The sequence below is a fragment of the Pinus tabuliformis genome, chromosome J (genome assembly GCF_031772625.1).
Source record: "Pinus tabuliformis cultivar Carrire ecotype Pingquan chromosome J, CPIR1, whole genome shotgun sequence".
In the NCBI taxonomy this organism is placed as follows: Eukaryota; Viridiplantae; Streptophyta; class Pinopsida; order Pinales; family Pinaceae; genus Pinus; species Pinus tabuliformis.
The window spans coordinates 1090957131-1091029219 of NC_142295.1; the positions used below are offsets into that span (position 1 = coordinate 1090957131).

Here is a 72089-nt window from a genome sequence, read left to right on the forward strand (position 1 = left end):
TAAGAAGGAAGACAACAAAAGAGGAATGAAAAAAGCCCATTCATTGAAGAAGTGGAAGAAGTTGAAAAGAAGAGATCCAAGAAGGAAGAAGTAAAAGATCTCTACTATGATTGAGATAAGTCTTCTCCACCTAATTCTTTTTAGTTTCTATAACTATAACTATCATGGTAGGAATCATTAGAAGAATGATAGGATGCATCATGTTAGGAGATGGCATCATAGAAGCATACGATTGAAACCAAGAGCTCGTCTTAAAGAAGCATGAAAGATAATTGAAATAGAATTTAATGGTTGTCACCTATAGAAGGATGTAGCTCCTGGTAACCTCATTAGAAGCGTAAGTAGTACTTATGGGAAAAAGAAATTCATCTAGTATAGAGCTCAACATACATCATTCAAAAGGAACATTTGCAAGATGAGGATAATCAGGATCATCAGCTAGAATCTTCTTTTGAAGGTTCATCTCTTGGGAGAAGCAAATGTCTTGCTGAGAATTCCACTTTGGATGGGATTCATTGTTTGAAAGAATGATGGTAAGATGACAAAAGAATGCAGCTTGTCAAAGATGATTGAAGCACTCTCAATAGAGGATAGGAAGCTACAGAAGGAAGTCTAGATGACCAAAGGAGAAAAGAGGTATGTATGCATATGTTTAATAATTGAGTCATGTCATATAATTGCAGATAGCATGGATTAATGCTCCACCTCATGAGCATTATCAAGATAAAGGGATCTCCTCCTTTGGAATGATGCATGAAAGCATGGTTCACATATTGACTAGATGAAATCAACATAATAAGTCCTCATATGGAATATGAGGTGGTTGATAAAAATGAAGGAACTGGAAATTCCTGGGAAGCAATGTGTTAATAAAGAAAGGAAGAGATTGAAAGATGCAACTATGGAGAAGGCAATCAAAATCCAATGACTAAAAGATTTGACTATGATATCTCCATGGAAAAGATATGAAGACCCTGATGAAGTCTGGAAAAGGAGACCCTTGACATTGTATATCTTGGAGATGTGTCAAATATATGTGTGGGATGTTAATATTGCAAGCAAACAAATGTCATGATGAAGGGCCATCACAAAAGGTAATTTTGATTTGATGTTCTTTTTTATTTTTGAATAACATCTGGATGGGTTAATGCAGGGCTACTGGAAAAAGAGTTGTGGATGTTGTCTACAACTAGCACTCATGTGGTGGGATAGAAGATCCTAAAGGAAACATGATGTGGAAGAGGTAGCTGTATGAAGGAAAGCCAGATGTGGACTAGAAAATCACTTTCCAATAAGGGGAAGGATGACATGACTAACTTGAGGAAAGTGATGGATGGTCAATGCCCTACAAGATGAAGGCTCCATAATATTAAAGATAAAATTCATGACATCGAATGGAGGAGCACTACAAGCAGCTGAAGGTCCCATGATCTCCACCAATGAATAAAAAGTTGTTGCTGGAAACAAGTCCCTAGTTAAGAGGGAGCTTGGAAACAAGTTTCTAACTTGGTAGAAACTTGGAAACAAGTCCTTGGCTAAGAGGGAGCTTGGAAGCAAGTCCCTGGGAGCTTGGAAAAGTCCCTGGATAAGAGGGAGCTTGAGAACATTCCTTTATAGGAATGGGTATATCCTCCCTAGTTGAGAGGGAGAGATAGACACATCATTCTTGTCTTCACTTGGGAAGAAAGAATGGAGGATTGGGTAAGCATCTGGCATCCGATACTCTTTGAGGATGTGGTAGGGCATTCAAGATAAGAGTAGTCGTAGAGGACCGATATTCTTTGAGGACTAGGAATCCAAGATAAGAATAGTTTTGGTGGAACATACTCTGAGAGAAACCCGGGTGGGGTATGTTTCGAGAGAGACAATGATGAAGATGTCTATAAATCATTGGTCTTGCCAACATTGTGCTCTGATCTTGTGGAGAGATAGAGTTGTTAGTCAAGGCCTTGCTATGTGACAATGCTAGATGATATGATGCTATATAGATGGGTTACCAATCTGACTCTTTTGACGAGAATTCTTCAAATTGAGAATGTCCAAGTACCTTGTATGGATTATGAATACCTCCTAGTTAAGAGGCAGTGTTTAAATATGTAACTAGGTTCGGTTTTCATAATGGCATATGTAATCATGATTTTATGTCTTTAATGAAAAGGGAAAAATAAATTTATTATTATTCTTGAGGCATGGGTTTCATGCTCAAGGGAAATTTATTTTTAGATCAAGCACCCATTGAGTGCTTCTAGGTTTGTCGTAAAAATGAGTCATTGTCATATATTGAAGACCCATTTGGGCATGTTACATGTTGTAAAGAAAATTTATTTGAGTCAAAATAGAATCAAAAGGCCCTCCAAGACCTCGTCGTGGCACAAAGATCAAGTCAGACTACATGAAGGCACAAGTCAACGTAAAGAGAGCAATTTGTACCCCTCACAAGACTATAAGAAGGAACTCGACCTCATTGGGACTCACTCGAGCAAAGTTCAATCTTCTCAAGATAGAAGTTGGAAAAGGGATGAAAAGGAAGGAGAAGAACTAGATCGAAGATTTTGGGCCTTTATCTCTCTCGTGGTAAGGTTTCTACATTTGAGGGGCAGAAGAATTTGTTGGGTAGGTGAAAATTGCAGAAGAGTTTGTTGGGCATATCAAAGTTGTAGAAGAATGTGTTGGGCAAGTTGAAGTTCTAGAAGAATCTGTTAGGCAAGTCGAAATTGCGGAAGTTGTTGGAATCAAGGTTTGACTTGGTCTTGGAGGGTCTTGGTCAAGGGTCATAGGTCTTTGAATTCATCAATTGAAGTTCTATAAAAATAGAAGAATTATTGTGGGTTTTCCTCTCAATTGGAGAGGCTTTGGCCCTAGCTGATCGCCTACATCTTGTGTCCTATTGTCTTTTTTATTTTATTGTTTGGTAGTTGTTTGATGATAAAGAACACTAATAATAATCAAGTGTAAGAAGAAGCTAATCAAGTTAAGTAAAAACACATCACAAGCAGTTATGAAAGTAAGAGAAATCACCTAATCTAGCTGCTGATATTTTTCAACACAGCTGAGCCCTCAATTCAGCGTGAGGAATGTTTTCTTGCAAGCATGCAAGAGATAAGTTCAATTTCTCTCCTTTTGTTGATTATTAATTAGAAACACCACAAGTCAACAGCGAGAGGGGATAACTGGACCCATTAAAACCAGTTGGAGCCATCATTTAAACGAATAAGGGTCTGATTTGAGACTCTAACCAGATGGCCTTCCCAAATGTTGATGAGGCCATTTTTGGCCATCAACAGGGCTTAAAAACCAACATGCCACTGCGTGGCTCTTGTTAAGAGAAGCAATCAGATTGTTTAAAACATGCATCATATACTTGTGATTCCATCAAATGTTATATTAATAACCAAACCCAATAGGCATGATTTACCAGTCAAGTTACTTTTATAGGTCAACTCCCTAAATTGGGAATAAAGGGAAGTGGCCAGCGCACTAGAATCAAATTTTAAGACAATAGTCATATTCAGAAAAAGCTAAATTGAACTTCTGGACGCAATGCCTTCCATGGCAATCTGATTCCAGTGTAAACACTGAGACATCTGTGCCAACACTGACAGTAAACATGACTATATTTATTCTTATACAAATGCTTACATACCAACACCAGCAACACAGCTGTAAACAACGTTTTCCATGTAAGTGAATATTCATTCCTCCCATGTTAATGACTAGCTTAACTACAGATCATGAAAACCCATATTAACAGTAGTTGTAGACAACCTTTTGAGGGTGCATTTTCCTTCTCTAGATTGAATCACTTATTTTGTTTCAGTTTCATTAGAGGCCACGACAATATTAATGTGATGTACTTCTCTGAGCTGTTCCCTAGTATATTAGATATCTCTTTAAGTACATGTCAGGGAAAGAAGAATAAAGTAATCCAAGACTGGTCTAATAAAAATGAAGATTTTAGCTCGGACAAATGTCTATCAAAAAGAGAATTCTGAAACAACTTGATGTTGAAGAAATTTGTTCAAGACATAGATAAGAAGGAAAATACATCTCACTTTCTAACAAAACATGAAATGCCGTGTAGACAAAACCATTGAAAATTTTCCAGAAATTTGAAGGTTCATCTTTATTGTCTATTGGTAAAAAATTGAATACACCTGCATATGATTATCTCCTTAGCTTTTGTATTGTTTAGTATTCCAAAAGGCTTGTACCAAAATCCATCTTAAATAGTTACCAGTCCCAAAACTGTAACAACTTGTGCATGCATTCTGCAAAATATGTAACTGGAGATTAAAATTCATAACAATAACAATAGAGTCAATTACAAGAGAAAAACAAGGAACATCTCTCGATTGCAATATCAATGTCCAACAGAGGTCGCAGAACTTTGGTCAAGACTTAAATTACAAAAGGACAAAATAAAGTGAATATAGTCTAGTGTTCAAAGGGACAATTTGGCATGCACTTCTAGGCAATATAGCCATTGAAAATTAGCAGAGTTTACGAGAGTGAAATAAAAGCAAATCAAAGTATGTGCAATCTCAATGATCAAGGTAAAGCCAGGAAAACTGAAGTTATGTGTAATTTCAATGTTCTTCTAGACAACCCATTGGGGGTAAGTTGTAACATACTCCTGCACAGTGAGATGATGCTAAGCGTTAGTGAAAATGATCAAATACAAAAAAGACCAAATGTTTTGATGCTGACAGCTCCATTCAGCATTTACCTATTCAACATAGATACAAACATAACACAAACTACTACATAAAACACCCTAGCATAACTAATAAGAACATAGCTGCCAGCATGAACATAAAACTTTTAAATAGTTTCACTCACAAGATGTAATTACTTGGCAGAATTTTCCCTTTCTTCATTTATCTTGTCACCAGTGCAACAAAAGAAATGGGGCAGCTTGACCCTGCCACAACTCCTGCAATCATAAGATCAGCCCTTAATCTTTATGTAGTTTAAACTCTCTCTCTCTCTCTCTCTCTCTCTAAGCTGGCAGAGCTTATACGCAGAAGAATTTGTTTTGGTCTATTTATAGCAGCAACGCAATTATTAAAACTATTGAGGTATTGACCAAATTTCAGTAATAACAGACAGACATTGATTACAAGAATAGGAAAAGCCATTTGTGTTTAACATGAATATGTTACAGCTCAAGAATTTGTATCCATTGTCTCATTACAAGTGGATGTAATTAGTTGATGGCAAACATGACTTTGTTATGCAATAAGTTTAACAAGGCACAAATAACGATTATAAATGAAAGTTGAATTAAGCCACAAGAATGTTAAGAAGGAAAACCTCTCAGGAGAATACCAGGCTCAACATTTGTAAAGCCTGAACGGGGTGTTAGCTAAAGATGGCCCCATGTGGCAGGGCACGAGTGCTAATTCAAAATGTTGCACACGTGCCACAAGCATGGCTACATGAGCTTTGCAAACATGCTGAAGTTTTTCTAAGAGTGAGGCATGCAAAATGTAGATTACAAAATATTGCAAAATACAAGTTGCTACATTGCTACATTTAAGTCAAATTTAGAATGTCCATTCTAACTTAAAAAAACGATGAAAAAAACACGTCAGTTGTATATTTCACAGTTAAGTTATAAAATAGAATTTAAATGCATTGAATCTAACATCCATCATGGAACTAACATCTGTCATGGACTGCACAGACCAAAAACCATGGTTTGACAGATGAAATCTAACCCTGCAGAAAATCACAGGGCTTTTATGCAGAGAAGGAAAGTCGTGTGGCAATGACAAGGGAAAATATTTGTCATGCAAACAGAACTCAACATCACATTGAAAATTCCATGAGCATTCAGCAATACTTGAAATTGCAGCCAATAAATAAGAAAAATCAGAAAAAAGTGGACAATTGTCATATTCCTGCTTGACAATGTAGAGAAAATTCAAAAAACCTGAATTCACTAGAGCAGGAATAGCAACTATTAAGTGGCAGTTTTAAACATTAACAAAAATTAACGTTTCTTATTCTTCAAAGTCAAAATCAAAAAAATATAGGCTTGCAAAAGGGCTTCAACTGCTATGCTCAACTTGAGGACTCCTTTAGGGTATAATAGATGAACCTGTTCTCTTGGCATACAAGAGCTTTAGACTCTGGATTAAGATATACTACAATAAGCAAGAAAGCAGAGAGATTAGCTCTACTCTAGTATTGCTTCAAAAAACTAAAGTGAGTACAGTAGCAATAGAAAATTAGATAAGATCATTTTTTAATAGAGTTAATGTACAGCCATAGGAACAATAGGTTTCCCAGGAGGACTAGCCTCAATCTGGAAGAAGATTAGATATCTGGGAAATTTTAGACCAGCAAATAGCTAACTCGACATGGAGAAACCAATATACAGTGCAACATTACCAATGCTTTACAGCCTAAAATTTTATTCAGGCAAGCAAGCCCTGTGAAATTCAACCCTACAGGAGAGGAACAAGATCTTTCTTTAACCAAATGGATTCTAAACACAGAATTTCAACCTGATTATCACCCCTGGAAGGGAAAAAATGATATTTATGGATGAGAAACCTCAACAATTGGAAGGACCAATAGATAAGAATAGTCTCATTGACATTCACCCCCAAAAGACCTTTCACCTGGAATATCAGAAGAAAAGCCAAAAACATTATAGCAGAGAAATTAGATGAATACTTTGTTAGTTAAATTTCTTAGATTTGGAATATTAAAGTTGAATCAAAAGTACCTGTTACCCACCAAAATGTGGGTAACTCAGGAGAAAACTTTTCTCCTCCTTGGACAGCCAGCCAACCAGCCAGCAGCCCTATATGATGAGCACATGACATGATGCCAGGATCCTCGACGTCTTGCTCTCATCAGATTTCTCTGTCCCGTCCAGCATTCCTTCTTGAAGGAAAGCAATCATCCATCAGCAGGTACGTTAACCATTTTGCAATCATGTGCTATCACTCGATGCTCAGGCATACTAATATGGATCAAGGGGTGATCTGGTGATTGACCGATCTTGATTGTATTATTGTTCCCTCACTTCACCTAGGGGGTTAATCTTTAACTCTAATCCAGTGGGACCTCCTCTAAGGCCTTAGGGTTTTAGGAAGGACACTATTGGGTAGTGTCTGATTGAAATAGTGTGTCCATGGTATTCCATACTTGCCACTTTCCATCTTTCCCATTACTTCATCTCCATTCTTCAGGCTGATGGTCATTGGCTATGGGGATTGGCACCATTTCATCCAAATCCTTGAGTCTCGGCCAGAAAACTCTGCCCTAAAGGTTGATGCAGCTAAGAGAAATGTAAAAGCATAAGAAAGTCACAATAAAAGGAAACGATAAAATGCAAAAGATGGTTGGGACATTTGATTTGCACATGGGAAAATGCCTAACATGAGCTCTACCCCCCTCATTAGCCATCAACCAATTCTTCGAGCACACAAAGCTCCATCTATAAAAGGAACTCTTGTATTGTCCCAACCCTGATGAGCAATAAACTAGCTCATCATTAAGGGGTATTAAATGCTAAATTTCAAACAGCAAGCTTGCGCTCCTAAGCTATCCACCTAGCTCAAAGCAAATCATAAAGAAGTAAAAGGTGCACCAAAGGGTTGGAAAAAGCAAGATGAGGAAAAGGGTAACTCATGGCCCATGGCTCCATACTTGGCTATGGCACCTTGCACTGAAGTCATTCCGTCTCCATTGCCACCATTTTCACACACACATATGGATTGATGACCTAACTTGGGACTTGTCACTTCCCCTAGGGGCCTAGAAACACCTAACAGGGTTATCCATCTAACCATCCCTAACATAAGGAGGTGTTTACAGGACTCAATCTAGTTAGATATTTGCAGGTGAGCTTTGAGTGAAGCATTATTGTGGCCCCAGCATTACGTATGGTCCACTATGATGCATCTAACGATTGTTGATTTTCACTTGATCTTGAGATGGCTTTGTCGGGTGATTTTGATCACAACAGCGAAATCCTCTTGAGATGATTGCCCTACTTTCTCAACAAGATAGCAAAGGTAATCTTATCCATTCCAGAGAGAGAGTATGAACTTGTTAATGCAATGTTGCCTATCTATAGCAAAGCATTGGGCTACTTAATGTCCCCACATGATGATTGACACTCGGAGGTACCACCATGTTGAAACTTGTGGTAGCTTCGGAAGGTCTTCTACATTGGCTTGGTGTCTTAGCATGTCGATGATGATTTATTGCTACTTTAGGTGCTTGCTTGGTGGAGTAAGTGATTTATGTCTTATTTCCTAAGGGTAACTTAGGAAAAGTACAATAATTAAAGTTAATTCATTATTGTGGACCTAAGTCACCTGACACAGGGATTCAGGACTCGACGGATACGGGGATTCGAGTGTCGGATACAAACACGTTGACCCCGCGGAACAGGACACATTCGGATACATTATATATTATTTTATTAATATATATATATATATATTAAAAATTAGATATTTCTTACACAAATTCTCATTCATGATACAAATTCATTGATTCAAACATAGATCTTCATCTAGATGTAAGTTTTACAAAGTAACATTATGCATACAAAATTACAAATACAATTGTGACATAAATGATAAATGATAAATTATAAATTTATAATACATATTCAATTCATCAATGATCCAATAGGAGAAAGACAAGATAGTAAGATAAAGATATTGTAGTTTTCTCATTAAGTCATCAAAATCAAAATGTGTTACTGTTTACATAGGTAGAGCAATGCCAATGGCAAATAGAAATAGAAAATACAAAACAACTACAACTACAAGTCCACAAGTGTACAAGCCTCAAGGCAGTAGGTAGCTCATGACTCATGAGTCATCAATCCTCATAGTCATCATCAAAATCAATATCATTGTCCTCATCATCATGGTCACCACTACTCTCCTCTGTTGCATCCTCCTCCTTTGTATCCAAAGTCATCTTTGCATCTGCTGGTGTGGAGGATGACCCCTCCATAGTATCACCATCATCAAATCTGATAGGCTCTAGCACTTACTTGTTGCTTGAATCTCCTTGAAAATGCTCCCACACCCTTTGCTCCTTGCTCCCAAACACCCACAACAAACTAAACAAGTGAATGTGCAAATAGAATGGAGAAATACGCCTTTATAACATCGTGCGGGTTCTTGATTTCTGGATTTTAAGTGTCCTGATCAGGACACGTTTCAGATTCGAAGTGTCCTGATCGGGACACGTTCCGGATTCTAAGTGTCCCAATTGGACACGACGTGTCCCGATTTTCGAACACGAATCCGCCCGAATTGTGTCTGATTCGTCGGATTCGAGACACGTAAGGCCTAGGGGACGAATCCGGTTTCATAGTTGTGGATTATTAAGTCATTTTTTATGAATAAATAATCTAATTATTTTAGTGGACTTAGAAATAATCTCAACCATTGATCTCTGTGATCTTCTAGAAGGGAGCTTAGGATTAGGGATTTGGGCTTAATGAAGATTATAAAAAAGTCTAGCAAAGAGGTGAAGACACAAGAACATAAGAGAGAGAGGTAGCTACAGCATTTTTGGGAAAGGGATTTTCTCAAGGAGAGAGTGATTCTCTGGAACGTGAGGCTTAGTTCAATAGAGGAGAAGGAAGAAGAATACTGGGATAATTTTGGGGTGTTTCCAAGAGGACAATTTGCTGGGAATTTTAGAGGTCGGATTGTTGAAGTGGAAAGGAGGCGCAGTTTGGGGAGGCTAATTTTCCAAGACTGAGTTGTGAGTGCGGAAAGGCCAAGCAAGAGCTAGCGCAGACATAGTATTCAAAACCAAAACCATTGACTAGACCAGTACACCTATCAAACCGATTTTTGAACCATAACCAGAAAAACCAGACTGGTCAGATCTCAATGAACCAATCTTTAAATAAATATATGAAATATTTAATTTTTAATGAAAAAAATTATTTTTAAGATTTAAAACCATGATTCCAAACCAATAGAGACAAAATATGCAAAGTTCGGTCATTTATATACCACATAAAGGTGAATATATCAAAATGGCACTAAGTGCAATACATATCAACAACAAAATACATAATCAATGAGGCTCTAAATGGCCTCTAGAGTCCAAAAACAATGCTACAAGCTATGAGGCCACTGGCCTACTACAATTCTACATACCAGTGATCAACACGATAAAACTCATCAGCACTACTAGACATGGGATCATCAACAGGAGCTACATAAACTTCATCTGGCTCAGAGTCTGATGACTCCTCAGACTCCTCTACAACCTCAGTAGTAGTAGTAATAGCATCAAAACTATAAATCAAACTCATCACTGATTCAGCACTACTAGAAATGAAATCATCAACAAGGGCTACATAAACATCATCTAGCTCAAAGTCTTTAGACTTGGACTGCTCAACCTAGAAATTGAAAAAGTTTAACATGACTAACCAATGATTTTGGTTTGAGTGAAGGGTTCATCTCCTTAACCTTATAATAGTAGAAAAAGCTTAGCATGCCTAACCAATTATTTTCCTTTGAGTGAAGGGTACATTTTTGTTAAGGCCATGGTTGATCTATATATGAAACTGCTTGAGGTTTATGTAAATTGAAAATGATTAAATTTGAGTATTGAGGCTCTTATGTTAAATTCATAAACACATAAAACATGAATTTAAACTTCAGAATTTGCATAATATTGCAGACAATACCACCATAATAGTAAACACAAAACAGCAAGTGATGAAGGAGTTCACCCCTCTTGGGCTACGTCCCCTGATCCAACTTCCAATAGTTGGGCCTATATCATTATGCTCATGAAAATAGTGATTACATCAAGTTACAATGCTCAAATGGCTTCAATAACAGCTCTAATGGCTTCAGAGCTATCAAAAACCCATGTCTAGCCTCTTTCTGCTCCCAAAAAGACCAAAAACTGAGAAAGTTATGAGCTCCCCAAGTTTTGCTGCTAGTTGACCTACAAATTCGCCAATTTGGCTTACAATCCTACAAATCTGCCCCTTTTTCCGCTAACTGCGCGACAAACTGGTGAACCACCGGTGCAAATTGTGGGATCATTAATTTTGCTAATATCCCCCGTGCTCGCGTTGGTGGTCACATGGCCCCCATGCGACACACCTAGGGTCTGGCCCCCTTCCGGTGCGCTCCTAGTTTCAAGTTCATGGTCGCATGGCAAATGTTTAAGGTTGGGGGGTTGGGGCTAAGCCTTGGCCCTTGGTCTTGCCCCTGGTCCGTGTGGGCGCGGTGACCAGGGCTGGGGCTAGCCCTCGACCCTTAACCCATCTCTGCCACCCATTAACGTTTAATTACATATATGGTGGGTCCTTTTAACAAGGCCCACCCACAACCCAACGGTAACGACGGAAGTGTTGGAATGAGATTCAGTGTTCGATTCCCACCAAGTGCACTCCGGATTTCAACAAGTTTTTAGTGGCCACCAAGGTGCCACGTGGTAGCCTCTGGCTAGGCCATGTGGCGACCTCCGACTAGGCCATGTGGCAACCTCCGGCTAGGCCACGTGGCGGCCTCTGGTTGGTCCACATAACCAACACCATCACCCAATATGAAATCGCTAACTCAGCACCAATAAGAATCTGACAAGTGGAGCAATGTCATTGGCTCTTTTTGAAGCCCAGTCATTTTCCAAATCAGCAGGCCCAGTCAGCATGTCACGTCAACAGTATGGACTGCTCACTGGGCAGCCCTACACAAAATTTTGCATGTTTGCCAAATCGATTAGAACTCATTTCCGGGAGCATACGGCATCTGTTTTTCACGAAACGAATTGCGTCGGATTCAAAATGACGAGATCTATCCCGTCATTCCATTTTCAAGCCATTCTGACAACTTTCATTTTTGAGCATATTTTTGATCCGACGGATCAATGGTAGAAGAGTTCAGCAATTAATGCTACCACCTACACACCAACATCATGGTACTTAAAGGGCTTCATTCTCTTGATCAAATGCCAATCTCATACCCTCATGCATTATAGAATCAAGAGGAAACATTGCAATCCCTCAAATCCTAAATTCTTGAAAATCATTTAGCCTACTGGATTTTGAGTGAGATCTAAAATTCTAGTTTCTCCATAGGGAATCCAATGAGGATGAAACCGCTCTTAAATATCCCAAGTCATTTCCTGGTAATATTAAAAATTTAAAGTAAAAAGATGAAAATGAAAGATAAAGGAAATGTCACTTTTTCTAGGGTTGAGTTAGGTTTTTGTTTAGGTTTAGGGTTTAGGAGGGAGAGGGTTGGTTTTAAGGCTAGGGGAGGTTGTTTTGGAAGGAAAACCACCCCGATTTTCCTCCAAAACTGCCATCAATGGTCTTGGATTCCCTAAACTATGTTGGTAATGAATCAGATGGTTTAATGACCGGTTTGATGCCAAACCTAGGTCTGCAAGGGCATGAACTAAGTTTATTGGCCAGTTTGGTCACTGAGGCTAATGACTCGTCGATTTTGAATACTATGAGCACAGAGGTCGATTTTCTGGTGAGAGGCGGGTCGAATTTCTCCAAAGGTCAATTTTCAGTTGGCTGACTTTTCTTGGGCCGGATTATTCTAGTGGGGCCGAGTTGCAAGTTTCAGACACTGTTTTTTTCTTTGCAACTTTTTTATGGGTTAAAACCCTAATTTTCCAAATTAATAAATGGCAAAGAATTGTTGTGGGTGAATTATTTCTAATGCAATGTGATTGATCTTTCCGATTTATTTTCGCTGCATATATTTCTAGATGTTAAAATACTAGTGATGTTATCTTTCGGTAATTTAGGATTTATTTTGTTAATTAAATAAATTGTTGGGAATAAATAATTGTCATGAGAAAATAAATTTGGGCTGGTAAAATTTAACATGGTATCAGAGTATTCTAGATAACTCTGAGAGAGAGATCTTAAATCACTAGGGTTTGCAGCGACAAGTTTCTCTTTTTTATGGTAGCAGAATTATTTTTAAATTTTGTAGTTGGGTTTTGTGGTCATGGTTGATTTGTAAAGATGGCATCACTGAGTAGTTTGTGATATGAAGACAGGTTGGATGGGGCTACTAATTTTAGTCCCTGGAAGGAGCGAATTACCATGATTCTAAAAATGAATGGTTCGTGGGATCTTGTAAACACAGAAATTCAGGTTCCTTCATATCCAAACCTTGCAACGGAGCATAATCTCAAAGATATGAAAGCAAGGTGTATAATTTTGGATGGTGTGAGGGATCACATAATTCCTCACATATCAGGGAAGGGCATCGAACATCAAATGTGGGTAGCTTTGACTGGTCTTTATCAGAGCACAAATGAAAATAGGAAAATGGTGTTGTTGTAGAAATTAAACAGCATCAATATGAACAAATCTGATACTGTAACATCTTACCTCACGAGAATCCAGTGGGTTAGTGATGAGCTTGCAGTTGTTGGGGAAGCTGTGATTAATTCGGAGCTAGTGAAAGTTGCTTTGAAGGGTTGCGTTAAGCATTGGACCACCTTTGTGGATGGGATCCTTGCTAGGAAAAAACTTCTTGATTGGAGTCGGTTGTGGGATGACTTCATCCAGAATGGGATCTGGGAGAACTAACTAATCGAAGGACAACGAAAGGGTACTGAGGAGAAAGATGAGCTTGCTCTTGCTACACAAGCAAAAAAGGGCAAAGGGAAGGCCAAACAGAACCAGAGTGGAGGAGGACCTTCATAGAATAAAAAGGACATGAGCAAAATAAAGTGCTTTACATGTCACAAGTTCGAGCATTTTGCCAATCTGTGTCCAAAAAAAGAAGGGCAAGGGAAAGACAACTACGGCAACCATTACACAGTTGGATGAGATGGTTTAAAAGTTCGAGAATAACTTTTCCTTAGTGTCATGCCTTTCCGAAACCGTCGCGACAGGTGTCTGGTTTGTGGATAGTGGAGCATCTCGTCACATGACGGGATCTCAAGACGTCTTCACCAACATGACTAGGGAGCCTAGGGATATACATGTAGAGCTTGGTGATAAGGCCAAGTATGCAGTAGAATGCATTTGCAGTATTGAGTTTCAGATGGACTCAAGTGGTATCATGGAGGTGAACGAAATATTGTACATACCAAGTCTGGAGAAGAATCTCCTTTCAATTTCAGCATTCAAAGACAGAGGACTAGAAGTCATCTTTATTGGAGGCGTAGTGGCTATTGGGCCGAAAGGAACTGATCCCAACAAGAAGCAAGTAATTGGGAGAAGGGAAAAGGATCTCTATATGTTGAGAGGACAGTCGGTGAAGGCTCTCATACACAAGAGTGACAGCCAGAGTGATATGGCATTGGAGGATGGGACACCTATACTACAGAGCTCTCCCTATGTTGCAGAGAATGGCTATATGTTTTCCAGAGATCAGGGTGGAGCAGGATGAGTGCGTAAAGGGTGAATGGTCATAGGTTTTCTAGAGATCGGGGTGGAGCAAGATGGGTGTGTAAAGTGTGTCGTTGGAAAGCAGGCCAAGGTTGCATATCCTCATAGTGAGACCAGCTCTAAGGGAGTGCTAGACTTGGTGCACTCAGACATTTGTGGTCCTATGTCCGTGACGTCAATCACAGGGTCTTTGTACTTTGCGACATTCATAGATGACTCTTCCAGAAAAACTTGGATCTACTTCCTGAAGACCAAGGATGAGGTCTTCAATCGGTTTCAAGAGTTCAAATCTCTTGTGGAGAACCAAAACGAGAAGAAGATTAAGGTACCGAGATCAGAAAATGGGGGCGAGAATACCTCCAATAAGTTCCAGGATTTTTGCATGGCAGTAGAGATTAAGAAGGAGCTCACGATACCTTACAACCCTCAATAGAATGGAGTCGCTAAGAAGAAGAACAGGACCATAATGGATGTAGCGAGGGCAATGATCTATGATCAAGGGTTGCACAAATTTTTGTGGGCAAAGGCCTGCAATACAGTTGTATATGTGCAGCAAAGGAGTCCTCACATGATATTGGAGGAGGTGACTACAAGAGTGAAATCGGATGTGAGCCATTTGCGCATCTTCGATAGTCTAGTCTATGTCCACATTCCCACAGAGAAGAGGACTAAGTTGGAGCCCTTATCAGAAAGGAGCATATTTGTGGGCTACAATGAGGTCTCAAAGGCCTACCGAGTCTACATTCCAAGATAGAGGAAAGTTATTTTAAGTTGGAATGTCAAATTTGATGAGGACAAGACCCTTAGGAGGTCTCATGAGAAAAAGCCAACAAGGCTAGAGGATCGGGAGTGAAAAGATCCTAAGGTTGAATAGGGACCAGCAGCGCCAACAGTAGGGACACATTCCGTAGGTCTGAAGGATGAGTAATATATTCCTTTGAGCTCTACCAGGAGGAGGCCAAGATGGGTCGAACATACATTGAGGGATGTTGAGGAGCATGTGGAGGCTCCTAACAGCACCTTCAAGAAGAGCTAACCACCGACAAGATTTTCCAATTATTTGGCATTGTCGAGCAGCGTTAGCGAGTCCGAGCCTTCCACTTTTAAGGAGGCTACAGATGAGTAGGTTTGGAGGGATGGCATGGTGGAGGAGTATAGCTCCATCATGAGGAATGATGTATGGGACATAGTGTCGAAACCGAAGGGAAAGTTTGTGGTCACTTATCAATGGATCTATAAGATAAAACATATAGCTGATGGCAATGTCGAGAAGTACAAAGCGAGGTTCATGGCGAGAGGATTCTCCTAGCAGGGGGAAGTGGATTATGAGGAGACAGATTAATAAATGAAAAAGAATGGTTGTGGGTGAATTATTTCTATTGCAATTTGTGATTGATCTCTCTGATTTATTTCCTTTGCATATATTTCTAGATGTTAAAATATCAGTGATTTTATTTTTTGTTAATTCAAGATTTCTTTTGTTAATTAAATAAATTGTTGGAAATAAATAATTATTGTGAGAAAATAAATATGGGTTGGTATTAGGAGAATTAACACCCCATATGTTGATGCATGAAATTGTAAGCCCATTAAGCTTGGCGTTGGAGAGATTAATGATGTGCTCAAAGGACCCAAGATGCCCCTATTAGAAAATCATAAAGGCAGAATGATTTTCTTATATAGATAATTACTTGTGATTCTTTTAACTTTATGTTCTTCTTTTATCTTTTAGTTCATCAAGCAATTACCAAAACAATAGCACAGAGACACCAGATGTAAGCGGACAGCCAGGGAAAAACCCCTATCTAAGGGAAAACCCAGTCAACAATTCTTCCTTCAATAGTTTCATGAGATAATCCAAGACTCTTGATCTAGACAAAGACTTCCTCCACACCAAGTCAACCGTCTCTTCCTTTTTGTAAATGATAACCCTTCAATAGCAACTTCAACCTAGCAGCAGCAGCAGCAGCTTCGATTAGACAAAAAAAACTTCCATCTTCCTAGATACTCCACTCAAGTGAGAGATAGATGGCCCAAAACTTCGATTTTGATGTCTTCTTCCTTCCTTCCAAATTTCGCACATTTTTCTAGCCCTTTTCCAGCGCTTTTCCAACTTTGCATTTTTTAGCTACCTTGGCTTGTAAGTCGAACTTGTGTGCGAGAGAATGCTCCAAATGAAATCGAACTGTTCCTATATATAGGCTTCTAGTGAGGTCAAATTACCTAGTTGAGGCCGACTTGGTGTGGAGAGGACAAATAGTATATTTGACTCAATAATAATTCTTTTTACATTATTCAAAAGCCCAAGAAGGGTCTCTTTTAATGGATAATGACTCTCGTGACTCAAAATAAATCCTAGAAGTCATCAATGGGGACTTCGACCTAAAACCTGATGACCCAAGCATGAAACCCATGCTTTAATAAGTCATAATAATAATAATAACAATATTTTCTTCATTCTTTTGATAAATATATTTTATTGTAACTCAAATACACTTATGAAGATCGAACCTAGTTACATATTTCAACACTCCCTCGTAACTAGGGAGATATTCATAATGACAAGTACAAGGAAGATCTCAAAACACTTGAACTATGAAAAATTTAGGTACCGCAATGCCATGAACTAGATTCCTAACCAAGGCAATCTATCCAAGGTCCTCCAACAGTTTTAGGCACTCATGGTGCCACAGACTAGATTCTTGACCAGGACAATCTGAGTGGGACTAAGATGGACTAAAGCTTTCGACCTCTCTAGGTACCATCAGGCTTACTTGCTAACCATCAACCCAGGGATCCAAGTGTGTATCTGAGGTCAAAGCTCTATGACCAACGCCACCCTCCCTACTTCGAGATCCAGACATCATCACAAAGTGTTGGTCAAATGTCCTCCCAGGCAATGTGTCTTACACACAAAGCCTCAACACTCTGACTATTCCAATCAGTGGCAAATCCTCCCGATCAAACATATCAGTAACAAATCTCTCTATCGTGTAACCAGTGTGCTATCAAAACTCTAAGATATTTACATGTACAAACACAACCCCAATCAGTAACAAACTTTCAAATGTACAAAAGTAAACACAAACCTCCGGGGGTTTTCAGACAACAGATGTTGCTTCTCAGTTTATCATAGTAGGATGTTGCTTCTCAGTTTATCATAGTAGGACTTTCAAACAAATCTTGACAGAAGATTTCTCAATCATACATCTTCCTTTCCTACTTCACATGCAACAACATATTCTACAAACATATCCTACTTTTCTTATCTCAGTAGCTCAGCAAAATGTATTTTTCAATTTCTTCTTTCAAGGTGTCCATCATGACTATGATACGCCCTCCCTCTTAACTGGGGGGGATTTCTTTTATCCAATCTCCCTCTTAACTTAGGGAGATCAACTTCTTATATTGGAGAATCTTTCATGGCTTCCATCATTTTCATTAGAGTTATCATGACCATTATCATTCATATAACTTTCTTCATCATGCTTATCATATCAACTTTACGAACATCTTCACCATCTTGAAGATTATGTACCTGCACAACTTAGATAGCAAGTACAACCAAATTTATAGAAGCATGACGTTAAGCATATTAGAATCATATAATAATGGAACCATTCGACATTAGACATCAAATACCCAAACTTAGCTAGGTTCACAAACAAGAGACACATACTTTTCAACTTCTTGCTAGGGTTTTGTCATAAACCCTAGACTTTATCATCAAGACTTTGAGTACCTCAATCAAGATAACAACCTTCATTATATCTAAGGCTTCAATATTTCTTCCAAAGGTATGACATACCCTACTACAATATATTGCAAACCCTAGAAGCAATTCAAATAAATATACAATGCATCCAATCACTTTAGAACTCATATGTTAGACTTCCAATAGGATTTAGTGCAAGATCTTAGATTTTATACATGAACCATTAAGCTTCAATAATTAAAAACCAATCAAAATTCAATTTCAGATTTCAACAATCTTTCATAAATCTCAAATTATCACACTAGTCATCACATATTAGATAATTGAGCTTCTACTAAGGTTTAGTTACAAAATCCTAGAATTCACAGATATTATCTTCCTAGAGAATCAAACTTCGACTAGGACTTAGTTCCAAACCTAGGACTTATGACCTTCAATAATTAGGTCAACTCATATATCTAGAATTCCATCATTGTGCACAAGCATATCATAACATGTGTTAGTCAAACCCAATGACACAAATATCAATATATTAAGAAGTTAGACATATAACAAACTTGATCAGACTAGGGTTTGATCGGACAAACACACATATACCTAGGATGTTATTTATAGGACATTAATAAGGGCCTTGCTTATACACCTTTGCCAAACCCTAAAGATCTAGGGTTTTAATACAAAACATAGAAAACCCTAATTTATCAATACTTCAAATATTTGGGATTTCAGACATCACCATTCAACCCTAACATGTTAGGATTTTCATAACCATACTAAAACCCAAACATGACATCATCAAAGCATCAAACACCAAGAATAGCATTCTCTTAAACTTCACCAATAACCCTAAGTAGGCTAGGGATTCACACATTATTATCGACATACCCTTAAGTTAGGGTCTTTACAAAGAACCTTTCTAGGGTTCCACAAGAATAGTCAAAGACATGAGGAGGGTAGATTTATCTAACGATGAATCACCCAATCAAGAATCTTTATGATTCAAGAGAGCTAGACACAATAATGTTAATCATGTAGAATAGTTTATCAAGAATGAATATCATGAAGAGAGCAAAATCTTATAGTCTAAGGCATACCTTTTGTTTCTTAACAAACCTCGTAACTTCAATGCTTTGTCTTTGTAAGGCCTTCTTGAGTCTTTAGCAAGTTTTTCCTAAACAAGGAAAATATGAATAGAAATGTGATTATTATTTAATGCAAGCAAAACTAGATAAGTAAGGAAAACTAAAAAATGAAAAGGTAATAGGATACTTATCTTTGGAAGTTGTTGAGGGCTCCCTCCAAGCTTGAGGGATACCTATAACCTTATAAAAACAATTCAAAAATGTTTTTCCAAAATATGTTAAACCTACAAATACTAGAAATCAAAAAATGAAATAACTAAAGCTTAGAGCAAAGGACTTAGTAGTGTAAGTCCCTTATATCTAGTTCTTCGGCTTTATTCTTCTTTGGAGATCCTTCTTCAACAATATTAGCTTGGTCCCTGTTTCTTTTCTTATTCTTTGGATTGTCAAGACAATCACTTCTATAGTGACTCATTTTATGACATTGGTAGCATTCTATTTTGGACATATCTACCTTCCTTCTTGGCCCTTTTGACTTCTTGAAGTTTCCTTTCTTGTGAGAAGCAGAGTATGCATTTGAAACTTTTTCTTCTTCATTGTTGGATACTAATGAGATTCTCATCTCTTCTTGGCTGCAGGCATTCCATAATTGTTCAAATGATGGAGTTTCTTTCCCGTTGTTGAGTCCTGAAGCAAAAGCACTCCATGTAGGTGGCAATCCCAATATTGCAGTAATCACTAACTCTTTTTCCGTTACAATCTCATCAATGGCTAGAAGGTCATCCCTAATTATAGTTATTCTTATAAAGAATGAAGCCACAGTATCATCTTTTGTCATTTTGTGGTCCTTAATTCATTCTTAAGACTTGCTACATCACTGATGTTCTTGATAGTGAACAATTTTGATAAGGCTTCATACATCTCTTGAGCATGGTGTATGTTGCAAATGTTGAGGGACAAGATTGTCCTTTATACTTTCTACCGTTAGTGTCATAGCTAATATTTTTGACTCTCTAAGCTTCACTTTAACTGCATCACTAGATCTTTCAATAGGTTTCTTCACTTTTCCTTTGACAAAATCCAAGACTTTGTTCTTTTCAAGAATGAGGTCAATTCTCTTCTTCCATGACCTGTAATTAGACGTTCCTTCCATTTTTTTCTCTCCCTTTATTGTGTTAGACATTGTCCTTGAAGGTAGTATGCTTCCTTATAAGATCTCCTTTATGATCCCTTGCTCAACCTTTTGAGGTTTCTTAGACTCCTTTCAGTAGATCCTCAAACTGCATTTTTCCTTCTTCACCTTAGCTCTGATACCATGTTAGAAAATCAAAAAGGCAAAATGATTTTCTTATATAGATAATTACTTGTGATTCTTTTATCTTCATGTTATTCTTTTATCTTTTAGTTCATCAAGCAATTACCAAAACAATAGCACAAAGACACCAAATGTAGGCAGACAGCCAAAGTAAAAACCCTATCTAGGGGAAAACCCAGTCAACATATCTTCCTTCAATAGTTTCACGAGATAATTTAAGACTCTTGACCTAGCAAAGACTTCCTCCACATCAAGTCAGCCCACTCTTCCTTCTTATAGATGATAACCCTTCAATAGCAACTTCGACCTAGTAGCGAGCAGCGGCAACTTCGATTAGAGAAGAAAAAATTCGATCTTCCTAGATACTCCACTCAAGTGAGAGATAGATGGCCCAAAACTTCGATTTTGATGTCTTCTTCCTTCCTTCCAAATTTCACAACCTTTTCCAGCCCTTTTATGGTTCTTTTCCAACTTCGCACTTTTTAGCTGCCTTGGCTTGTAAGTCGAACTTGTGTAAGAGAGAATGTTCCAAATGAAATCGAACTGTTCCAATATATAGGCTTCTGGTGAGGTCGAATTACCCAGTTGAGGCCTACTTGATTTTCTTGAGGCCGACTTGGTGTGGAGGGGACAAATAGCATATTTGACTCGATATTAATTCTTTTTACATAATTCAAAAGCCCAAGAAGGGTCTCTTTTAATGGAAAATGACTCTCATGACTCAGAATAAATCCTAGAAGTCCTAATGGGGACTTTGACCTAAAACATGATGACCCAAGCATGAAACCCATGCTTTAATAAGTCGTAATAATAATAATAATAGAAATATTTTCTTCATTCTTTTAATAAATATATTTTATTGTGACTCAAATACATTTATGAAGACCAAACCTAGTTTACATATTTCAACAACCCCCAGGCTGGCCTTGACACTATTTGATGGGCATCACTTGTTCAAAAGCGCAAATGATGATGGTCATCCTTTTCATGACAGAGAAGGGCCTACACATCACTTTTGAGCCCCAATGTTTAAGTGACAAAGTGCCACGTCCCCCATGCCGCCCTTTGGAGGGTGATGTTGGACACTATGAATATGACATCTTAGCATAAAGGCACTTTGGAGGCATTCTCATGATCTAGGAGCTACATCTTGGAGTATGGAGTACTCATTGGCCCACATGACACTTTTAGTGGCATTTACAGCTCATTTGGAGGATGACATCATGCTTGCAAAGGATTTTCTCCCACACATGTGGGCATTTCTAGCATTTTTGTTATGTTTTTGAGTTGTGAAGTTGGCTTGTAACCTCTATCTTGTGGAACACTTAAACTTGTCAATATGGCTTCTTAGTTGTATTATCGTGATAATGAGTGGGATAGGTTTCGTATAAATAGAGACTCGCCTCATTTCATTTGTTCACCATCACACATACATTTCTTTTCCTCTCCAAGAGAGTATGAGCTAGTCTTTTTTGCTATTATGGGCAAGATGTGATCTTTATTGGTGTGAATTTCTTGTGGATGTGATTTTTGCATGGAGACATTGTTCTGGGATTGAAAGAAGTGCCTTTGTGGAGAATTTTGTAAGTTTATTGTCTTATCATTAATATTTTGCATGTTGAATGTTTAAAGTAGGGTTTCTATTATGCCATGACTAAATGCTTAATTATTACTGAAATCTTGCTTCATTATTGCATGTAAAATTGTTCTCTCTAAGGCCTATAGGGAAACTCTTAATGTGCAGACCCTATATTTAATTTCTCCCCTCACAAGAATAATAGTTAAGGATTTAAAAGTGGATGCCTTAAGCATCCCCCCTTACTTCATCAAGGTCCTTTGAATTTTTTCCCTAAAGACTCCATTAAACCCTCGTAGGATAAGGCGTTGATCATTAATGTGTTGATCATCCATAAAATCTATTACATTTCATCTCATTTTTCTTTCTCATAAACGGCTAGGGCAGCCACTAAGGTTTCTAGGGCATCTTTAAGGATAAAGTGAAGTTTGAGTAAATGTTTAGGGCTCATAATTTAGGAATTGCATATATAAATTATTTAAAGGCAAAATTTAGCATATTGCATGGTCTATATCAATGTTGTGAACAACGCGATTTAATAGCGGTTTTTTAACCTTGCCCATAAAATCGCCCGATTTTTATGACGTTTTTTTTCGAAAAAAAATCGTTGAAAAAAATCGCGATTCAATAAAAAAAAATCGTGAGCCTCCGGGGCAGCGCATTTTAAAAGTGAATTTATGGGTTTTATTTGTCATTTTTAGCAGACAGCGAACTTGTTTGAGAGTTGAGGAGGAGATGAAGGTGACTACTAGAGTAGAGGAGGAGAAAAACGAAAGATTTTAGCATCCCAAGCAAGAGAAATTCGTGTTTGGACCAAATTTATGACATTATGACTCATGATATGAGATAAATTATTATACTTTTTGTTGATATTTTGAGGCTGAGTTGGGACTCAGGAGTCAGAAGTTACTATTCAGGACATGATTCATTGTTATGTGTGATGTGGCACTAGAAATAATATTACACATCTTATATATTAGTCCTTTTATCATATTTATGTGTCAATGTATTTATTTTATGTTGTAGATGCTTTACATATTAAAAAAATTGAAAAAAATGAATATTTTTGTATTTTCCGATTTTTTTCCCAATTTTTACCGATTTTTTCATTTTTTCCCCTCGCCAATTTTATCCCGATCACGATTTTCGCGACATTGGTCTATATCTCCTAAGCAATGCAAATGTTACTCTTTCTTGTTGTTTATGCATCCCTAACAGCCATAGAAATAATTTCTCTAGTCTAACCCTAGTCTCTATTGGAAGATGTTGGTCCTTTGTTGTGGGATATTATTCTAAGCTCTTTTCGTGGGCTACTATATGACATTAAATGTCTCATCATTGTATGTCTTCCAAGCCCTAAATTATAGCACCCTATTTCTTGGTCTGGCCATTGAATATTTGAACCCTAGCATAGAAAACCTAGGCCATCTTAGGCCTTGCCAGTACTCTATCCAACAATAGACCTTTTACTCATCACCTTGAGCCATAGCATTAGAACATCTTTCTAGGTGATTTAGGGAAGCCTCCCTTGTGGTTTAAATCCACTAAGGAGCAAGAGAAAGGTTGTTGAGGTAATAGTGGCAACCCTCTCTCTTGTTGCCATAAGATTTAGCCCTGCCTAGTGAGGCTTTGCATCGAGCCTACTAGATTTTCATCAATCATGAGAATAACCAATAGGTGATGGTCATCAATCATGAAAATAACCATAAGGTTTTGAATCATTAAAATCCCCATATTTAATTCTAAAGATATTATATCAAGTCATGTCGCACCTTAAGAGCCACACATGGTGATTTTTCTATGTAGTTATCAAGTGTACTTGAGCATATGGGGGCATATATGACATATGGATCAAAATATATCTAACTATACCCTATCAATCTTTTGAAACCTTAATTTATAGAAAAGAGGGTGTGTCCACCTTAAAAGGCTTGATGACACCCTTATTGCTCTCATATAAATCTAAGAGACTAATCAAGCTCTAATTTCTCTTAATTAGACCTCAACCTAATTAGGTGTTGACCTTGTATTTATTCATGTTATATATTATTAAACTATAAGATGTGTCCTTGTAAAAGGGAAAGGAAATGACCTAAGAAGTACATCATTCTTATAGGCTATAGAACAATATTCTTACTTTGGTAGAAATCATCAATCATAGATGTATCTAGCATAACATGGGAATACAAGAAGGAATTAGTTAAGAAGGTATGGGCATTCTAAAGCAATTTTGTTTTATTTGGTATCAGAGCGGATATTTTATGTGGCATAATCCACTAAGGCTCAGTTGAAACAAGTAGGTTCAATTAAAAAAAATGAAAAATAAATTTGGTGATGAATTTAAGTTTAAAAATTGTTGTTCAAGTTTGAGTTTGAGATCCAAAATTCAAGTTCCAATTCAATTTAAGAGTTGAAGAGCTTAACTTACCCAAAATTTAAGAGAAATGCTTTTACGTCACTTGATGATACATTTATATCAGTCATTGAAAGTGTTGCACAAGTATATGAAGAGCATTCTAGATGGGCCTCAGATTTGCCCCACCATATACCATACCATGACAAGATGTTAGGTCCCTTTGAAGGGTATTTCAAGTATAAAGCACATATTTTGGTGGTAAAACAAGTAGCAACATACTCAGCATAAATGTGACTATTCCCTTAAATTCTGATGTGAAAGGGAGCATTCATATGGATCACCTACACCTATTTGTAGGTGAGCAGGCTAATATAAGACTACCACCTACAACCCATAGGTGTTGTAGATGGGAAAGAAATGATATGAAGAATAGAATTCATGTTTTTTATGTTATTTGCTAAGTTTCTAGACATGTCCATACCCCCCCACTCCCATGCCACATATTTTACGTGTTGACCATGCGATATGTTCTTAAGACATGTGCCCTCATCATGTCCCAAAATTGGACATGTGTCTGGTGAAAAAGTGGCCCACGATCCATAAAGCAAACTTTTGCCCTCATTATAATGCATTTCAGTCACAAGTTTGGAGCACTTACAGATTTTGGAGTACAGCTAAGGGCTATTAAGAAGTGTTAGAAGGGATTCCAAGTGCTAGTAAGTCGAATTGTCCACAATTTTTCAAGATTTTTCCTATCGCAGTCCATTTTCAATCACAAAAATCATGGCTCAATCATCAAGGGTGGCTGGAAAAGGTTAAAGGAAAGGGAGGAATGCCCCAACTGAGGTTGTCCCACTATAGTGTTCCATCTGCGGGAAGTGGGGCTGCAACAACAACTTCAATTGTGGAACAAAACATTGTTTTAGCAAGACAACAAGCTCAAGAACAAAAGTATCCATTGTGGAAGTATGTTACAAGACATCAAGGGCCCAAGCCAAGTTAAAGGGAGGAGGGAATGTTCTTTGGACATGTAACTTTTGCAATAGTCAATTTAAGAGTACCTACTTCACAATTCAGGGCCATTTGTTGGGCACACCTTGTGGACTCGGAGAATGTCGAGAAGTGAATGCATCCAAAGGAAGGGAATGATCCAAAATGGATCCTAAAAACCCTCTAAGTCTTCAAAATCAAAAACTATCGCATAAGGAAAAACCTTTACAAATGGCAAAAAACACTAACGGGTCTGAAAAACATGAAGAAACAGTGAAAAACAGAGCTATCGGAGGCTTGAACAACGATGCACAGGAGCCGTCGGGTCTGGCCAATCAACGGTCCAGATCGATCAGCATATCGCAATTGGAGATGGCAAGTGGAGGCTATCGGGAGGCTACCATATGAAAGTTGCGACAACGATCTGCGCAAGTCAACGAAGACCGTCGATCAAGCGCGCAAATCAACGGCCCAGATTAACTCGTAATATCGCATTGGCAAAATACAAGGGAGCGCTTGCCAAAGGCCCGGGGACTATGCGATATGCGATTGCGATATCGCAATATCACATCGGAGCAGTGGGGCCGATACATATGCGACTTGCAATAAAGCCGGACCCAACGGGTCTTATGGGTAGAAATATATATCTTTTGAGTTCCGTAAAAAGGGGTTTTTTTGTGTAAATTCACGTTTTCGTTAAATAAACGAAAATCAAAGGGAATGCGAATGGGGCGATAAAACGGACCCGAAAGGGTTTATACATGCAACGATATATGTTTTGAGTTTCGTAACGAACGGGATTTCGGGCGAGCATTAGGCGGTAAGTGGTATTGGTCGAGCTTCGCCCGAGCCCATACACTGGCCGACATGTGGCTAGGCGCCGAAGAGAGAAAACCGCCTTTTCGGGCGGGTAACCTCCGTGAGCATTAGCCACCCAAAATCAATAACAGTCGTTGATCAACGATCACTTGCAATAGCACCCAAAGACGGATCCAAAAGGATTATAGGGCAGAATTGATAATATTTCATGTCCGAGAAAAGGCGTTTGGGCGAATTTTTACAGTGTTTCTGTGTATTCTCTGTGTAAACAGAGAACCACTTTTTTGGGGATTTCTAAAGCGTCGATGGTCCCTTCCGTTACAAAACAGGTGGCCACCATCCCTAGAGACGTTACACCATGATTGGTTAACGCTTAGAGGGGGTTTGAACGGACAGAGGTCAGAAGCCAGAGAGCCCGAAAGGGAAGATGAACAGACAAGCATCGATTGGCTTAAAAGCCACTGAATGACGGAGACAGAGGGAAGCAGTGCTGAGACAGAGAGAAGACAGAGACAAAGAGCAAGAGGGAGGGTCTACGTACTTAGAGAGACTTGAGGGATTCAAGTAAACTCCTGTTGTTTTGTATCTGTTGTATTGAGACTCAAATTGAGCTCACTTTTGTAAACTCTGCTCTTGAAGACATAATAGAGAGGTCACCACTGAAGGCTGGACCAGGAGACGTAGCCCAGGAGTTTTGGGTGAACTCCTTGATTATTTGTTGTGTTATGCTTGTGTCTGTTATGTTTTTCTAACTGCTTCATTGTCTATATTATTCGCAATCTTATCGATCCGTTGCACTAAGTAATATAGGCAAATCCATGCACATGAGTCTGTAATACCTTAATATTAGTCTAAGATCTCATTTTCAGATCAAGTGGTATCAGAGCTTTAGGTTTGCTAAGGTTAGACAAGCTTGTGCTGGATTGTTGAATGCTAACTAGGTCAAAGCTCAAACTAGGAGAAGGAGAACTTGTTGAGGCTAATCCAGAAATTGGAAGAGTCTATCCTAGGAGGAGAATGGCAGAACAAACCCCATTGGAATCAGAATCTCAGTTCATGGACAGTTTCATGACCATGAGAGCCATGGTGGAAGAAATGTATCGAGAATTTAAGAAAGGTCAAGGTGAAAGTACTTCAACCCCCAAACAAGACAAGGGAGCAGAGGAACCTTCTCTAGATGCCCCAGAGGGCAAAGGGAAAGGGGAAAAGCTTCCTCCATCGTCTCCTCCACCATCACCTCCATCATCCTCATCTCCTAGCGCTGAAAAGAAAAAGAAGAAAACATCTTTGATTAAATTAGATGTGAAAATTGATCTGCCAATCTATGATGGAGAATTAAATGCAAAAAAGCTAGATAACTGGATTAGACAGATTGATGTATATTGCAGGGTGCAGAACATTAATTCAAAGAGGAGAAAGATTCAGCCAGCTAGCCTTCGCCTTGGAAGAACTGCACTAGTGTGGTGGGAAGGCAAGACACAAGCTGATTTGAAGAAGCATGGTAAAATTCTTTCTACCTGGAATGAATTTGTTTTTGCCATTAAAAAACAATTCTATCCACTAGCTTATATGCAGCAAGCAATGATGAGTTGGCAAACTCTTCGCCAATTAAAGGGCCAAAGTGTACAAAGTTATACCCAGGAATTTAGAAAAAGAGCTTTAACCCTAGGCATTTCTCTAGACTCACCTAAAACTTTGTTGAAGTATATAGGTGGTTTACATAGTTATTTGAAGCACACCATTCTCACGTTTAACCCCACTAGCCTAGATGATGTATCAGTTCAGGGTACACATCTAGACGCTAGAGGCAAGAATGTGAACCCATAGATTGGGAGATCATCAAAACCCTCTACAAGCAAGAACAAGGAAAAGAAAAAGCTGAAATGGAAGGAGAGGAAGGCAAACATTGTACAGAAAGACAAACCTTCATGCACTCACTGCAAGAAGGATGGACACAGTGATGAACACTGCTGGTCTTTGCATCCGGAGCTGAAACCCAAGAAGTTCGGTGGTAAGAAGAAGAAAATTGCTACTGCTATTCAGAAAGACTTGGGGTTAGACTCAAGTGATGAAACAACAGTCACAGCCACAAGTATAAAAGGTAAAAATTATGAAGCATCTACAAGTAATTCTTCTTAATCTATTGATAATGAAGATAATGAGAGGAAAAGACATGAGCTTTTTCATATTAGAGTTATTTCCAAGCACCAAAAGATTGATACTTTATTTGATAGTGGATCACAAGTAAACTTGATTTCTGAAACAATTGTAAAGAAGTCGGGCTTACTAACAACACCTCACAAGAAGCCATATCCATTAGGTTGGGTATGTGATAAAGCAAAGCTACAAGTGACTAGACAATGTGAACTTAGGTTTGCTATTGGGTCAACATTTGTAGATGAGGTTGAGTTAGATAGCAGTTGTCTATAACGCGACTTTTTGAAAGCCTTTCCGGCGGGTTTTTCCGGTCGAAATCCGGCAGGAATTTATTGGAATCGCAAGTTTGATAGTTAGTTTCTGCACAATGAAAGCGTCCCAGGGGTTTTCGAGGGTGCTGAATCCAAATATGCAATTAAAAAACCATTTTAACTGCAACAAATCAAGATTTAACCTCAATTTCTTCCACCGGATTCCGTCACCGGAATCTCCAAAAAGTCGCATTATAGACAACTCCGAGTTAGATATAGTTCCCTTGGACATGTGTGGTATTGTTTTACGAAGTCCTTACTTGTATGATAGAAAAGCCATTTTCTATAGAGCTGAAAATAAGTATCAACTCACTAAAAACGGAATAGAATATATTGTAAGAGCTCATAAAATCAAAAATAACTACTCTCTCATAAACTCAGGGCAGACGAAAAGAATTGTAAATTCATGCAAGCAATTTTTACTAATGGTTGTAAAGAAAAAGAACCCTAATAAAACCAATGTATTTGAAGGTTGTGATGCTAAACAGAAAGCCAATTTAGATAGAGTTGTTTCAGAATATGATATCCTATTTCAAGAACCTAAAAGTCTACCACCCAAAAGGGAAATAGTACATGATATTCATTTGCAGCAAGATGCTCCATTGCCTAACATCAAAATGTACAGGTTATCCGCTTTAGAGAATGCAGAGATCAAGAAGCAGGTACAGGGGCTGCTCGAAAAAGGGTTCATAAGACCAAGCACATCACCATGTGGATCTCCAATTGTGTTGGTGAGAAAGAAAGATGGTTCGTGGAGGATGTGCATTGATTACAGAGCACTGAATAAAATAACAATCAAGAATCGTTATCCTCTTCCTCGCATTGATAATCTATTAGATCAGCTGAAAGAAGCAGTTTACTTTTCCAAGTTGGACTTGCGTAGTGGCTATCATCAGGTCAGAGTTGCAGAACAAGATGCATGGAAGATTGCTTTCAAGATAAAGCAAGCGTTGTATGAATGGTTGGTTATGCCTTTTGGCTTAACTAACGCTCCTGCCACTTTCATGAGAGTAATGAATGATGTACTCCAACCTTTTATTGATGATTTTGTAATTGTATATTTAGATGACATTCTTGTTTTCAGTAAAACATGGGAAGAATATCTAAAGCATGTAAAGCAGACTTTAGATGTTTTGAAAAGAGAAAATCTCTATGTGAAGTTATCAAAATGTGAATTTGGCAAAACATCTTTAAATTATTTGGGTCATATTGTAGGGGGTGGTGAATTGAAGATAGATCCCTCTAAGGTTGAAGTCATTGTGAACTGGCCTAAACCCAAATTTGCTACAGAAATTAGGAGCAGCAAAATATTGAAAAAAGTTTATTGCTAACTTTTCCTTGATTACAGCTCCCTTACATGCTTTAACAAGATTGAACAAAGTGTTTCAGTGGGAAGGCAAACAGCAGAAAGCCTTCGACACCTTGAAAGAAAAAAATTAGTACAGCACCAGTACTAACACTGCCAGATCTTCAACGACCATTTGAGATTGAAACAGATGCCAGTGACTATGCCATGGGAGCAGTGTTGATGCAACACGGTAAACCCATATGTTATCATTCTGAGACATTTACTTCTGCAGTAGTTAATTATCCCACATATGATAAAGAATTGTATGCATTAGTACAGAGTGTGAAAAAGTGGAAACATTACCTAATGGGCAAAGAAACAATTATACATACAGATCATCAACCACTTCAATATTTACACTCACAAACTAAATTGCAGCAATCAAGACACTATAGGTGGATGGGTTTTCTACAGCAGTTTCATCTTGTCATCAAATATAAGAAGGGCATACACAATAAGGTTGCAGATATGTTATCAAGACCAATCATAAATGCATCTACTATACTTAAGCATAACTCAGTATTGCATGAAAGCTACATTGAACAATATGCTCAAGATGTAGATTTTAAAGATGTATATGCAACTTTAAGTCATGGCAAACAAGTAGAAGAATTGGATTATCATGTTAAAGATCAACTCTTATATCATTTGGGAAAGTTATGCATTCCACAAACTAAAAGAGTTAACATAATCCGAGAAGCACAGACTTCTCTTATATCAGGTCATTTTGGTGTAAGTAAAACAGTTGCACAGCTGCAAAAGCTCTGTTATTGGCCAAGAATGCATGAAACAGTTTCTAGATATATTAAAGGGTGTACTATGTGTGTTAAAAGCAAGGCCAGTAATAGAAAATTAGGCTTGTACACTCCACTCCCAGTTCCTTCTCGTCCTTGGGAAAGTGTTTCCATGGACTTTGTTGGGGGATTGCCAAAATCTAGAAAGGGTCATGATTATTTATATGTTATTGTGGACAGGTTCAGCAAAATGTGTATTTTAATACCTTGTAACAAGCAGATTACAGCTGAACAAACAACGAAGTTGTTCTTTCAGCATGTATGGGTTCATTTTGGGTTACCCACTTCCATTATATCTGATCGAGATTCCCGATTTGTTGGGAAGTTTTGGTCAAGTCTATGGGAGTTGATGGACACCAGATTAAAGAAAAGCACAACATTTCATCCACAAACAGATGGCCAAACAGAGGTGGTCAACAAGACAGTGATCCAGTTGCTCAGGGGCTATTGCAGCAAGCATCCCAAGCTTTGGGATGAACATTTGTGTTATGTGCAACATGCTTACAACTGTGCCAAGCACTCTTCTACTCAAAGATCTCCTTTTGAGACTTGTTTTGGTTTTACACCAAAGTCTCCCTTGGATTTTGTCTTTGGAAAAGACATAGCAGTTGATGGACACAGTGATGTGGACAAAGCAACCAAGTTCATTGAACAGATCCAAGAAATTCACCAGGCAGTGCAGGAACAGCTGGAAAGAAGCCAGGCCAAGTACAAGGCAAGGCATGACAAGCATCGAATTGAGCATAGCTTCCAAGTTGGTGATCAAGTTTGGCTGTACATCAGCAAAGACAGAATGCAAGGTGAAGGTAAGAAGCTGAAACCAATAAGGTATGGGCCTTTCAAGATACTTGAGAAAATTGGTGAAAACGCTTTTTGCCTTGATTTGCCAGCTTATATGCATATCTATTCAGTTGTTAATGCAGAGAACTTGAGACTATATGAACCTTCATTAATTGAAGATCCCAAAGAGCAAAGTCAGTTGCCTTCTATTGATGATCTGTTGCCTAAATATCTCAATGAGTTGCAGAAAGACACAGTTCTGGACAGGAAGGTGAGAACTACGCGCAGCGGGGATGTTGAGTACCTGAGAATTGGACTCAAAAGGTTCAAAACTAGGCAGTGCAAGATGGATAGAGATTGGACAAGTGAGGAAGCCGTATCCTCACTTGATCGATGCTTAAAAACCAACTTTTGGTGGTCCAAAAGCTTTTTCAGTGGGAAGGCGTGATCCAAAATGGATCTTAAAAACCCACTAAGTCTTCAAAATCAAAAACTATCGCATAAGGAAAAACCTTTAAAAATGGTAGAAAACACTGTCAGGCCTGAAAAACATGAAGAAACAATGAAAAACAGAGCTATCAGAGGCTTGAACAACGATGCACAGGAGTCGTCGGATCTGGCCGATCAACGATCTAGATCCGATCGGCATATCACAATCGAAGATGGCAAGTGGAGGCTATCGGGAGGCTACCATATGAAAGTTGCGACAGCGATCAGCGCGAGTCAACGAGGACCGTCGATCAAGCATGCAGATCGATGGCCCAGGTTAACTCGCAATATCGCATCGGCAGAATACAAGGGAGCACTTGCCAAAGGCCCAGGGACTATGCGATATGTAATATTCCTAATTAGCCATGGCTAATTGGAATATTCGATTTTGCTCAATTTTGCCTTCTATAGTTATTTATAAGTAAAAAGGTGAGGAAAGGGGGACATAACTCACTTTATGAATAAAGTCACTCCCTAGTAGCACAACGTTGTAACTTAAAAGGGGAGCCAAGGGGAGCCAAGGACCACGTAGAGAAGGGGCCCACGTAGACACTTGGAGGGACTGCGCAGATGGAGAAGGAACACGTGGCAAGAGAGAGGCTACGTTGGAGGAGGTGGGCCTTAGGGTTTTGAGAGAGGCCAACGCTATAAAGGAGAGAGGAGCCTCTTCATTTTGATCATTCGATTATGTTGCATTTGAGCTAGTCATTTCGACTTTAGAGCACGCTGGTTGTTTAGCCTGTCTGCAGCACTGTTTAGTGCATCAAGTGTCTCCGTTCAGAGATCTCACCCTTAGCCCCGGGGGACTTCGAGTGCCTGCTCAGGCAAGGTAGTTTCATCAGTATTTTGCAGGAGGAGCGATCTCTGGAGTTGAGGAGGAACTGAGCATTTTGATGACTGCGCAGTCTTGAGAGGGGATGCAGTCTCTTTTGGTAGGAGCTCCAGGTTGGGTTTATGTGGAGGATTTGAGCTGGGAGATTGAGCAAGGGATCAGCCCTTGCATATTGGAGGATTTTGGCAGAGTTTTGGGTAGAGTTTTGGAGGATTCTCTTCAGGGGCAGCGCAGAGCCTTGAGGGATTACGTAGATCCCCAAGGGGGTGATTTTCGGGGGTCAGCTATTTTAGAAAAGCTTTCTGGGCTTTTATGGGTTTATTGAGCAGAAGTTGATTCCAGAGTTTTAGCATTTCTAAGGAGGGGAACAGCCCCAAACCCTCATTTGATTCCAGCAGTAGCAGTAGCACAACAGTTCTCCCGCGGTTTGGACGCAGTTCAGAGAGAGGCCATTTCCTTACCATTCTGAGTGTATTTCTTCACTTACCTTGTGCAAGTCGAGGTGCTATCTTTCTGGTCACCTCTTGTACTCTTTCCGTTACTCAATATAATAAAATGGCTTAGCATTTCTCTCTGCATTTCTCAAGTATCCACTTATATTCCATGTATACATTATTGTATGTTGCACTACTGTTATTTCTCTAGTTGGAGTTTGCTTGTGTTTGAGGGATATCTCTGATAAGGGATATTACAGTGGTATCAGAGCATAGATCTGGCTCAGCCTGTGGAGCTAGCAGTCTATGACACCGAGGGAGAAGCCCTACATCTGTTACAGAGGTAGGAAATACAGAGATATTGAGCGTAGGTTGGAGAACACCTACGGAGAGGGAGACTGTGTTTGGGTGGTAGACACAGAACAGGAGGAGCCTGTGGTGGACGCAGAGCAAGAGGATCCGATGGCAGATGAGGACGGGAAGAGATTTGCGGACATGCTCCTCAAATCAATGCAGGATCTGTCGAGGCAGATCGAGGTGATGGGGCAGAGATTCACGGCGGTGGAGGCTAGACAGCGTGAGAACCCACGGGTTTTCCAAGTTGGTGAGGGATCGGGTACATCCCACCATTTTCCAGAGCAAGGTGCCACTCAGCGTGATACTACTCAACAGATGGCCTCACATGCCCCTACACGCTCTACCATGCCCACTTTCCTAGGAGCAGACACGAGGGTCGGAGCCTAGCAGGAGGCAGAGCCCGGTCATATGGGCGATTATTTTGCAGAGTACCAAGCCTATGGGCAGGAGTTCAGGGATGCTCTCTCATTCAGAGACTTTGTTCAGCTCCAGCGGGATAGTAGACCCCGCGACCATCACAGAGGATACCGGCATTATCATGATGGAGACACCCACCGCACAGCTAGTAGATTCCACTTGCCTACGTTTGATGGCTCATCAAACAGTTCGGCAAAGTCTTGGGTGGAGAAGCTGGACATCTATTTCCAGCTTAACCAGATGTCAGAGGCAGAGGCCATCAAGGTGGCAACATTACATTTGGATGGTGAGGCCCAGGACTGGTGGTTCCATGGGTTGGTTACACTCGGACACTCCACAGTGACGACATATGCCGAGTTCACCAAGAGACTGATAGAGAGGTTTGACCAGAGGGATCCAGAACAGCACTTTGTTGAGCTGACGAGGCTCAAACAGACCAGGAACCCAGAGACCTACATTGCAGACTTCTTGAGGGTTTCAGTGATGGTGCCAGATCTATCCGCGACACGGAGGATCTACATGTTTATTGAAGGGTTAGCAGAGCCACTACGGGGTCTAGCCAGATCCACTAGACTACTCCAGGATGCTATTAGCAGGACCCGGGACTTCCAGGATGCCTTACCCAGGACCCGGACACCTTACCCCGAGAGACAGGCTTTCCAGCCTAAGGGGAAGGATGTGAGGATTCCGCCTCAAAAGGGGAATCCAGGACAAGCACAGATTGATGATGATGCCAGGAGGGAGCTGAAGAAGAAGCAGTTGTGCTTTACCTATCAGGAGCCGTGGGCACTGGGACATAGATGTGCTGCTGGCAAAGCACATTTCATTGAGGTCATCTCCGAGAGCAGCGGGGAAGAGGATGAGGAGGATGGTGTGGAGGTAGGAGATAGTCATGCCACGCAGGATCCTTTGCCACCCCCACCACCAGCAGGAGGTAGTGCATCTTTTGCACCTACCAGAGGGGCCCTTGCAGCATTGCGAGGAGTTCCCAAGTATTTGACGCTGCGCGTACGGGGGACAGTATGTGGCCAGCGAGTATCAGTTTTGGTTGACAGTGGGGCAACCCACAACTTCATCGATGCACAGATGGTTGAGCGGAGAGGTATACAGACAGAGAGCTTCGATGGCTTTTCAGTTTTGGTCCCAGGAGATCAGACCATGGTGTGTGCTCGTTATGTTCCAGAGTTATCAGTGATGATGGGCACCTACACACTGACTGACCACTTTTTCGTGGTCGATATTCCGGACACCAACATGATACTGGGTGTTCAGTGGCTTATCACTCTAGGGAAGGTCACGACAGATTGGAAGGCCCTAGAGATGGAGTGGGATGATGAGAAGACAGGGAGGCATGAGAAGATACGGGGACAGCACACATATCTGCCTCAAACTATTTCGGCTCATCGAATGGAGGCAATCTTCCGTAAGGGAGACGTAGAGTAGACAGTGGAGCTGCGTGCATCAGAGGCAGGGACCACAGGGCAGACGGTGCACCCAGAGATACAGTCCATCCTTGACCAGTATGCCACAGTGTTTGGGGAGATTCCGCCGGGACAGCCACCGGACCGGGGGTTTGAGCACACCATTGAGCTTGAGCAAGGCATACAGGCAGTGATTACTACCCCCTATAGGCATCCCAAGGCCTATTGGGATGAGATTGAGCGGGCCATTCAGGAGTTGCTGGCTCTTGGGCACATTTGGCCGAGCATGAGTCCTTTTGCTTCTTCCGTGGTGTTGGTGAAGAAGAAGGACGGCACATTGAGGATGTGCATTGACTACAGGGCCTTGAACAAGAAGACCCTGAAGAACAGGTACCCCATACCCAGGATCGATGAGTTGATGGATGAGTTGAGAGGAGCACGATTCTTCTCAAAGATTGATTTGAGATCTGGGTACCATCAGATTCGCGTGAGGGAGCAGGACATTCCCAAGACTGCCTTCAAGTGTCACTATGGGCACTTTGAGTTTTTGGTGATGCCCTTCAGGCTAACCAACGCCCCAGCTACATTCCAGTCCTGCATGAATCACATCTTCCGCAATCACTTAAGGAAGTTTGTGTTGGTGTTCTTTGATGATATTCTCATTTACAGCAAGACTTTGGAGGAGCATCTCCAGCACATTGAGACAGTGTTGCGCATCTTGGAGGAGCAGCAGTTCTATGCCAAGCTCTCCAAGTGTGAGTTTGGGTTGACGGAGATGTTGTACTTGGGACACATCATAGGGGTGGACAGAGTGAGAGTCCACGAGGAGAAGATCAGGGCCATCAGAGATTGGCCGGAGCCGAGGAACGTGACAGAACTCCAGGGATTCATTGGCATTTGTACTTACTACCGGAAGTTCGTCAAGAGTTTCTCATAGCTTGCTGCACCCCTGACAGATCTGACAAGGAAGGGGGCATTCAGTTGGTCGGATACAGCGCAGCGAGCCTTTGACAGGCTCAAGGAGGTTATGAGCAGCTGCCCAGTGCTTGTATTACCGGATTTTTCGCAGCCATTTGTTTTAGAGTGTGATGTGTCAGGAGAGGGGATCGGCGCAGTGTTGATGCAGGGAGGTCACCCTATAGCCTTTGAGAGCCGAAAGCTCCTTCCACATGAGAGGTTGTATTCTATATACGACAAGGAGATGTTGGCCATTATGCATGCATTGGCCAAATTCCGGCAGTATTTAGTGGGTAACAGGTTCAGGGTGAGGACTGATCACAACAACCTCAGGTTCTTTTTGGAGCAAAAACAGCGACAAGAGAGGCAGCAGAAGTGGATCAGTAAGATCCAAGCGTATGACTTTGACATTGAGTATGTCAAGGGTAAGAACAACGTGGTAGCAGATGCCCTTTCACGTAGACCAGCCACGTTGTCTCTTATGAGCTTGGACACAGACTGGAGGGCTCGACTCTTAGTAGAGTACTCCAAGGACAGATTTGCATGTGAGGTTCTGGATGGGCAGGTGGCGGATGACAGGTACAGGGTAATCGATGAGATCATCTACTATAGGGACCGGATCTTCTTGACTGAGGGATCTCAGCTCAAGAAGAAGATACTTCAGGCATCACATGATTCACCATTGGCCAGCCATCAGGGGTTTACCAAAACCTACAAGGCCATTAGAGAGAGGTTCTCATGGAAGGGCCTCAAGGAGGACGTACTCCAGCATATCCGGGAGTGCGATATTTGCCAGAGGAACAAGGGGGAGATGAGCCATCCCGCAGGATTATTGCAGCCTCTTCCCATTCCGAAGGGGAAATGGGAGAGTATTTCGATGGACTTCATCACAGGGTTGCCCATGGTGTAGGGCAAGGATTGTATCTTTGTCGTCGTTGATCGACTGACAAAGTACGCACATTTTTTCGCCATATCCGCACACTACACAGCAGCGCAGGTGGCCGAGCTGTTCTTCAGAGAGGTCTTCAAGCTACATGGTCTTCCTAAGACCATCATCAGTGACAGGGACAGCCGTTTCATGGGCGGATTTTGGCAGGAGCTTTTCCGGTTGGTGGGGACAGAGTTGACACCGAGTACCAGTTATCACCCACAGACGGACGGGCAGATGGAGATAGTTAACAAGTGGCTGGAGGGCTACTTGCGTAACTATGTTAGTGGGCAGCAACGAGCATGGCTGAAGTGGCTGCATCTGGGGGAGTACTGCTACAACACTACACATCACATGTCCATTGGTATGTCACCATTCTATGCTTTGTATGGATATCATCCTTTATCTTTTGCTGACGTGATGTTTGGTGTTAGCAAGGCTCCAAGAGCCAAGATTTGGATCCAAGAGAGTCAGGATATCCTCCGAGCTCTCAAGGATAATATGGCTACAGCGCAGAACCAGCAGAAGTTGTATGCTGACAGGGGTCGGGTGGAGAGACAGTTTGAGGTAGGGGACTTGGTCTACCTACGATTACAGCCATACCGACAGTCGTCACTGAAGCAGAAGGGAGCTGATAAGCTCAAGCCCCGCTTTTATGGGCCATACAGGGTGATACGCAGGATTGGACAGGTTGCGTATGAATTGGAGCTGCCCCAAGGTAGCAAGATTCATAACGTTTTTCATGTATCATGCCTGAAGAAGGCATTGGGGCAGCAGGTGACAGTGACAGATGAGCTACCACCCACGGATGATGAGGGGCATTTGGTGTTGCAGCCAGAGGCTATTATTGATACCAAGGAGAGGCAGCTACGGAGCAGGACGGTCCGGGAATTCTTGGTGAGGTGGAAGAATTTACCGAATGAAGATGCCACTTGAGTGAGAAAATTTTGCAGCATCCATCACTTCAGTTGCTTGAGGACAAGCAACATTTTGCCGAGGGAGACTGTAATATTCCTAATTAGCCATGGCTAATTGGAATATTCGATTTTGCTCAATTTTGCCTTCTATAGTTATTTATAAATAAAAAGGTGAGGAAAGGGGGACATAACTCACTTTATGAATAAAGTCACTCCCTAGTAGCACAACGTTGTAACTTAAAAGGGGAGCCAAGGACCACGTAGAGAAGGGGTCCACGTAGACACTTGGAGGGACTGCACAGATGGAGAAGGAACACATGGCAAGAGAGAGGCTACGTTGGAGGAGGTGGGCCTTAGCGTTTTGATGAGAGGCCAACGCTACAAACGAGAGAGGAGCCTCCTCATTTTGATCATTCGATTATGTTGCATTTGAGCTAGTCATTTCGACTTAGAGCACGCTGGCTGTTTAGCCTGTCTGCAGCACTGTTTAGTGCACCAAGTGTCTTCGTTCGGAGATCTCACACTTAGCCCTGGGGGACTTCGAGTGCCTGCTCGGGCAAGGTAGTTTCATCAGTATTTTGCAGGAGCAGCAATCTCTGGAGTTGAGGAGGAACTAAGCATATTGATGACTGCGCAGTCTTGAGAGGGGAGGACGCAATCTCTTTTGGTAGGAGCTCTGGGTTGGGTTTATGTGGAGGATTTGAGCTAAGAGATTAAGCAAGGGATCAGCGCTTGCATATTGGAGGATTTTGGCAGAGTTTCGGGTAGAGTTTTGGAGGATTCTCTTCAGGGGCAGCGCAGAGCCTTGAGGGATTGCGTAGATCCCCAAGGGGGTGATTTTCGGGGGTCAGCTATTTTAGAAAAGCTTTCTGGGCTTTTCTGGGTTTATTGAGCAGAGGCTGATTCCAGAGTTTCAGCGTTTTCTGAGGAGGGGAACAGCCCCAAATCCTCATTTGATTCCAGCAGTAGCAGCAGCACAGCAGTTCTCCGGCAGTTTGGACGCAGTTCAAAGAGAGGCCATTTCCTTACCATTCTGAGTGTATTTCTTCACTTGCCTTGTGCAAGTCGAGGTGCTATCTTTCTGATCACCTCTTGTACTCTTTTCGTTACTCAGGATAATAAAATGGCTTAGCATTTCTCTCTGCATTTCTCGAGTATCCACTTATATTCTATGTATACATTATTGTATGTTGCACTACTGTTATTTCTCTGGTTGGAGTTTGCTTGTGTTTGAGGGATATCTCTGATAAGGGATATTACACGATATGCGATTGCGATATCGCAATATCGCATCGGAGCAGCGGGGCCGATACATACACGACTTGAGATGAAGCCGGACCCGATGGGTCTTATGGGTAGAAATATATATCTTTTGAGTTCCGTAAAAAGGGGTTTTCCTGTGTAAATTCACGTTTTCGTTAAATAAACGAAAATAAAAGGGAATGCGAATGGGGCGATAAAACGGGCCCGAAAGGGTTTATACATGCAACGATATATGTTTTGAATTCTGTAATGAGCGGGATTTCGGGCGAGCCTTAGGCGGTAAGTGGTATTGGCCAGGCTCCGTCCGAGCCCATACACTCGCTGACACGTGGCTAGGCGCTGGAGAGAGAAAACCGCCTTTTCAGGCAAGTAACCTCCGTGCGCGTTACCCACCCGAAATCAATAACAGTCGTTGATCAACGATCACTTGCGATAGCGCCCGAAGACGGATCCGAAAGGATTATAGGGCGAAATTGATAATATTTTAGGTCCGAGAAAAGGCGTTTGGGTGGATTTTTACAGTGTTTTTGTGTATTCTCTGTGTAAACAGAGAACGACTGTTTTGGGGATTTCTAAAGCGTCGATGGTCCCTTCCGTTACAAAACAGGTGGCCACCATCCCTGAAGACATTACACCATGATTGGTTAACACTTAGAGGGGGTTTGAACGGATAGAGGCCAGAAGCCAGAGAGCCCGAAAGGGAAGATGAACAGACAAGCGCCGATTGGCTTAAAAGCCACTGAATGACAGAGACAGAGGGAAGCAGTGCTGAGACAGAGAGAAGACAAAGACAAAGAGTGAGAGGGCGAATCTATGTACTCAGAGAGACTTCAGGGATTCAAGTAAACTCCTGTTGTTTTGTATCTGTTGTATTGAGACTCAAATTGAGCTCACTTTTGTAAACTCTGCTCTTGAAGACATAATAGAGAGGTCACCACTGAAGGCTAGACCAGGAGACGTAGCCCAGGAGTTTTGGGTGAACTCCTTGATTATTTGTTGTGTTATGCATGTGTTTGTTATGTTTTTCTAACTGCTTCATTGTCTATATTATTCGCAATCCATGCACATGAGTCTGTAATACCTTAATATTAGTCTAAGATCTCATTTTCAAATCAGGGAATTAGAAAGAAAAGCCAATGTTGGCGTGGCGATGATGGCAGCAACATGTAGGAAAGCCAAGAATGAGGGTCCTCTTCCATTCTTGAGGAAATCATCTAGCAATTATCCATTTAGGAGTGGGAGTGGGAGTGCAGTTCAAGCAACAAAAAAGAGGGCAGTTGATCCAATGGACAAGATATTTCAAGAAGAAAGGCGAGATGAGATTGATTTTACCATTGCTTTCTATCTCAACTTCATATTATTTAATGTTGCACGATCACCTTTTTTTATTTAGATGTGTTGAGGTCTAGCTCAAGGGGCTCCAAAAGGGTACGTGCCTCATGGTTCATAGAAGCTTAGAACCACATTGTAGGTTAAGGCAAAGAAGGTGGATAAAATGCTAGACCCTGTTAAATCATCACGGCCATAATTTGGGACTAGTATTGTTTATGATGGATGGGCAAATATAGCATGCCATCCACTCATCAACTTCATGGTGTCTTCTTTGAATGGAATAGTCTTATTGAAAGTGGTGGATGCTCTTGGAATATACAAGTATGCAGAATATATGGGTAAGTTGTTCATTAAAGTTATTAAAGATGTAGGCATTGATTCTTGTGTGCAAATTATTGCAGATAACGCATATGTTTGCAAGGTTTTTGGCATGATTGTGGAATCAAAATATGCACAAATATTTTGAATGCCTTGCATTGTCCATTCTTTGGATTTAGCACTTAAAGCTACTGCGTCCAGTGTGGCATGGATCGGAAGACTTATTGAGGATGCACACCATATTCGCAATTTTGTACAAAACCATGCCAATGCCCTCACAATACATAAAGAGTGCACACATCTATCATTGTTGAAGAGAGCATATTGGTGATTTGCCTTATTCATTATGCTTAGTAGGTTAAGGGATGTCAAGACTCAAGACTGCTCTTGGGTTCATGGTTATTTTAGAGTTTTGGTCTTTTTGAAGATAAACAAATCAAGCTTCTTCAAAAAAGGTCATGGATACAATGCTAGATGATGATTGATGGACCAGGGGGGAGGGTAGTTCTTACCATTAAGATCATGGAATTTATCATCTCTTTGTTTCAATTTGCAAACACAAACCAGCCCGTCCTAGGAGAGGTTTATGAGAGGTGGGATTCCATGATTCAGTCCATGAAGACCATTATTTTACAGAATGAGTGCCCTAAGTATGGGACATCAACAAAGACTTTTTTCACCACGATACAGGATATTTTTGTCAACATGTGGGATAAGAATTACACAACTTTGTATTGCTTAGCTCACTCATTGAATCTCAAATATCACAGCAAGGATTGGCTCAATGGTGGTCCTTCACACAGATTCCCCCCACACATGGATGGTGAGATTTCACGTGAGAGGAAGGACACATTTACATGGATATATCAAGATAGAGCATCCCTTGATGAGGTGGAGGAGACCTTTGTAGAGTTTTCCACTGGCACTTGGAGATTTGGAAGCTATTATGTGATTATGACAAGAGGGCTAAGAAGCCCTATGCTTGGTGGGCAACTCATGGGGCAACATGCCCTCTTCTAAAACACTTAGCCATGAGGCTCCTCTCTCAAGTTACTTCATCCTTTTGTTGCGAGAGGTATCAGAGCACATATGGAAACTTGTGTAGTTTGAAGAAGAGCAAGCTTGAGCAGTCTAGGGCAGAGACAATGGTTTATGTGCACACCAACCTCCATCTTATTTACATGTAGAGGGAGGAGTGGTTGAAAGGAAAGACAAAGATGTGGGATGTGTTTCCTGATGATATGTGTTTGAACAGTGGAGTTGAGTTGGCATTGGCCAACTTAGATCTTAATGAACCAATGCTAGAGCCCGTCACTTTTGATGATGGTGATCACCTTGAGGGGTCATCCTCCACACCAACAGATACAGGGATTACATTGGATATAGAGGAGGATGTAGGAGAGAACAATGGCAATGATGTTGATTTTGATGATGATGACATGGAGGGCTACTGATAGTCTTGATCTATGATATTCTTCTATTTTTATCTACGGTTCTAGTATCTACCCTGTTTTGTATTCGCCATTGGCATTCCCACCTATAGTAGCAATGCCTCACTGAGCCAGTATCTACGTAATACATTTTGATTTTTATGACTTAATGAGAATTGAGAAAACTATAGTTTATGGTTTTAATTTCTTGTGTGTTTGTCAATTTATCACCATTCATGTAGTACTAGTTATATGATTGAATTTGTATCATTGTGTAAATATTTTAGCTTCTAAAATGAATATTTGTCTATTTTTCATTTTTAAGTGGCATTCACTAATTTGTTATATATAGGTTATGTATTTATATATATAGAACATGTCCTTTGTGTCCTATTCCCAATGTAGTCATGTCTCGTGTTGGATACTTGTATTTTTGTGTCCTCCATATGCCCTATGTCATTGTATCAAGTGACTTGGATTATTTGAATGTTAATTATGCTATGAACAATGACGTATCATTAATTAGGTTGTAACAAAGGTCACATAGACAAAAGAGATCAATGAATTATTTTGAAATTCTCGCATTTTTCAAGGCAAAGAAAGGCATGAATTAAAGTGAGGTTACAATATTTCTGTTCTCATTCCCTGTATATGTGTTGTCTTGGCAACTTTGAGTCCATTAGAAGGATTGTCGGTTAGATCCCCATCGTGACATAGGACAGCAACTTCCTTCTCTCGTGTGTTGTTGTTGTTTGTTTTCCTTTCATTCTCTAAAACAATGTATCTGTTATTCCTTTGCAGCGGTACTTTTATGGATGTTTGAATGATAATCGATTTAGCAATTCTTTCCTAATATTTACTTACTTGACACCTATGAAGTTGTTTGCATTCTAGATATAAAAATCACAAAAAATAGATCAACCCTGTAATTTGCAGATTTGGTTGTTGATTTGAAATCATTCCACAAGTACATATTCTGATATTTACACAAAGAAGAAAACAAAAAACCTTTGTGTAAATATTTTTATAAAATCATGAGGAAAACCTTTGTGTAATTATTTTTTTGCCATCAGAATTATCCCAACATTTTGGTGTCACTACCAGGAATGTGTACCTCACCCTCAATAGGAATTTTGTGCAATAAGGATATCCAAGAGGGAAAAAAAGAAAAAGTCATGTAGAGGGAAAAATAGAGAGGTTAAGGAAACAAGGCATCCCACTGGGAAGACAGTATGCACCCAAAATGTTCTTGTCCACTGGAAATGGTGTTCCAACATTACATGGATTTATGGGATTCCTCCTTTATCCTAAAACAGTACTCCCAAAGCGTGGAGAAAAATATATGTGCACATCCAAGAGGGTAAAAAAGAAAAAAAACATGTAGATCGAAATGAGGAGAGGCAAAAAGAAACAGGACGTCTCCATGGGGGCAAAGAGCACAACCCAAACATTCTCATCCTACTATTTTTTATTAGTGAAAATGGTGCTCCAATGTTGCATCTCTTTCTATGATTCCTCCTTGCTCCTAAAGTAGTAGTCCCAGAGCGTAAAGGTCAATAGAAGTACACCTCCAAGTTGCTCCAAAAGCATGGTCATGTTCATAGTATTCAATACCGGCCGGGCCAAATCATTAAACAGTCAAACCAATCGGTTCATTAGCCTCAGTGACCAAACCAGCCAATAAACCTGGTTCATGCCCTTGCAGACCTAGGTTTGACATCAAACCGGTGATAAACCGATCGATTCATTACTAGCGTGATTTAGGGAGTCAAGGACTATCGATGGCGTTTTTCCAAGTGGTTTTCAATGAAACTCTGCGTGGTTTTCCTTTCAAAACAGCCCCCCTTGGCCATAAAACCAACCCTTCCCCTCCTAAACCCTAAACCTAAACAAAAACCTAACTCATCCCTACTACTGGCAATCAATGGCAATGTTAAATTCTTAACATTTTTACTTAAATTTTAAACATTACCATGAAATGACTCAGGATGTTTGAGAGTGGTTTCAACCTCACTGGATTTCATATGGAAAAACTAGAATTTTAGATCTCACTCAAAATCTAGTAGACTTAATGGTTTCCAAGATTGGGGGATTGCAATGTTTCCATTTGATTTTGTCATGTGTGAGGGTATGAGATTGGCATTTGATCAAGCGCACAAAGCCCTTTAAGTACCATGATGTTGGTGGTGGCATTAATTGTTCAACGTCGTTGATGTTGGTGGTATTGATTATTGAACTCTTCTACCATGGCCTTAACAAAAAGGTACTCTTCACTCAAAGGAAAATAATTGGTTAGGCATGCTAAGCTTTTTCCACCATATTAGGAGATGAACCCTTCACTCAAACCAAAATCATTGGTTAGGCATGTTAAACTTTTTCAATTTCTACCATATTATAAGGTTGAGCAATCCAAGTCTGAAGATTTTGAGCTAGATGATGTTTACGTAGCTCGTGTTGATGATCCCATTTCTAGTAGTGTTGAATCAATGATGAGTTTGATGAGTGATCATGTTGATCAGTGATTTGTAGTCTTAATGTCTAGTTTTGTTGCTACAACTACTACTATTGGGGTTGCCAAGGAGTCTAAGGAGTCCTCAAACTCTGAGCCAGATGTTGTTTATGTAGCTCCTGTCGATGATCCCATGTCTAGTGGTGGTGATGAGTTTGATCATGTTGAGGAGTGATCAATTTGATCACTAATATGTAGACTTGTAGTAGCCCAGTGACCCCATAGCTTGTAGCATTGTTTTTAGACTCTAGAGGCCATTTAGAGCCTCATTCATTATGTATTTTGTTGTTGATATGTATTGCACTCGGTCCCATTTAGATATTTTCACCTTTACATGGTATATAGATGACAAAACTTTGAATATTTTGTCTCTATTGGTTTGGAATCATGGTTTTAAATCTTAGAAATACTTTTTCATGAAAAATTAATTATTTCATGTGTTTTTTTAAAGACCGGTTCATTGAGATCTGATCAATTTGGTTTTTCCGGTTCCAATTTTGAATACTATGGTAATGCTTTAAAGGTTCCTCCATGTTGTCTTCTCTGGATTTACTATTGTTAAATTTGGCAACTTGGACCAACATCCACCTCAGGACAGCTCATATGATGGAAATGATTATTGCATTGGATTCCTCTTTTGGAGAGGTACAATTTTGATATAAAGATCATCTCATTCTGACAAGCAGAAATGGAATTATGAATTTATTTCTCTTATGGACAAATTGTCAAGGTCAACCACAGTCAAATGTAGGCTCATGAAGCCCAATAGATGGGTCTCCTCACCCTCAACGAATTGTATAAATAGAGGTGACATTTTCCTCATTTGGACATCATCTCATCACATCATCTTCTCTCTCTTGGTTCGTATAGCTTGGAGGCATCTCTCTCTTTCTTCGCACATGTGGCTGATCTCTCTCTCTCTCTCTCTCTCTCTCTCTCTCTCTCCTTCGCACGTGTGGCAGAAGGTCGAGTTCTTTTGGGTCAAACAGGCCGAATTTCAAAAGCGTTGACCAGGGGTGATTTGACCAGCGTTGACCTCGGTTTTTGGGCCAGAAATTCGATTTTTGGAGGCCGCATTTATTGGCACAGAAATCAAGAATTTTGGGACAATTTGACCAGCATTGACTTCAGGTTTGACCGCAGAAAATTGCAGCAGTATTTTCTCTCTCCTTTGACTGGGTTTGACCAAAGAATTTGGGCTGACTTTGACTCTCCTAGAAGGCCGAATTGGACTGCTGTTTGGAGGATGTTTTGGGGCAGCTTTGACCACCATTGACTTTCTGGTTAGGGCTGATTTGACTGCTGATTTGACAGATCTGTTTTGGGCTTGTATTTATGATATTTGTACTCTCTCTCTCTGTGCTGAACTATTGAAGAATAATAAGAAGATTTGATCAAAGGGTTTCCCCACATTGGGGTTTGTAACTTTGTCCCTGGCATCTGCCACATCTTGTGTCCTCCTGTCTTGGCTTGTTTTCTGCATATGATTTTATGTTCTATCTGCATTTACTGTCAATGTTTATAAGTTAATGTGATTGCAAGTGGATATAATTGGAATTTGTCATTGGGCTGTTAAAGGAACATTGAAGTAAATTGTCTTAAGCATAGAACATACCATCATTATCTAAAATTAACAACTATAGATAAGCACCTCTCTTATACTTGAATCTATGAAATTATTAAAATAGATGAAAATAGTATATCCTATATATGAAATTGGAAATTAATGAGATGAGTAAAAGTTCTTCACAAATTCAAGATGGTATGGATGGCTTAGATAAGATATCTGTCACAACGTCAAAGATTAAGATTTTCTGTGATTTGAATAAGTAATTCTAGTCTCTAACATGAATAATGCAAAACGCAACCAGGGAAAATTGTGATATAAGAGAGGGACAACCTGTTAGATTTTACCTGTTGCTCAGTACTTGTTCACCTTCAACAGCAGCAGTAGCAACTTCACCAGTTGCAGCCTTGATCCTTGTGCAGCCAGTTTGCAGTTCATGACGAGAAGGGTGCACTAGAGAGTTCATACGTAGGGCGCAATAGTTATAAAGATCCAATCAGTCAGTAGGGCACACCAACATCTTTGGAAGGCACACAAGGGTAAGAGAACATTGAATGAGGAGGTTCCAGATTCAGTAGGGTGCAGTTTCCAAGGGAGATGGATGCAGCAAATTCATCCTTTGACAAATGCTCTATTCTAGGCAACCCTATCCATGCATGAGGACGTGTCTTCCCAGGGGAGCGGCTTCTCTCCTGAAGGGAGGATATTCATTGTATGCGTACAGATTCAATGTATTCTTCTGTCTCCTACTATATAAAAGAAACAAAGGGCGCTTCACTAGGTTGCTTATGGTTTCAGTGATGTGATTGAGTGCTGCAGATTTAACTTTTTGTCTTAAATTTTCAGATTGATGTGTTTGTACTATGTAGATCTAGCATTCCTTACCTGTTGTTTTCATAGGTGGTCAATCAATTTTAAATTCCTAGCATAGGGTTTCTTTTTTAGTGCAGACCCATTAACCATGCACTGAAAATTAACACAGAACAACCCGCCCAATCAATCTCAGTCTCCAGTCAACTTGAAATTGGAGTTCTAAATGAACTCTGATCTGTAATCAGCAGTACCCTTCAAATGGATCAAACATGTATCTAAAATGTAGCACAACAGCAAAGAAAACAAATGGGAATGTAGTCATCAAGTAAATTACACAGCCTATCCACTGCCTGTATAAAGCAATGTTATCAGAACCAGTCAGACTGGACCAGAACCCGTCCAGACCAGATCCAATTGGTTAGTCTGGACCAAGTTCCTACCCAACAGGGGCCAAACATGTTACCAAACTGAACTGATAGGAAAGTTCAGAGTGTTCAGCAATACAATTCAATCAATTCAGGAAGCCAGTTCTGACTTGGTATGGTTGTAGTTGGTCACCTGTCAGCTTAGTAAAAGAAGTCAGTCTCCCTGGTTCATCACCAGAATCAGGATCAGCAAATGCAGGATTGATAGCACAACTTTATGGGGACAGTGTTGAGACATCTCCTTATCTGCATTCATGTCAACAAGGCTACATTCAGAGTAACCTCCACTTTCTTGCTCTTTGGATGACAGACATTGTAACCATTTCATTCCAAAGAATAACCAAGAAATATTACCTTCACACTTGTATCATCAAACTCTCATCTCTTCTCCTTGAGAACAAAAGTGTAGCTAGCCAAACCAAACACTTTGATCTGTCCTACACTGGGCTTATCTCCTGTCCAACACTCCTTGAATATCTTTCCTTCCACTGCGTTAGAGGGATGTCTGTTGAAAAAGAAAGCAGCTGCATGGATTGCTTCAATCCGTAAAAAAGAAGGCAAATGTCTGTTGAAAAAGAAAGCAGCTGTATGGATTGCTTCAACCCATAAAAAAGAAGGCAAATTGTTTGCCTTCATCAACATAACCCTATCTGTGAAAGTTTTGTTTGTCCTTTCTACAATGTCAATATATTCCAAAGTATAAGGTGCATTCTTCTAGTAGAAATTTGTAACTCATTGGAATGTATCATCCATATTGTCTGTGCTTAGCACACCTTTATCTACCTACCATGCTCCTGTATTTTCCAGCATTGAATTTTTTGAAAGTCTTGAAGGCCTGAAACTCCCCCCTGAGGAACTACACTGGAGCACATATGTTTGAATATACAATGTGTCTAAAGGTGCTTCTGCTCTCTGTGCTCCAATTTTATCAAATTTTTGTTTATGTTAATGTTACCATAGACAAATGTTTCAAAAAAGAAGTCACCTGAAGTAAAAGCAGGTAAACCAACAAATAATCCATGCAGCTTCTTGAGACCATCATAACCCAAATGTCCCAGGCATTTATCCCATATCTTTGACTTAGAAGATACCTCAGGCATATCTACAGAATCAAAATTTTGATAAACTTCCCTGAAGTTTGTATGGCACATTAAACCCTTCTCCTATTGAGATGACATCATTTCTTTTTCACAAGACATTTGCCATCTTTGAATTGTACAGGAAGGTGGTTACAACTTACAAATGAAACTTATTCTACAGAAAGCAAATTCCTACACAATCCTGGTAGATAAAGAATTGGACCAATCAATCTTCTCTTATCATCTTGTAAAATAACAGGGATGTGATTGCTGCCAACAACTGGAATCACATGTTTGTTAGCCAATATCACAGAATCACCGATTGATTCCTTAAAGTGAAAACAGCTCACTGCAATTAGTCACGTGCAATAGTCAATGTCTATAGGCTAAGAATCCTCATCATGAGAGGCATGTATGGCAGCAACCTACATATGCACCTCCATCTTTTCTGCAGTATTGTTGGACTGCTCCTTGGGTTTCTAACAGTCCTTGGCATACTGGCAGCATTTGACCGTTTTCTGTCATCCATTATGTTGCTGCCCTCCCCCATGCTCGTAACTTCTTTTGCGTGGATTCCTTACCCTTACGTTTAGCAGCATGGGGTCCACAAGAATCTCCTTTGTTGATTCGTACATTCCTTAATCCCTCCACCCAAAGAAGCAAGCCTTCAATGTCATTGAAGCAGATGGTTCTCGCATGTCCTTTTGTGCACAAACTAGTGATGAATGGACCAAATTCTGAAGGTATTTCATGTCACAAGTTGATAATGTTTGCTGTTACCACTCGTTGTCCAACTACATCCAACTAATTTCAAACATTCTTCATGTTTTGGAGATGCTCAACAAGTAAATCACCTTGGCCCATCTCGAGTGGCCCCTATTGAGACCTCAACTGGATGATATGTACATTAATGGAACCTACATAAACATTGGCCAAGGTGTTCCAAGCATCCTTGGGAGTTTTGCACTTCCTAGTATTTGTCTATATGGTGGGGATGACAAAGAGGTTGAAGATCTTAAGGGCATTATCCATATTTTCCTGATATGCATCCTATACATTCTCTGAATCAGTATCAGCAGGATCTGGGACTTTAGCAGTGATGCGGACCCACAATTTGAAAAGAGTGAAAACAGATTGCATGGCGTCTACCCATGTACCTTTATTTTCTCCAGCTAAAAAAAATTCTGTCCAAGCGTTTAACAAACCACGGATAGAGGATGATGCCATTTGCACACACAAATTTCATAATTTCAGCAAATCATGAATCTGGAAAAAAATTGTCAGTTGACAGAATAAAAAAAGAATAACAGAACTTAACACAAATTTAACTCCACTCTGATACCAAAGATATTTCATAATTTCAGCAAATCATGAATCTGGAAAAAAATTGTCAGTTGAAAGAATAAAAAAAGAATAACAGAACTTAACACAAATTTAACTCCACTCTGATACCAAAGATTAGTTATTAGTTTTTCTATGCAGACATAACTAAGAAAAGCTAACAAACTATCATAGAAATCTAGCAACCAGAGAGAATACATAACACGCTTAAGTTGGCCATTGTACGCCCCCAAAAATACATTGCTTGCATTCACAAAGAATACCTTTCTCATCAACTACAAAGTTCAATGTGCATAAATATTCATCGAAATTTAAAAGAGAAGAGTGATCAAAGCTGACTCTGTCAAGGAATATTTTTTTATCGTCTCCTAAAGAAATATCTATCATTAATTAAGGTGGACTTCGTCACTGATCAAAGTTGACCAAGTCATACTAACTAATGGAAGATACAGCTAAAGCACAAAAAAATATTACAAGTTAGAATCCAAGTTAGTGGTTTTGCTGAAGGATCCATATCCATAGATAAAAGGTTAGAATAGAGTAGCAATAGGAGATGCCATTGCACTCCTGCTCTTATACTTATATTAGATGTATTCTCAAGTCCCATTGACCTACTATTGTGGTCATGCATTGGACATTAATAAACTTATCTTCATCTTATCTTATTACGACCCAACAGGCTTCATGGTATGTGTGTCATATCTTCTTCCTTATTTGATAAGTTGTGATTCACTCCCGAAGCAAAGATGCACACCCCAAGAAGTGTTGGAATTCTTTTAACCGTTATCTTGTTGAGCCCTCATTCCATTTGTGCATGCGAGTATTGAATCTCCAAAGTCTAAGTAGGGGATATCCGAGGTGGTTAGGAAGGAGCTTCCTTTGGAATTATATTTTCTAGTGGAAGCACTTGCTAATATAGGCTTGTTCTAAAGTCCTTAAACGATGAGCCCATATACTGCTAACACACATGCTCAAGTTTTCATGCAATCTCTCAACTATTTTTGAGAATGATAAGGCCAAGCCACCTACAGATATATGTTTGTTGTGGATAGATTTAGTACAAATATGTGGTTGGAAGTTAAAACACCCATATCAATAACAAAGGATATCCTCCAGAATCCAATCTCCATCATACGCTCATTCTACTTCTCGTTACAGTCATGTTATGGTTGATTCTCCATCATATTGGAAGTTCTTCGGTTGCTTTATAGAGAACGTAGGTTTCTTTTAATAGTTTCTATTCATTTCATTCTCTATATTGTTCACTTCTTTTCATCTGGCATAACCTATCATGCTTAGAATCATATAATTACAGATAGACGTAGTGGTACTGGTACCCCAACCCAATACATCAAATTCAAAACCCATGAGACTCAAGCGCTAATCCCACAATATTTAAGGTTTCTTGCCATGAATGTGGTTTAGGTTACAAAAGCCTGGGTATTCTTCCAAATACATAGGATTCTCCCAATCTCACATTAGCCTCTTCAACATGTGAATGACACATCAAATTTCAGTCTGCCTTTCCTATGAATATAACCATTATGCCTAAGGTTATTGACTAGGTTTCCACATCAAACATCCTCCAATAAAGCAGTGCAGATGATCCTTTTCCTCCTGCAAAACGGGGGCTGATTTGGAATTCCAGTGCAGCAGCAGTTCCTATCTTTGTGCTTCTTAATTTATAGAAGACAGCCGCTGGCTGAAATAACAATTCTCACGCACCAACTACAAGGTCTGTTTCTGCAAAAGATCATTCACAGCCACTAACAACTTAATAATGCCAGTGAGGTATTATTTCACATTTTGAAGGCAGGATGCTTCCTTGTGTTGTTTTTCGTTGCACCTAGGATTTTCAAACCAAATGGATATTTGTTATATTCTATTGAAGAGTATTGAGCATTTGCATATGCAGTGCTAATAAAGAAACAAACTAGTCTTAGGAACTCTAGCAAAAGGTGCCCCAATGCTTCAACTTGATGAATCTTATAAGTATTTATTTGCTCGGTCAATGTCACCCGTCCCATTAGTGATTATCGTGAACAAAGCTCTAAAACTTTTTCTCTGACCTGCTTTGGCAAGCAAAGGACCAACCAGATTGCTACTTTAATTATCCGATCAGATTTCATACTAGTACAAAATCCACCTACTCAAGCATTTCAGGACTAGAAGAAGCTGTTAAGTACACCATTGCAGGGGTGCATCTTGAAATATAAAAAAGATTAGAATGCATTTTGACACTGCTCATAAAAGGTCAGAACGCACATACAACAATGTGACTTATAGAAAACCTGAGTAAACTATAAGAGATGGTAGAAAAAAGCAGCATAATACCCTCCAACAAACACTAAGAAAGCACATAAAAGCAAACGTGCATACTTGCATCTCATAATCAACGGAGCTGGCTTGAGAGCTTTTGGACCGTTCCGTATCCCTTTTCTATGCGGCGTCACCTGTTAATTCAACACTAGATCAATCACCCATGAAACGCTTTAAAATATGTGCCCAGAAACCGTAAACCCTTTCAAATATCTTCCCAAAAACGGGAAATAGGAAACGGAAGGCAAACACGAACAACGAGGAACGAGACTAGAGGATTTCGGGAACCCACCCTAGGCGTATACTATACGGAAACTCCTATTTCCAACTTTATAGAAAAGTAAATGCGCTCTGAGATGGGAGGCAAATAGCTCTTGCCTCCTGAGTGACAGCACGTGAATCGAGATAGCAGCGTGGAGAGAGAGGGCAAGCGCTATTTGCCTCACATGATTTACTTTTCTATAGAGTTGAAAATAAGAGTTTCCCTATACTATGCATATAAAATCATTCGTAATGAACTAGTGATTAGTCATTACTGTCCACAACAATAACATTGGTCAAATGGACCATATACCAATTTCCTCCCATCTGCAGCCTAAATTCACTGATCCAAACCTCTATTTTATCGCATTCAAATTGAGCATGAGATCAAAAATACAAAAACTGAAAAATCCGTGGACTGACCTTTCTCTTGGGAACTGCCATGAGCTGCATGGAACCCACCGGAGCAAATTCCTCCATTCCCGATTCTTGCAGTTGGCACTTCTGATCATTAATTGACATCGATCCATCTGGACTTCTCGCGAAGCCGAAAGTCCCCAAATCCTCGTTAAAATGGCCTTCAGATGGATCAAGATTAACCGATGTTGAAATAGCCCTTGAATCAGGAAGGGTCCATCTCGTTAGGCTCACTCTAAAATCCAACGCTCCCGTAAGCCTTCCCAGTCGCAACATTTTCGATAGCAATGAAATTTCGTTGACACGGTCACTTTTCCGGTTTGTGAATCAATCCTTCGTTCGAAAGGTTTTTGGAGGGCTTAAGGCTCGGCCCTCAATTTACGGTTCGGTAAAATAAACAATACCTTAATAACCAGGCTTCATCTAAGGAGTTAAGAGTGCCCTAGTAGCCTTAGCCATGGCCTCATGGAATATGGGACATCTCGTGAACACTAACGACTGGTTGAAATTGCCATATGATTTCAGTGCAAGGTCTTATATTGTTTCTAAGTGGGTAGGAGTTTTGTTTTCTTAGACCTGAAGAGAACAAGTTAATATTGGAGTTTGTAGGGCTCAAGTTAATATTGTAAGATCTATAGGTTTTAATATCAGTGGAAGTATATTCTATATAAATTATTAACAAGTTATTTTAGGTGGTCATGGTTTTTCTACCTACATAATATATAATATAATTGTAGATTAAGATTTTGAAATTGTATAAATAAGGACTAAGTGTAAATATTGTGAGTTTTTTCTTATTTAGGAAAAAAAATCAATTACTCAATGTATACATAAGTGAAACATTTCATAAACATAAAATAGATGGTATGGATTTGACCATGAGCATTTTCATACATTTGTGTTTTTTTTCTTCTAGCTCAAAGTTATGATGATCAAGTTGACCAACTAGATACATGTTTATAATGTACCTTTTATTACTAGATAAGCATTTTTGTAACTCTTTGTCTAAGCACATATTTTAAAGGCTTGATTGAGTCAACCACAATTATGACACACCCAACTACATTTACAATTCATAAGGTATACGAGAGTCTTGTGAAGTAGTTCACTGCAAACCAAAAGTGACATTTAGATTACCACATCTAGCAAGGGGATAATTGTCTCCTCCACCATGCCTTGGTCTCCATATTCATTTTCACTCATGCTGTGGTTATGTTGTCCTCTACCCCTTCAGGTTTATAGAGCTAGCTAAATGCCCTTTTGAGGCTTTGCAAACTTCGGTGGTGGATAATCAACCTTGGAAAAACCAAGATTGTGATCTACAATGGCTCGAAGAAGACCCTCTTAATTTATCACTTTTAATTTAGGGAGTCTTGTGAATTAGTTCGCTACAAACCAAAAGTGACATTCAAGTTACCACATCTAGCAAGGGGACAAGCGTCTCCTCCATCATGCCCTGGTCTCCATATTCCTCTTTGTTGATGACGTGGTTTTGTTGGCCTCTGCCCCTCAAGGTTTATAGAGTTAGATAAATTCCCTTTTGAGACTTTGCAACCTTTAGTGGTGGACGATCAACCTTGGAAAAGCCAAGATTATGATCTGCAATTTCTCAAAAAAGGGCCTCTTAGATTATTACTTTTAATTTAGGGGGAAGGAGATTGAGCAATTTGAATTAGATCATTATATAATTTGTCATCTATCTCAATGATTTCAAAGCAAATGACATTTTTTGGGGGGTAAAACTTTCATGATTAAGTGTCAAACCCTATGATGTTGTTCTACACTCAAAGACCTTTCCAAAAGTGCAAGAATTGTGTCAATTGGAGTTCTTATGCAAAATTTGTGTCTCGCATAAGTTGACATATTGTGCTTAACCTCCATGGTTTGAAAGGCTACCACGGCAACCCTCATTACTCTTGCAAAAGGGGCTATCCATCTGAGGACTTGGAAGAATTATCTAGAAGGGTCAAATTTGTAATTCTAGTAGGGAGTTGAAAGATTCAAACTCAACACCTAGTTGGCTATTGAGCTATGTTGTAATCGGGCCACTACAAGGAAAAGGATTATTTCTTATTCCATAATAGAGAAAAGCAATTGGGAATGGGAGTGAGAGAGCATAACACATGGGTTTGGTGTTCTCTACCAGACTATCAGGGCATGAGCCTTAAGTGACTCCATAGAGAGCGCCTTCTCCTTTGTATTTGCATTATTTCCTTTCTAAACAAAAGAGACAGCAAAGAAACCTCACCTTCTAATTGGATTTTCTCCCGCAAGGGTTTCCCAGAGCATATCTTGTATCCGTTATGGTTGGTGAGTGATTGTATTTTGGTGTTCTGTGTTTTCAACATTTTATCTATTACATGCAAAAATAGTAAATCGGTAATTAAAAAATCTAGAAGTTAAAGGAATTTATACTTCATAATATAGATTTCAAATTATTTTTATTAGATCTGTTGTGATGAACTATCTAGTGGAATATCCATGGTAGTTTACAGATTATCAAATTTACTACAACATACACTTATCTAAGGGTTCAACTTTTAGGACCTAGGACTAGACTAAGGTGGCCATGGTTGAGCGTTAAGGCTTAGGTTTAGAGAATTTAGACCCTTTTGCTTCACCACATTATTAGATGCAAGATGATTATTCCTTAAGCCATCATTCAAGTAGAGTTGACAACAAACCCTTCCCGACTTACGATCACTTTCAAGGGCCTTTTTTGTCATCTCAAGAACTTTGTTAACTTGATCGCCAATAGGGATTAGTCTCCATGCCTTACTTATTATTCATCAGAGGTCATTGTTTCATCCACACACACCCCTCCCTTTTCAAGGACAATTTACTAGAGGTATTCTAGGTATCGTGTCTATAGTTTTTTTATATAATAATGAACAACCTTCACCTAGTTAGGTATTCTCTGGATGCTCCTAGCCACCCCTTATCGGCTAAGTAGGAGTTGAATAGGGTTATTACAAAGGATATTTACAAGAAATGTATCTAGATCATTTGGATTGCCCCAATTAGGGGATTGAAATCCAAGATGCCCTTTGATATAAAGCACTTCATGGAGCTCAGGAATAACCTCATTATTCCCCCCCTTGCATGCTTTGTTATTGGATGCATGGGTTCAAGGCACCCTGGGTCAATTCTAAGTAGAATCGCATCATTTTCACCTAGAAGTTGAACACTAGGTTTTACACGAGCATAAAGTATGCTAACTTTGCCATAGGTAGGGATCAAGATAGAGAATTGTGTATTCATACGTTGTTAGTATCATGACATATACGGGCAATATTATTGACTATTTAAGGAATCTAATAACTCCACTACAAGGAAAATGTTGTGATCTAAATACAAAAACTAGAAGGATGCACCATGTACAACATTGTTAGTGTGGAGCACAACTCCAATTTAGATAAGACAAATAATTTACACAATATTTCCTTAAATAATAGGAGAAAATCCTCCAAATACCCAATACATTCATACATCCATAGCCATGTCCTCAATAATGACTACATGATCTCTACATATAGTTATTCACACATTGTATATGTGGTCCCTTCATTATTAGGTTGACCCTATTACAAATACATTTACACATTACATACACATTTAACCCCATTTATGGCCCCCTTGGGTTCATACCATATACATTTAACCAAATATATGCCCCCCTTGGGGTCATAAAATAGTACCCTCCTTCGAAGCTTTATCCTCAAAGTTGTGTAGTTAAGGGTGTTACATGTGATGAAACCAAATAATGGGATTTCCTTATATTCCTACATTATTTTTTCCACTATTAATGATCCATCCATCCAAACTCAATTATTCTCAGTCTTAATGCTTGATGGTTTGTTGTTGCATAGTTTTCTTTCCCTTTATTCCATGTATTATTATTACTTCTCCAATTTGTAGTAGTTATTGGTGTTGATCTAGATTGTCATTAATGTCAATATGAAGCCAAGGAGCTATCAAAGTAGAGATATCAAAGCAGAGAAGAGAAGCAAGTGTAAGAGCGGAAGATTGAGGAGGAGCCACATCAAAGGAGCCATATCGGGAGTATCGCGTGTAATGTATGCCCAAGAAGAACCGAGAGGAAGAATTCATCAAAAGAAGCAAAGAGGAATCATAATGGGTCTTTGAATCCAACTGAAGAATCAGAGTGAAGCTCAAAGAGAATCAGCGATGTATGAATTCGCAGATGGCAGGCTTAGAGAGAGTTGAGCAGCGAAAAAGTGAAAGGATGAAACCCTGAAGAAAACCCGAAACCACAGGAAAAACATTGAAGAAATGAATCAAAGTCAAAGTGAGGAGACACATGAAGATTGAAGGCACAGGAACCGTTGGATCTCGAAGATCAACAGACGAGGTCGAAGGAAATGATTGGTCGAGATTAAATCGTGCAGACTAGTGTCAAGAAATGAACGACGGAGATTGATTTAAGCAGTAGCAGAAGAGGAATCTGGAGAAGGCGTCGCAGCCGTCGATGGTAGAAGATCTACGGTCATCGGGTACAAACAAGCTCGGGCGTTAGTCAACAAAGGAAGGCGGATTTAAAGCTATAAGCAAGATTTCAGGCGGATGCAAAATGGTAAGTGGTATTTAGAGGAGAGCGCCCAATTCCATTCAATGGTTGACACGTAGCAACTAGAGGAGAGAGAAAAACTGCTCATTTAGGGCGGGTAACTCTCGTGCAAGTGGTCCACCCGAAATTGTTGTAGACCGTCGGATTTTGGGAGTTGAAATCTACGGTGGAGAATGGACCCGACTGCGACCCGACGGGTGTATTAACTTCTGTTTAATGTAATATCGCATCTGGTTCAATCGCAAGTCTTGAAGGAGTGTAACGATATAAACTGCCGATTGCGATAAGGCAATGGACCCGACAGAGTTATTAACAACTGGTTAATAACATAATCGCATCCGCTCCGTCGGCAGCAGGGGAATCGGCTATCAGCCATCAGCTATACTATGGGCACGACTTATAAAGACCTCCAGAATGTTGTGATTGTCGTAAAGAATAAGTCTATTGTTTGAATAATAATAAAGATGGCCTCTCTTCCTAATTAACGTGTCCTGTGAGTATTGATGAATTCGAAGAGACAGAGGAAGCCGAAGAGTGAGCGCAGAGGAAGCTGAAAGATCAAGCGAGCATTGAGGAAGCCGAAGCTCAAGTGAGCAAGGAGGAAGCCAAAGGTCATGCGTATCAAACATATAAAAATAGAGAACAAGGAAATTTTAGGGGTGCTGGCGAACTGTAAGAAAAAAAAGGAAGTCGAAGTTCTAGCAGAAGTGGAAGGAACAGGAGGATAGAAGTAAGTCATAGGTCCAGCAGGGTTGGGAGCAGAGAATTACAACCAAACAGATCCAGACAGTTTACAGCAGAGGGTTGGAGCCCTTGAGGTTGGTGCCTCAGAACTGAAAGGATTGGTGTCCTGGGAGTTGGTGCTCTGGAGGTGGGAGCCTCACAAAGAATCCAAGTTGGTGCTTGGCAACACACACACACACACATATATATGTGTGTGTATATGTATATTGTACTTGATTTATTGTAGAGATCATATTAATAAAATCATCTATTCCTGTTATCTATTTCTATGTTCCAAATATAAATGTTTTTAACTAATAAAAATGATAATTGAAAATAGATACTCATTCACCCCCCTCTCAGTATTTCCAACAATTGGTATCAGAGCGGGCTTCTTCATATCAGCCTAACAGCTTGAAGAAGGATTCTTAGTCATGATGAGAAATCAAGAAGTGTCAGGAAGACCTCCTCTGTTCGATGGCACAAATTTTGGTTTCTGGAAAAAGAGAATGTCCTACTACTTAATGTCCCTTGGACCTGAAGTTTGGCATTCGGTCTTAAATGAGTACATAGCTCCTTCCACTCTTCCAACAGATCAAGACGAGAGGAAAGTCTATGTTGCAAATGCAAAAGCCTTAAACTCCATCACTAGTGGAATCACTAATTCTGAATTTACAAAAGTCATGAATTGTAACTCTGCCAAAGAAGTATGGGATAAGCTAATTGGCTTATACGACGGGGACTCCAAAGTCAAGAAGGCAAAGCTTCAAACTCATAGAAGGCAATTTGAAAGTCTGAAAATGGATGATGAAGAAGATATTGCATCATACTTTCTCCGAGTAGCTGAAGTGGTCAACTCTCTTAAAGGATTGGAAGAAAACATTGAAGAAAGCACCATTGTTCAAAAGGTCTTAAGATCTCTCCCAGACAGATTTGACTCCAAAGTAAGTGCCATAGAAGAAATTAAGGATCTAGATACTCTCAAGATGGATGAATTCCATGGAATCCTCATTGCCTATGAGATGAGAAAAGGTTTCCCAAGTTCCAAAGATGCAACATTCAAGGCCTCAAAATCAAAAAAGGGGAAAGAAAGGAATGTCAGTAGTGATGACTCCGATGTTGAATCCGAATTGGCACAATTTGTATGAAGGTTGAAGAAAGGATCTAAGCTAAAAGGTAAATACCCTCTTATTTGTTTCAAATGTGGAAAAATAGGTCATTATGTTGCAAAATGTCCTCATAAGCATGATAGTGATGATGAAGAAAATTCTAAAAGGATGGTATACAAAAAGAAAGGGTTCAATAAGAAGAATTTCCTCTCTAAGCAAGATGAGTCTGATGAAGATGAATTTGTAGTCATCAAAAATAAATCAACTAACCAGTTCCCTAAACGCAAAGGAGGTAATGAAGAATCAGATGAAGAAAATGACCATGCTGGAAGCCAAGAAGTATTATTCATGGCATTCACAAATGATGATGACTCGGAGCTAGATGGAAATGTAGATGGATTGTTAATAAGTGCCATTGAAGAAAATGAGAAATTACAAAATAAAATCATTTCTCTCAAGGTAGAAAACGAGGAAACAAAAAGAAGGGGAGACCTCTTGAAAAATAAGCTAAAAGAAAAAGAAGAAGCTTGCAAAGAACGTGAAGCCGAAATAGTATCTCTGAGGAAGGAATTGGAGCAAGTTAAAAAGGGTTGGAAAAGCTCTCAAATACTTGATACTATCCTAAATAACCAAAAACCTCAACATGACAAATCTGAAATAGGTTTTAAAGGAGAATCATCAAGTACTAAGAATAATGTGAAAAGCTATGCCGACGTACTTTCCAGCAACCCAAAAGAAGAAAGATTATTTCATCAAAGGCTCATCCCAGATCCAAAGAATGAAGAGAGAGTAACTCCAAGGAAGAATGTTGATTCGAATCATGGATGTTACAACAGATACAAAACAGTATTTCATCAAAGGCCCATCTCAAATCCAAAGAATGAAGCAGGAGTAACTCCAAGGAAGAATGTTGATTCAAATCATGGCTATTACAACAGGTACAAAACTATCTTTTTGGGCATTGTTTCCATTGTAAAAATTTTGGTCATCAAGCTAGACATTGCATGGCTCGTAAGAATGACACACCAAAACTAAAGGATCAAATAAACAAACCATATGGCCCCAAAGGGCAAGGACAAATCAAGACCTACAATTCTTTTGATCCCTTGGCCAAATTTGATCTGATTTTCTCATTATGTAATAATAATGGACACAATGAACAAAATTTCCCACTCAAAAGAGGAAAAGCAAGAAGTGAGAATCCCAACATGGATAAATGTGGCCTAGCTCTATGTGCTCAAAATAATGAAAATCATTGGTTTGTGGATAGTGGGTGCTCCAGACACATGACAGGGGACAAAAGGAAGTTTGTCTCATTGAACAAAAAGGAAGGAAATGTATCCTTTGGAAGTGGATCTGCCAAAATTGTTGGAAAAGGAACTGTTACTCTTATTAATGGAAAAGGAAAAGCTCAAAATGCTTTGCTAGTAAACGGGCTCAAACACAACCTCCTGAGTGTTAGCCAAATCTATGATTAATGACATAATGTTGTCTTTAGCACCAAAGATTGTGAAATAAGGAACTCTTCCTTAGGGGAACTTGTGGCGAAAGGGGTTAGAACACCAGACAACATCTACATTTTGAACAAGATTCAAGAAGATAAATGCTACTTAAGTCAAACAGATGAAATTTGGTTGTGGCACAAGCGACTTGGACATACAAGCTTCAATAACTTGATCAATATCAGCAAGATTAAAGCAGTACGAGACATTCCAAAGTTATTCAAACCAAATCAAGGAATATGTGGTCCATGTCAACATGGAAAGCAAACCAGAACCAGCCACAAGACCAAGGAGTTTTCTACATCAAAGCCTTTGGAGATCATCCATGCTAATTTATGTGGACCAACTAGAACTCCGACACTCCAAGGAGAAAGGTACTTTGCTTTATTTGTTGATGACTATACTAGAATGATGTGGATATATTTTATAAAATATAAATCCAAAGCATTTGAGTGTTTTAAGAATCTTAAAGCTCTTGTAGAAAATGAAAAGGACTCAAAGATTAATCCCTCAAAACAGATAGAGGGGGAGAATTCACATCAAAATAATTTAATGAATTCTATAAAATACATGGAATTAAAAGAGAACTCTCTGCTGCCAGAACACCCAAGAAAAATGGGGTAGTTGAAAGAAGAAACCGAACAGTTCAAGAAATGGCAAGAACAATGTTAATAGCAACTGACTTGCAGCCAAAATTCTGGAGAGAAGCAGTCGGGACAGTTGTCTATACCTTGAATCGAACTCAATTAAGACCAAATAATGAAAAGACTCCTTATGAATTATGGAAAGGAAGACCTGCTTCAGTAAAATACTTCAAGATTTTTGGAAGCAAGTGCTTCATAAAAATCAATGATGGCTCACCAGGAAAGTTTGATTCTCGGGTTGACAAAGGGATCTTCCTTGGATATTCTACACGGAGCAAAGCCTACAAGTGCTACAATAACCGACTACGGAAAATAGTGGAAAGCATTGATGTGAAGATTGATGAAGACCTTCCAAAGAAAGAAATTAAAGAACATGAAGTTGATCCTCTCATCGAAGAAGAAGAACCTAAAGAATAAGAAAAAAAATCAAGAAATACCCAAGGAAAAAGAACCATCTCAAACTCCTTCAAAGATGAAACTTCTCCAAAAATATCACCCAGAAGAGCAGATTATTGGCAATATAGATGAAGGGATGCAAACCCGAAGAAGGATGACAAATGCACCAAAGAAAAATGATATTGCTCTTCTATCCATGATAGAACCAGAAACATTTACTCAAGCAAGGATCCTCATTGGGTAAAAGCCATGGAAGAAGAAATGTCTCAAATTGAGAAGAATGAGACATGGGAGCTGGTACCTCGTCCAAAGGACAAAAACATAATAGTAACCAAGTGGGTGTTTACAAACAAAATGAATGAAGATGGACAAATCATCAGAAACAAGGCAAGGCTTTTGTAAAGGTTATTCACAAATTAAAGGAATTGACTTTGAAGAAACATTTGCACCAGTAGCTCGTGTGAAGCTATCAGGATGTTCTTGGCATTTGCTTTCTCAAAAGGATTCAAAATCTATCAAATGGATGTAAAATGAGCATTTCTGAATGGGGAACTCAAGGAAGAAGTCTACATGGAGCAACCAGAAGGGTTTAATCTAACAGAAGGAAAAGACTTTGTTTGTAAGTTGAAAAAGGAATTATATGGGTTGAAAGAAGCTCCTAGAGCTTGGTAAGCAAGATTGGATCACTATCTACAACAACAAGGCTTCATGAAGGGGGTGGCAGGAAGTAATCTCTACATAAAGACGGATGAGGATAAGTTACTAGTCACACTTGTTTATGTTGATGATCTGATTTTTGCTAGTAATAATGATGAGATGAGCCATGATTTTTCTCAAAATATGTCAAAAGAGTTCGAGATGTCAATGATAGGAGAGTTATCTCATTTCCTTAGACTACAAGTATCTCAAACCACGGCAAGCATGTTTATATCTCAAGCCAAATATCTTAAAGACATGCTTAAAAGATATGGAATGGAAGACTGTGCACCCATGAGCACACCTATGACCACAAGTTGCAAATTGAGCAAAAATGATGACTCCCCTTCGGTAGATGCAACTCATTACAGGTCAATAATTGGAGCCCTTCTGTACTTAACTGCTACGAGACCCGACATTATGCAAGCAGTAGGAATGGTGGGAAGATTTCAATCAGCTCCTAAACAATCCCATTTGTTGGTTGTAAAAAGAATTCTCAGATACCTGAAAGGAACTCCTGATTTCGGTCTCTGGTACCCTAAGAGCTCAACTCTTACTTTGACTGCATACACCGATGCTGATTGGGCCGGAAGTGTTGATGATCGGAAAAGTACTAGTGGAAATGCATTCTTCCTAGGAGACTGTTTAGTATCTTGGCTCAGCAAAAAACAGACATCCATATCACTATCTATAGCTGAAGCCAAGTATATAGTTGTCGTAGATTGTTGTACCCAAATACTATGGATGAAGGAAGCTCTAAAAGATGTCAACATAGGTACAAATCAACCAATTACCATCTATTGTGATAACACAAGTGTGATCAACCTCAGCAAAAATCCAGTGATGCACTCAAAGACCAAACATATACCAATCAAGTATCATTTCCTTCGTGAACAAGTAGTTGAACAAAATATCATCTTGGAACATATCAATACTAAGGAGCAGATAACTGATATTTCCACAAAACCTCTCCCTCGAGAAGCATTTGAACATCTTCGTCAAAAGATGGGGGTTATCTCGTTAGCATCACTTAAGTTGATTCATAAAGATGTTGCAGGACAGGGGGAGCAGTTCGACAGGGGGAGTCCTTGTACACTCCTTTGTCACTGATGTCAAAGGGGGAGAGAAGAAGAATATTGCCATCAATGACAAAGGGGGAGATTGTTGATCTAGATTGTCATTAATGTCAATATGAAACCAAGGAGCTATCAGAGCAAAGCTATCAAAGCAGAGAACAGAAGCAAGTGTAAGAGCAGAAGATTAAGGAGGAGCCACATTGGAGGAGCCATATCGGGAGTATCGCGTGTAATGTATGCCCAAGAAGAACCGAGAGGAAGAATTCATCAAAACAAGCAAAGAGGAATCATAATGGGTCTTTGAATCAGGCTGAAGAATCAGATTAAAGCTCAGAGAGAATCAACGATGTATGAATTTGCAGAAGGTAGGTGTCTAGTCAATTTAACGTCTTAAATTTCTCTACATAAATTATCAATCCGGGTATCGTAAACTGATGAAGTGTGGTGCACCATATGTGCTTAGTTAACCATTTTTCTTACTTCGTTGTTTTATAGTTTATGTTGTTTTGGGGTTTTGTTTTTGTTGGTCTCCTAAAGTATTCTAATGCAATGGAAATCCTAGTTTAAAGTTTTAAGAATGCTTTTAAAGATCAAGTGTGGATGTATAGTTGAAGACAAGGTTTATGTCTCTTATAGCAATCTCCAAAACTTAGCACTTCAAAAAATCTCAGAACATGCTATTGATAAAATCAATACTTGAACAAAAGTGTAAATATGTAGCTACTTAAATCAAGCAAAAGATGAAGTATTGATCATGAGGTTACTATCTCTACTGCCCATCTAATTACAGAAATAAAATCTAAACTATTGCACTCAAAACCAAAAATCGCAGACTAATGAAAGCAAAATCAAATTACTTCACTTATAATACGATAGCTCGCCAATTAACTTCTCGAGTTAAGCCATGGCATCGGAGATAACGTCAAATAACATGAAGAATTTGATATCTAAACTATCTAAAAGCAGTAAACAAATTTCACTAAAATAAAAGCATAATAACTGGAATTAAAAACTAAAGTTCAGTAGAGGAAGCAAGTCTCAGATCACCACTTGATGCAAAAACTACATTAAAAAGCTCGAGCAAAAACTAATAAGCAAATACAAGAACATGTAAAGAAAAGCTAATCTACAATCAACCAGTTGAACACACTTGCATGAATTAAAATTGCATGAATGGAAACTCTAATCTATCAAACTTGAAAACAATCAAATGACATACTTGAATGAAATCAAAGCAAAACTACAAAGCAAAATCTACTCTACCTTACATTCTAATATGCTCCATGACATCTACTTCACATCTCCTTCCATGTTGAGAACATCAAAGCTTTATTCAAATTCTTCAAAATTACAAAGTACAACAAAGCTTTCTAAAGTTTTCCAAAGCCATCAAAGAAGAACTACAAGCTCCAAGCTACCAACTCTAAACTCTAAGCTAACAAATGAAGGAGAGAGATCTCCTATTTATACAAAAAGATGAGAAGCCATCTCATTAATGAGAGTCCATGAATATCTCCCTCTACCTCTAGAGTCCTAATCAAAATAGGAACTGATAAGACACATGTCTTCTTAGAGTTTCAATACAATTAGGAGATGTGACACATATCCTCATGATCTCATGATTCTCTCCACTCAAATTCGAATTTGGCCTTAGGGTGCCACATAAAGGTCTTCTAGAAGCCTCCTTTTGACCTACACATGTCAACAATCTCAACCCACTTGTTAGGTATAAGCATATGCACATTATTTTCTAATTTTTAACCACAAATTCACTTAAAAAGGCTTAGAATTAATAAAGTTTGGAAAAACATAAATGTGGCCCAATGATAATGAAAGTGGGATGAATGTGGTGACATAGTAGTGAAATGGAGGTGATATAATGGACATAATAGTGAAAGTGTAATGGAAATGAATGGCATTTTCAAGACCCAATAGCAGGCTCAGAGAGAGTTGAGCAGCGAAAAAGTGAAAGGTCGAAACCCTGAAGAAAACCCGAAACCACAGGAAAAACACTGAAGAAATGAATCAAAGTCAAAGTGAGGAGACAGATGAAGATTGAATGCACAGGAACCATTAGATATTTGAGATCAACGGATGAGGTTGAAGGAAATGATCGGCCAAGATTAAATCGTGCAGAATGGTGTCAAGAAATGAACAACGACGATTGATTTAAGCAGTCGCAGAAGAGGAATCCGGAGAAGGCGTCGCAGCCGTCGATGGTAGAAGATCTACGGTCATCAGGTACAAACAAGCTCGGGCGTTAGTCAACGAAGGAAGATGGATTTAAAGCTATAAGCGAGATTTCAGGAGGATGCAAAATGGTAAGTGGTATTTAGAGGAGAGCGCCCGATTCCATTTAATGGTTGACACGTAGCAACTAGAGGAGAGAGAAAAACTGCTCATTTCGAGTGGGTAACTCTCGTGAAATTAGTCCACCCGAAATTGTTGTAGACTGTCAGATTTTGGGGGTTGAAATCTACGGTGGAGAATGGACCCAACTGCGACCTGACGGGTGTATTAACTTTTGTTTAATGTAATATCGCATCTGATTCAATCACAAGTCTTGAAGGAGTATAACAATATAAACTGCCGATTGCGATAAGGCGATGGACCTGACGGAGTTATTAACAACTGGTTAATAACATAATTGCATCCGTTTCGTCAACAATAGGGGAATCGGCTATTGGCCATCAGCTGTACTATGGGCACGACTTATAAATACCTCCAGAATGTTGCGATTGCCGTAAAGAATAAGTCTATTGTTTGAATAATAATAAAGATGGCCTCTCTTCCTAATTAACGTGTCCTGTGAGTATTGATGAATTCGAAGAGACAGAGGAAGCCGAAGAGTGAGCACAGAGGAAGCTGAAAGATCAAGCGAGCGTTGAGGAAGTCGAAGCTCAAGCAAGCAAGGAGGCAACCAAAGGTCAGGCATATCAGACATATAAAAACAGAGAACAAGGAAAGTTTAGGGTTGTTGGCGAACTGTAAGAAAAAAAAGGAAGTCGAAGTTCTGGCAGAAGTGGAAGCAATAGGAGGATAGAAGTAAGTCATAGGTCCAAAAGGGTTGGGAGCAGAGAATTACAACCAAACAGATCCAGACAGTTTACAGTAGAGGGTTTGAGCCCTTGAGGTTGGTGCCTCAGAACTGAAAGGATTGGTGTCTTGGGAGTTGGTGCTCCTAAATTCAAGGTTGGTGCCTTGACAAGATAGAGTTGGTGCTCTGGAGGTCGCAGCCTCACAAGAGTCCAAGTTGGTGCTTGGCAACTGATTGCAACCACACGCACACACACACACACACACACACACACACATATATATATATTTATATTGTACTTGATTTATTGCAGAGAGCATATTAATAAAAGCATCTATTCCTGTTATCTATTTCCGTGTTCCAAATATAAATGTTTTTAACTGATAAAAATGATAATTGAAAAGAAATATTGATTCACCCCCCACCTCAGTATTTCCAACAATTGGTCTTCGATAACATCTTGTTCAATAATGAATTGATGATGCCCTACTCCATGAATATTAATGAATATTCCATATTCTTCCTTGATAATGTTGATATAGATCTTCTTGTCTTCCTTGATAATGTTGGTATCAATCTTCTTGTATTTCTTGAAATCTTTCTTGGTAATGACAATGTCAATATGGTTTCACATTTGATGGCTTTCCTTCACTCAGCATATCCATTTTTTTTAGAGATAATGGAATCCTTTATCCTCTTTGTGTAATATTTGATTACTCTAGCCTCAGAGATAATACCATCACATTTGACATGCACATCCTCTAGATGTCTTTCAACTTCTTCAAATATCTTATGGAGACCTTGAATATTTTCTTCTTTCTCTTTTTGAATTTGTAATGTGATCTCATGTATCAAATTTCAATGTCATTCTTCAATTTGACAATGCACTCCTGATTTGACCACATGCAAGTCCAAGGCTTCTTCAATCTTCTTGCAAATTTCCTTTTTGAATCTTGTGGTAGTTTCTTCATCTGAGTTCCTTGTATCTTCATAACTTTGAACATGCATTTTTTCTTCTTTCAATCTCTTTACATCATCTAGTAGTCTATTATGATTTTGTAATCTATATATTTCTTCATCTTTCTTTTTCAAAATATTCCCTTTGCTACTATTTCCTTGTTTTAGTTTTCCAATCCCCCTTGCTAATCTTTCCCCATTTTAATTGCTTAATTTCCTTAATGAATGCTTCATTAAGATTTTATATCTTAGCTAGCTCGTCACCTTTCTTCTTGATCTCTTATTTAGCTTCTTTTATTTCATCTTGAATTTTATACAATGCCTTCATTCTTTTATCCCTCATCTATTTATTGGAAAATATTCTTTCAAACGCTCCCATGCGATGTTCCATCTAGTATCCATGTCAAAACTCCACTACCACTCATGAACTTCACCTATAAAATAATTGTCAAAGAAAGTGTAACTAGGTTCGGTCTTCATAGTGACATGATCTTTGTAATTGATGTAATAAGACAAAATAAATTATGTTTGTAATCTTGCTAGAAGGGTTTCATGAGAAAGAAGTGTCATTAGATGAAAGACTTCTTCTTGATGTCTTTAGGATTTACTTCTATGTCAAAGAATCATGTCATGAGTCCATGTAAATGTATACAAGTCTTCATCAAGTGTAGCAGCCCTCCAAGACCAAGATCAAAGCCTCAAGATCAAGCAATAGAAGTCTGCAAGCGAAAATATTAAATAGAGCTCATGTTAGCTCAAAAGTAAATTAAATATATAAATATATTTAATTTCGGCTTGAAACAAGATTGACGTCAATTCATGGGATCACGTCGGCTCATATATGGAATGCTCACCACTATAAATACCTACGAAGTGTCAGCTCCAAAAGGCAGAATTTCACACTTCTACATCTCTTAGATTTCGGGTAATGAAGTCGCAGTAAGGAGCCGCAGTCACGAGGAGGTGAAGTCGAAGTTAAGGAGTGGAGCTGCAGTCACGAAGAAGAGGAGCCGCAGTCTTGGAAAGGGAAGTCACAGTCATGAAGAAAGCAGATGCAAACATGAAGAGAGGAGCCCCAGGGTTTGACTGCACCTGGTTTGGGTTTTAAGTGCAGTCACAACCTCGATGCATGGAACAATGAATAAGGTCTCTGCAGAAAAGTCTGGGTACACTTAAGATCTGAAGCTAGTATCCGCCGTAAAGTCTGGGCATGTCACTCTCAACATACTTAAGATCTAAAGGTGGTATTCACAACAAAGTCTAGGTATGTCACTCTCGGCATATCTATCTCGAATAAAAGGATCAAGACAAGTTTTGGAGGTGGACATAAAGATCATGATGGTATTCCTGTAGTAGATAGTAGTCAATCTCAGTGATGATCACAGGGATACAAAGAGATCATACATCACAATGAGATTCATATCTATATCTCACTGTCTCGGCATAAGGAGCAATATCACAGTCTATATGGAGAAACAGTCCTAAAGCTCCAGCAAACTAGTAATGGAGGAATGATATAATAACTAGGACTACTTGATGAAAAGCATTAATGAGGATCATTGTCTCAATGATGATGAAGATATAAGGCACAGTCATCATGTTGAAGAAGACCTCGTTGACATAATGTCATGGCTGATCTCAGTGATACTGTAGTGATGGCTTCAATGGTGCAGCAATGAGGAGGACCTCAGCAGCAACAGAAAGTAGGATTGATATCTTGGTCTTGGAGAGGCACAGTGTGTCAAGGGTCATGGTCTTGGTATTCGTCAATGGAATCTCTATAAGAAGAATTTACGCATGGGTTTTCCTCTCCAAGAGGGAGAGGTTTTGGCCCTGGCAGAAAGCCAAAACATTTGTGTTCTTGTCTCTTTTGTTTTGATAGCAGTTTGATGAAGTTAACATATACATGCTAATAATGAAGTAAACATCAAGTTAAGAAAATTGTTTAAATACTTCACAAATTGTTATCATGTATCGAAGAATCATTGTAATTATGCATGCCCTAGATTCTTCAACATGGTATGAGAGAGATTGGTTCAATAGTGAAGGAAAGGGGCAGAAAAGAGACATTCAGAGGTCAAGGCATCAATCTAACTAAATGATCTATAATCAACAGACAAGACCTAGATTCAAGAAGTAGTCTACATCATCAAATCTACAACAATAAGGGTTGTTGAATAACAATAGTTTTCAGATCTCACAACTACACCTTCAACATCTCAGTGATAGTTACTATCTCAGACTAAATACCTTTCAAATTGATTCGAGAGCATATGGACAGTACTCAAATCAGATGTTGCAGCAACCTCTAGTTGATGCTGCAAGGATCAGATATTCAGGTCAATCATTTTGAAGGTTTGAAGATAAGCTTCAGCAAGGATCCTATCCAAGCATCAATGCATCTACCTTAATCAAGGTGAAGATCTCATCTTCACGTATCAAGTAAGTATATTTTATTTTATAATCAAGTTTGGTTTAATGACTTCATCATTGCAAGAAGATCTATGGGTTAGATAGTCATCAAAAGGTCTTGCAGTAGGATTGACAAAAATCCTTATGAAGAAGTGAAGTCAGTACATCAAGGTCTCCTTTGAAGACATGAGAACTCTTAAGGTTCTATAAAGTAAGAAAGGAGACATGAGAAGGTCACATGAAATGCTGGAGGACATACTCTCTGAAATGAAGTGCAGAAGGTGCCAAAGAATGAAGAAATATCTTCATGAGATCTCAGTTACGAGATCTGGGAATAATGATGAAATAAACATCATTGATACTGATATCAATAAGCAAGGTAACAAATGTCCATGGATAAGGAGGTTACCTCGATCAATAGTTTGTGGTCTCTATGTCAGATAGAGAAAGACAAGATAGAACTCAAATAAGTACAGATAAATAAAGGAAAGTTGACAAGATGGAATAATACTCATATCACCGGAAGGATGGAGGTAGCTGAAGAAAGGGATCAGGGAAACAAGGAATAATAGATCTCCATTATGAGTGAGATGGTTTCCCTCTCAAAAGGATCCCATCAAAAGTCCTTGCAGATATGACCATGATAATAAGATGCATCATGGCATCATGAACACAAGAGCTCGTATGAATCATGAAAGATATAGCTCTTGGGAATCTCATTGTACATTAAAGGAAAAGAAGAAGTCATCCAAGGCAAAGGAAACAATTTCCAGATGAGGGTATAATAGATCCTGAAGGATCTCTGATAGAGATCTTAGCAGAGGATCTCCTAGTCCGAGAAGGCAACAAATGTCTCGTCAGGAATTCCAACCTTTGGAACTCATGAGATAATGATTCAATGATATGAAAAATGAAGTAGACCAAGGGATTGAAGATATTTTCAATCAAAGAAGCTGCTGGAAAATACCAGAAGGAAAATAAGGTACGTATGATTGTATTTGTATTTGCATTTGATATTGAAATGTCATGACATGTGGTTGCATATAAAAATAGATCAAGCATGATCAAAAGGGAATAGATCTCCTCCTCTGAAAGGATGCAGAAAAACATGAGACAGACTAGATGAAATCAACATAATATGTCCTCATAATATGGTATGAGGTAGTTGGTGACCATTGAAGAACTATGTAATCTCATGGGAATGAAAAGAGGATGGAAGAGATCGTGAAGCATGCAACCATAATGAAGGCAGTCAACATCCAGAGGATCAAGAAGACTTGAATAGGAAATCTCCCGGAATGATGTGAAGACTCTGATGGAAGTTTGAAAATATGATGACCCTTGACAGCAGATATCATTGGGAGATGTGTCAACATGTATGCAGGATGAATTATGCCTACAAGAAGATGTCACTAGAAGAAGACCATCACTAAAAGGTAATATGTGATTTGTTTTTGGTGTCTGACCTCTTGGAAAAAGTCTGCGTATGTGTGC

The 72089-nt window shown here is 39.4% G+C and overlaps 1 protein-coding gene across 1 annotated transcript; it reads right to left on the minus strand.

Annotated features, from left to right (window-relative positions):
- Positions 1–4262: 4262 nt before the first annotated feature.
- LOC149230830 (uncharacterized) lies at positions 4263–53996 on the minus strand. Its single transcript, XM_089376145.1, has 4 exons — positions 53462–53996; positions 52838–52911; positions 4840–4933; positions 4263–4633 (listed from the first exon to the last, which is right to left on the minus strand). Exons 1-3 carry the CDS (start codon positions 53729–53731, stop codon positions 4849–4851), a joined length of 429 nt encoding a protein of 142 aa, XP_089232271.1. The 5' UTR covers positions 53732–53996; the 3' UTR covers positions 4263–4633; positions 4840–4848.
- Between the last annotated feature and the right edge of the window lie 18093 nt (positions 53997–72089).

Excerpts from the sequence above, each read along its gene's own strand:
- LOC149230830 (XM_089376145.1), bottom strand. The coding sequence starts at position 53,731 with ATGTTGCGACTGGGAAGGCTTACGGGAGCGTTGGATTTTAGAGTGAGC. Across the intron at positions 52,912-53,461 it reads TGGCAGTTCCCAAGAGAAAG|GTGACGCCGCATAGAAAAGG; the intron begins GTCAGTCCACGG and ends TTGAATTAACAG. Across the intron at positions 4,934-52,837 it reads CCGTTGATTATGAGATGCAA|GAGTTGTGGCAGGGTCAAGC; the intron begins GTATGCACGTTT and ends TTATGATTGCAG.